General features: G+C 44.0%; 4 protein-coding genes across 4 annotated transcripts; all 4 read left to right on the top strand.

The window, feature by feature from the left end:
• Positions 1–21,614: 21,614 nt before the first annotated feature.
• On the top strand, positions 21,615–34,041 carry exoc3 (exocyst complex component 3). Its single transcript, XM_084481203.1, has 16 exons — positions 21,615–21,737; positions 22,738–22,927; positions 23,685–23,904; positions 24,501–24,673; positions 24,961–25,173; positions 25,558–25,736; positions 26,108–26,224; positions 28,928–29,045; positions 29,528–29,653; positions 30,098–30,198; positions 30,506–30,616; positions 30,859–31,000; positions 31,758–31,880; positions 32,487–32,648; positions 33,171–33,292; positions 33,813–34,041. Exons 2-16 carry the CDS (start codon positions 22,784–22,786, stop codon positions 34,006–34,008), a joined length of 2,247 nt encoding a protein of 748 aa, XP_084337329.1. The 5' UTR covers positions 21,615–21,737; positions 22,738–22,783; the 3' UTR covers positions 34,009–34,041.
• Positions 34,042–38,314: 4,273 nt separating this feature from the next.
• Positions 38,315–41,557, top strand: LOC311360344 (stress-associated endoplasmic reticulum protein 1). Its single transcript, XM_084480411.1, has 3 exons — positions 38,315–38,552; positions 38,946–39,021; positions 40,625–41,557. The coding sequence occupies exons 1-3, from the start codon at positions 38,469–38,471 to the stop codon at positions 40,663–40,665; spliced, it is 201 nt and encodes a 66-aa protein (XP_084336537.1). The 5' UTR covers positions 38,315–38,468; the 3' UTR covers positions 40,666–41,557.
• Positions 41,558–41,867: 310 nt separating this feature from the next.
• Positions 41,868–50,292, top strand: dnajb6a (DnaJ heat shock protein family (Hsp40) member B6a). The gene is made up of 10 exons (XM_084480543.1): positions 41,868–41,993; positions 42,829–42,935; positions 43,283–43,392; positions 43,810–43,872; positions 43,977–44,087; positions 44,839–44,985; positions 45,291–45,486; positions 45,985–46,055; positions 48,486–48,674; positions 49,175–50,292. Exons 2-10 carry the CDS (start codon positions 42,871–42,873, stop codon positions 49,240–49,242), a joined length of 1,020 nt encoding a protein of 339 aa, XP_084336669.1. The 5' UTR covers positions 41,868–41,993; positions 42,829–42,870; the 3' UTR covers positions 49,243–50,292.
• Positions 50,293–54,726: 4,434 nt separating this feature from the next.
• Positions 54,727–68,884, top strand: LOC311361278 (potassium voltage-gated channel subfamily B member 2-like; the record flags this gene model as incomplete). Its single annotated transcript, XM_084481456.1, has 2 exons — positions 54,727–55,365; positions 66,929–68,884. 2 exons carry the CDS (start codon positions 54,727–54,729, stop codon positions 68,882–68,884), a joined length of 2,595 nt encoding a protein of 864 aa, XP_084337582.1.
• Between the last annotated feature and the right edge of the window lie 3,205 nt (positions 68,885–72,089).

Here is a 72,089-nt window from a genome sequence, read left to right as displayed (position 1 = left end):
ACTGAATTTAAATTCCTTTCATGTACAAATACAATAAACCAAGTTAGAGGAACACAGACCGTTTTCCTTAATCATATCATATATTATACACATATACAATTGTTTAGCAAACAAAGTATGCAGAGGCATCCCCAACCAAACACCGGATTTGTGGTGAAGGATGCTTAGGACCTGGTATGAACACGATGAACACTGTGTTGCTGTCCAGGACCCTCCATGTAGTGAGCAGCACAGAGTATCCCGAAGGACAGCAAATATCCTGCTGTCATTTTCACTCACATCACACAGACGACCAACTGCAACATGACAGAGACATGAGTAGGGTCTGGCTGCACGGTTTCTATCCCGTTAGGTTACACATGACTTTGCTGCTACAAACACTTGACCTGCACCGGTGGCTCATGGGTAACCACCGCTATCCTGCGGTCGCTCAGCGGAAACAATCAGTTCACTCTTTAGTCAGGCATTTTGGCAACACTTTAGAATAAGGGTACATTGATGAATCATTAAGCATCATAATCTAATGCAGTGATAAGCAGAAACGTACTATTAAATAACAGTAACTAAGTAAGTTAATTAACAGTTCTCTAATGGTTATAATATTCATGTAAACGCAGATATTCATGTATACATTATTTAATAGGGTTTGGGTTCTTGGTGATTATTGCTCATTATGGCATAATCTATTGTTAATCAATGTTTAATTCATGAACCTTATTATAACCTTATTGTAAAGTGATTAGACAAAAAAAAATAAGAAACTAGAGACTCCAAAGCAATCCTAGAAGTTTCTCGTAGGACTTACATTGATTTATGCCTGATTTATTGATTTGGCACCTTATGTTAGATCCTAACGTGTGTTTACAATAGAAATACCTCACCTCTGTTCCACACTGCCAGGCGTTACAGACCCCAGTCTGCTCTCCCATTCAACCCAATGGGTTCATTCTGTTGGCCTAGCAGGTTGAATGATACAGTATACCCAGTCAAAGTAAGAAGGAACTGAGGGTGATTAGATTTGAGGATGAGTATAATGAGCATAATACACCCCTAGCAAAATGTGCACGTTTGACCATTTCACGATGGTTTTCCTTTTGAAGCCTTCTCTGCAGCAACTCATAGATTGTTGCAATCTGATTCATTCAATCTGACCGCATTTCTAAACCTTTACAACTGAAAAAAATGGATGTAAATAAAAACAAAAGTACATTTTGTTTCCAGAAGGTTAATGTTGGAGCCCTAATTGCTTTATATTGTATATACATGTTAGCCTGGTGCTACCAGACCATCGTACTGATCGCCGGGACCGGCCGGAAACTACGTTGCGCGCATGCGCAGGCTGTGTACACAAACAAAACAAGATGAAGCGTGAAGATGTCTGTCAACGATAGCTGCAGGTTTTGTTCATCTAATTTTAGAGTTCAAGGAACAATTACAAATTCTACATTAATATTCGATAGTAAGGACAGAGATAATGTTTGCAGTCAACTGTCGAGGCTGGGTCTTGTCATTGACAATACGTCGCTACTTCAACGTTATCGTTCTCAGCCACTTCCTCTGTTCGCTGATTGGTCACACAGAAATTTGTTCGGGCAAAATCCCACTAACAAGCCCCAGCCCCAGACTGACTACTGAAGGGAAAATGAAATTTGGGCGGAAGTAGGTGGGCGGGCGGAGCCAGGCTATATGTGTGTGTGTGTGTGTGTGTGTGTGTGTGTGTGTGTGTGTGTGTGTGTGTGTGTGTGTGTGTGTGTGTGTGTGTGTGTGTGTGTGTGTGTGTGTGTGTGTGTGTGTGTGTGTATACTGTATATGACAGTATTGACAGTAATTAAGTTGCATTGGGAGGGACATTTACCCATGCAACCCTATGGGGTAGGATAGAATAGCGTGACTACTCATATCAGAACCCATGATACCTTAGGCTCTCTCTCTCTCTCTCTCTCTCTCTCTCTCTCTCTCTCTCTCTCTCTCTACCGCTCTCTCTTTCTCTCTCTTTCTCTCTCTCACATTAGCTCCATTGCGTGTTAAGCGGTTTACAGTAAAGTAGATTCACATGTGACATTAACATGTCAAAGCATTCTTTTAATCTCTTTTGTCACTTTCCACTGTCTGGCCTTGGCAAAGACAGATGAAGCCATATGTTGCTGTTGACAGGATGTGTGATTTAGACACAAGTTAAGATGAGCTGTGTGTCTGATGCATATCTGGTGGTAGGGAGTGCCTCTATATGGTCCTTTTTCCCAGGTCGCCAATAGGGTACAGTATTTTCCTGTTCCTGTAATTCGGCCTTTAGAACGGTTCTTTATTTATGTGTTATTTATGCGTGTCGCAGCACCAGCTTAGCTTTAAAAAAAGGTCATATGTGCTTCCATTAGGGGGACTGAATCAAATCAACCATTTGTATCCAGGCCTAAAACAAAACCCCAAAACAGTGCCTATTCCTTAAAAAAAAAAAAAAAGTATGCTTCAATCTCTCCCTGACATCGCTCTGACGAACGCCATGTAACACTAGCAGTAGTCGGACGTGAAGCAAGACAATTCACTTAGCGCCCCACCCCCCCCCCCCCTCACACGCTTGTGTGAACGGCCTCGTGAGGCGTGAGGATGCGAGACGCCGTAGCGGTCGTAGCGGTCGTAGCGGTTGAAGTCAGGTCCTCTGAGCCATGGGGAAAACACCATGGGTAGACAGACGGCGGAGACTAAAACATGTGGGGTCTTGTTTGTCACAGTATCGCGTGACGTAGCCATGACCCCGATACAGCCCGGCCCACACGGGGATAAGGCTGCCAACAGCCCCACCACCGACACCCCAACACTTGGGTCTGGTTTTTTGTCTGGGCTTGAGCTGGTGATGATCTGGTGGATGTAAAGTGGAAATGCAAGTCCTGGCTTTGTGGATGTGTCCATAAACAGCGTTACGTTTACCTGATGGATTGATGATTGTGTTGCATCTCCTTTGCTGTATAAGCTTGAGTTTGGGGAATTTCCTTTGGTCAATTTATTTTTTGCCTTTTTTCTTTAAAGCCATCATTGCAGGTTTGCCGTTGAAAAAATCAAATTTGATATTAAGTCAATATTTTGAACTACATTTCCAAAATCATTCTATAGAATAGATGAAATTGCTAATAATCTCATGGAAACAATTTCAACCAATTATAACCATACATCATACGTGGGACTCCTTTCTGCTCCTTTTCTATTCCCTGGAATATTCATCATAATGGATTATCATATTTACTGAATTTAAATTATTTTCATGTACACATAAAATAAACCAGGTTAGAGGAACACAGGCCGTGTTTTCCTGAAGGATGTGTTCAGCGTTAGCGGTTAGCTCCTCATCAGGTCATCTAATAACATTGATTGTTGAGGGGCATTATCTCATGGTGGTACAACACACACAGACACACAAAGGCCCTCTGACACGCAGGTCAATTATTAAAATGGAAAAGCTGGGGTCATTGGTTTCAACACGCTTGGTGACGCGGCGACGCAGACACACACACATACACACACATGGCCCCTCACGCATCCCAGCATGGTACCATGACATGTTCACATGAGGAACACACACTCCGCCTCATCACTCAGGGGTCACCGGTAATGAGTGCATCTATCAGCTCGCACAATGAGCTCCATCAGCTTCGGTGTCAATAGGGACCCGGACCTAATTGGAGGATGAAAACGCCACCGTTTGAGGGCCCGGCTGTTGTCTGCGGCCGCCATGCTCTCCTTTGTGGCGTTGATGGGATGGCGCCATATGTCTGATGTCTGATGTTGAGCTGAATACGTCCGTACCCCGACGCAGCCCCCCTACATGGTCGGACCTTCTTCAATCTCTTATGGGATTGGCCTTTAGTATATGTCACATGGTTTGGCCCTTACCGTATCTAACATGGTTGGCCCTTACTATAATTGACGTTGTTGGCCCTTACTATATCTTACTTTGTCGGCCCTTAGTACATCTTAAGTGGTTGGCCCACGTTGTCAGCCCTTACTACATCTTAAGTGGTTGGCCCTTACTATAACTTACGTTGTTGGCCCTTACCATATCTTAAGTGGTTGGCCCTTACTATAGCTTATGTGGGTGTGCCCTTACTATATCTTAAGTGGTTGGCCCTTACTATATCTTATGTTGTTGGCCCTTACTTTATCTTACGTGGTTGGCCCCTATTATATCTTACGTTGTTGGCCCTTATCTTACGGGATTGGCCCTTAGTATATCTAACATGGTTTGGCCCTTACTATATCTTGCGTGGTTGGCCCTTACTATATCTCACATGTTTGGCCCTTAGTGTATCTCACATGTTTGTCCCTATGTTCTCACATGTTTTATATCTGCATATATGCGTTCACAAAACTGCTACTGCCATGTAAGCCCCCTGTTCAGACTCCAATCCAGAGGCACAGTCTAGATATGTTGTGTCTTTCCCTTGGCAAAGCTTTGGCCACACCCACCCAGACCTATCGTCAATTAAACATACACATTAATACCTCTACCGCTTCTCCTGGAAGCTCTGGTGGCACGACCGCCATCTGTGTCTGCGTCTGTGTGTGTTATGGTGACGCGGTGCCCACCCCACAGGCAGGGCGTTTCTCATTGGACGAGGGTCGGCGGGGGTGTGCATGCTTGTGTATGATGATGTCCCCTGTGACAGAACATCTGATGAGCGCAGTGTGTGTGAAGGGATGAAGGAAAGATAGAGAGAGAGAGAGGACCTTTCACACCGTCCTGGCAAATTCATTTGCTCATCTTTTATTCAAACATCAGCAGCAGATGTCCCTTTTCGTTGTGTATTGCTAGGGATTCAGGATTCAAGGCGTAATTGACCTCGAAACTGCCTCATTGATGAGGCAGTTGATGAGGCAGTGCCTCATTGATGAGGCAGTAGCACTGCCCCCCCCAACCCCCCCCCCCCCCCCCCCCCCCCCCCCCGCCTCTCTTACTAGAGTCTGGTATGTGTTGATGTGTATGTGTGTGTGCTCACACATATATGTGCCTGTGTGTGTGGGTGTGCGCCTGTGTGTGCGTGTGTGTGTGTATGTGTGTGTGTGTGTGTGTGTGTGTGTGTGTGTGTGCGCCTGTGTGTGTGTGTGTGTGTGTGTGTGTGTGTGTGTGTGTGTGTGTGTGTATTTTCCTGTGTGTGACTGTGTGTGTGTGTGTGTGTGTGTGCTTCAACGGGGCAGCACCACGGGCCTTGCCACTTTAAGAGCGGCGTGTTGGGTTGCGTGTAGTGACAGGGTGACGGAGGAGGGCAGGGAGCGCTTTGCGTGACTGGAACAGACTGAGGTTCTGACCTCAACGATGCAATGAAAATGATCCGTCCGTGTTGGAGCCAGAACCACGCATCAGGAGGGGAAGACCCGGCAGGCAAAAATGAGCCTGAGAGAAATGTGGAGGAGCAGAGGAAACTCTGCACACAGAGAGAGGACGAGAGGAGGATGGCAGGCCACATCATTTTGTGAAGTAAACAATCTGATGTCATCACTATATATTTTGCTATATAGTCACTATATAGTCTGTTAATCCGTTAAATCGATCCTCAAAGGAAATTATTACATTTAATTCACGTTTCAAGTTCTCTCGCAGCTCCGTTCAGTTGAAACATATAACAAAAGTTAGGGCTTTAGGCTTGTGCTTTTAATATATTCTTAACATACAAGCAGAGGGATCAAAATAGTCATAGAGGAATGAAAAAATGGACTGGAAAAAAGTTCAACATTTGTAATATTGACTGCTTTTCTTTGGTCCAACACTCTGTACCAGTTACCATGAGTCTGTCCCACCCCTTATGGATATTCTTCATTAATCTCATATAATAATATTAATCAAAATGATTATGATAATAATGGTATGATATAATACAAAAACATACAAAAAAATACAAATCAATTATTTCAACCATTTCAATCACCTACACAAAATATAATAATTATTTATAATATATTAATTATAATATACAGTACATATAAGCATTGATACTGATGGTGAATGCTTAAACCACATTTTGCATCAATACTAAAAAAACTTTTTCCAACTCACCAACTATTCTCCAAATAGAACCAGCCACATTTAACTATTGCGGTTAAATACACCCCTTATTATTCAATTGGCTGTATGTGGTGATGCCTAATCTCTGTGTGCACATACGTATTCGTACATGTTTGTGTATTCGATCCAGTATAAACATGTGTGTTGTTGTGGATGTGTAGCCTTTAATCAGACAAGGAGCTGAATATAGTGCACTTCTGTTGTGCTTCCAACAGAGGACTCTACGCGTGTGTGTGTGTGTGTGTGTGTGTGTGTGTGTGTGTGTGTGTGTGTGTGTGTGTGTGTGTGTGTGTGTGTGTGTGTGTGTGTGTGTGTGTGTGTGTGTGTGTGTGTGAACACGTGGGTGGATGTGTGCGTTTGTCCCAACAGCTCTGGACATGGTCAATGAGGCCTGAACACTTCAGGTTAAAAGCCTACTGTGAGGAAACCCCTCACTGTGCCCAAACACTTTGAGCTGTCAACTTAGCTTACAATCGCCGCACGCACACACACACACACACACACACACACACACACACACACACACACACACACACACTGCAGTCCGTTCACAGAGCAGGAGGGAGGGCCTGTTAAGGATGCTGGTTGAACTCACTGCAGGTCTCTCTCTCCGTCTATCCCTCTCGCTATTCACACACTCTCCCATGTCTCTCATGCAGACCGGTGGACTCATGTGGGGCCCTCTTCGTCTCCCCCTGTGTTCCCGTGATGTGGAGCAATAACCCTCCCTCCTATTGGTGGGTTGGTTGGCTCCTGCAGGGATAGATGGATGGATGAATGGCTGTGTGGATGAATGAGACACTTGTGAATCCGGTCCCTCAGCCCTGGCGATCTTGAGACCTTCCTGACCTCTGTGTGCCCCGACTAAGTTAGACTTTCTGTATTCTCTCATGAACCGTTTTTTGTTGTGCAGCTCTTGTACAAACCCTTTTCCTGTGGTTGCTTCCTCTCTCTCCCATGTATTTTGACTCGGGCTTGAACCGTGTCATTGTGGCGTGCAACACACAGGCTGGTAAAAAGATTTTTTCCCTCGTCTTTGTTGTTGTGGTTGAAGGCTCGGCTTTGTTCTGCTGCGTACTTCTCTTTAATGGTTTGGCCGGGGCGGTGAGGAAGACCCAGAAGGCCTGCTTTTACGAGGCCTCGCGTGATGTTTTGCTTTAAGGAGGATTATAGATTTGACCCGTCCGGGGACCTGTAGTTTACAATCGGTAGAGTGTCGTCTAGGGCTCAGCCAGCGCACCCTGGCTGCACCCACATACAGCCGTCGTACAGTGAACACTGTCGCCGGGGTGGGCCTGAGAGGTGGTTATGTTTACATCTTTATGGGGAATTGGCCATTTAGGCTTTGAGGGAAGCATTTTGCCCAACACAGGAAAAACATATAAAATGGGAAATCTTGGAACTTCACAAGGTTAAGTATGTAACTGGGGTTATTTTACATATTGCGGCAAAGTGTTTGCGTGTCATTTTTTGTAAAGTTCACTGCAAAAAAACGTGTGTGTGTGTGTGTGTGTGTGTGTGTGTGTGTGTGTGTGTGTGTGTGTGTGTGTGTGTGTGTGTGTGTGTGTGTGTGTGTGTGTGTGTGTGTGTGTGTGTGTGTGCATTCACGCATTGTCAGTCCCCTACATCAAAGGCCTTTTCCCACATTTCTCAGTGTGTTTGTTTGTGTTCCGGCAGCCGTCATGAAAGTCTGTTAATACCAATGATATGCTAGGGTCTTCAAAGTGTCCCAACAAAGGACACTCCTTGGTGTGCTCACTGTGTGTGTGTGCGAGTGTGCGTGTGCGTGCGTGCGTGTGTGTGTGTGTGTGTGTGTTAGGGGCGGGGGGATTTAGGTGTCATCTGTGTGCGTGATCGGCATGCTGCTGTGCACAACATTGGGTGATTGATCGGTCGGTTAATTTGTTGGCCAAAGTATCAGTCGTAAACCGATAAACCCTCGCTTACGCATCTGGGGTTGTTTGTAACGTCTCCATCTATGGAGGGCTCCAAACACACACACATACATACACACACACACACACACACACGCATACACACATACACACATACATACACACACACACACACACACGCACACACACACGCACACACACACACACACACACACACACACACACACAAAGACAGACAGGGACACACGCACTCATTCTTCCCCCCCCAGGGGTTGCGTGACTGGAGTCAAGCCTTCGTGTGTTCGCTGGAGGGGGGTGAAGGGGGTGGGGTGGAGGCTGTGTGTAGACGGCTGCACTGGCTGTATGGGAGGACGGTGGTGGTGGTGATGGATGGATGAAGGATTGCGAGATAGGTGGGGCGGAAGAGGACCCAGCCTTGGATCCAAGTCATGAGATCATCGCAGCGCATTATGGCTCCCAAGCTGTGGCCCCCGGGGAGGGCCCCCGGCGTCGGACGCAGGAGCAGCGGTGCCCCCCTGTTGAGCAGCGTCCGAGCTCCGGACCGCGGGGATCGCTTAGCTCTGTTTGCTCAAGAGGGACTTTTCATTTGCGTTGTCGTATAGAAGCAAAGTAAAAATAAAACATAATCAAAAAAAGATCAACATTGATTGATAATCGCGATGAGTAGCTCTTTTCAGCCTTTTTTTACACTACACTGGTTAATTTGAAATACCTTGTTCGCCAAAGTATTATTCGCCAAGTATTATTCGCCAAGTATTATGCTAATTACGAAATGATGGATGATGAAATTATGAAAGAAATACACATTCGGTGGTATGGAAATAGCCACTGTTTTATAGGTTTCATAGACGTTATTGGGAATGTCCCTTCAGACTATTGCTTTTGGGTTTCCATCCATTTTGAGGTGTTTTTCTCTTAGTTCCTCAAAGTTCAAGCCGTTTAAAAACTGCGGTCAAAACACGTCGGACGGAGACGGTAACAGGACCAAAGAGAAGAGCCTGTGTTGGAGTTGGAGTGTGAAGAGAGAAGAAAAAAAGACAAGGGGCCCATTCTTACCTAAAACACACACACCCTTATTTTTTCCCTCTTGTATTTGATGAACTCGCAGTAGGTGCGAGTCACAATAAATACTTGGTTGTGGTTGTGCTTGCTCAGAAGTAGTTAGATCTTTTTTCCCAAAACTGTTTTATTGGTTTTATCCTTGAATCCTCTCAGTTTCCACAGTAAAAGTCCCACATTCAAGTCATTGTCTTGGGAGTCTTTGCCCATCTGGGAGTGGACACCCTGCCCCTTTGTGTTCTGCTACTCCACAACACAAAATGACACTGCCACGAATTAGTTGGCCCCGCCCGTTTAGCCTTCCTGCTCTCCGATAGGCTCTCGGGTTGTACCAATAGGGAGCCATCCGTCGGGGTGTGCGTGACTGCTGAGATTTTTTTGTCACGATATTCAAAAGCTTAATCACTCCTCTTTCTCTCACTGCTGTGACTCACAAGCTCCCTGCTGCTTTTAGCCCATAGTGTGTTTTAATGTTTTGTGATACAACACTGTGTATATTCCCTTGCGCCCCCAACTGCTTGTCATATTAATGGTGAGCTGTCGTGAGGTGTGGTTGCACGCTTTTGGCGCTGGAAAAACCAGTAGGATGCGGATGAACTGAATGGAAAGTGGCTGGTGGTAGAAATCAATCACACATCAGTTAGTCGTTAGTGTGTTTCTCCCTCTCTGTGATGTCATTCCTTCCTCTTGACTTGCTCCAGCATTAGTCTATTAGTTCGTTCTGCACATGTTTGTCTGTTCTGAGTCAAGTAACATAAATAAACAGGATTTGGTGTTATTTCTGTAATGCCTCGTGTCTTCTTCAAATGTTCTTTCTAAACATAAAAAAACTAACAGTGTATACAGGCCTTTCTTTAATAATCATGTTTTTACTATTGTGAGTTTTTGTGTAGCTTTCATATTCCCTGAATTTTATACATCCCTGTCCACTCTGAACTTATGTTTTTGCCTTTTGTGTACTGTTTATTTGAATGTTTGTATGTATGTATGTAGATCCTTTTTTATTCATTTTGTTTTGCCTGCTGATTCTCTATTCTAAAGCGTTTTTGAATTCCCTAAACGAAAAGTGCTCAATAAGTCCAATATTATACTTTATTATCACTTGGCTATGTTGTTTTGCTGCACTCTATGAAGCACATTGTACTCACGTTCCTGCCTCCCTGCCCTGTGACCCTACCCAACCTCAATATCCATCCCCACCCCATCCAGTCATCCAGGAGAAGCCAAGCCAGGGGCTCAGGTCAGAGTGTCCCCCAGTACACACACCACCAGCCCAGCCGCACCAGCAGCCCCACAGCCTCAGCCTCTCCGGCCCTATGCTGGTCCCCGGCCCTCTGCTGGCCCCCGGCCCTCTGGAGAGTGACTTGCTGCTGGAGGTGAGGAGGAGGGACTGGAGGGAAGACTGTTGAGATGAGACAGTGAGACAGTTGTGAGTGTGTGAGACAGTTATGAGACCGGGAGACAGATATGAGATGTGAGACAGTTATAAGGGTGTGATACAGTTATGAGAGTGGGAGACATTTATGAGGGTGTGAGACCGTTATGAGAGCTGGAGACAGTTAAGAGATGTTAGACAGTTAATGCAGTGTGAGACAGTTATGAGATGTGAGACAATTATGAGATGTGAGATGTGAGTTTTAAGAGTATGAGACAGTTTGATGTGGGCAGGAAACGCCATCAAAACTATTAAACCTCACAAATTGTTTATCTTAACCACAACTGCCGCTGTGATTGATCAGAAATATTTTCTGAGCTATGTGGTGTAGGCGGGAAAACGTTTTCTTTTTTCCACTGATCGACTCAGCTTGTTATTCTTTTTGTTCCAATAAATGTGAATTCTTTGTCTCGTTCTGGTTGGATTTCTCGGGTCTTTTTTTGTTGACATGGTTCATTCGGGGTCCCCAGTGTCTGACCGGCTTCGCCCTGGTGATCACGAGTGACGGACTCATCTTCTACGCCTCGGCCAGCATCGTGGACTACCTAGGGTTCCACCAGGTAACCTCTGACCTCCTGCACACAGACCACTGGACAGAGTACAAGTCATTTAAACGCTGCGCTGTTAGCTGAGAAAAGCCAAAAGGGGTTCCCTAACTGGGCACACAGTCCCCACACAAGGGCAGGGAACCGGACACCAATGCCAGTGACTTCCTTTTGTTTCTCACTTGTTTTGTTCCAGACCACGATAATAAGCAGGTTATGGCAGAAGCACAACATGCTAGGCCCCGGTTTCTATAGTCTCAGACCTGGGGCAGAGATTGGAAATGGCTCAAAGCAAGGTATATAATGCACGTCAATAACTGGAAACTAACTTGAAATACAAAACACGTTGAATGCGTGTTGCACAAAAATGTGTTGTGTTCCAACCCTCCTGTCGTCATGGAAACAAAGGCATGGCTGGTGTTGTTCTCGTGGCCGGGGGAAGGATGATTGGGAAGAGAGAGAGAGAGAGAGAGAGAGATGAAAGTGGGTGGGAAAGACCCATTAGAACATTAGAAGAACAATTGCTCCCCTCCCCACCTCGCCCTGTCTCTCCTACCCCAAACATGCAAGCGGATTTAGGGTGGGGGGGCACGCAAGGCACTGCCACGAATTAGAGGAATAAAGGGGGGAGGGATGAGAAGAAAGGACCAGAGGAAGTGGGGGAGAGTGATGGAATGGAAAGGAGGGTTGGAGCAGTGGGAATGTTGAGGAGGTCCAAAAGTGAGACCAACTTGAGTCGATGGGTGAATACACTGAGAAAGGACCAAACATACTCTGAACTGAAACACCTGAACCAACACACGCACACACACCCAGGCTTTCATTTTAGCATCTCTCATCCATGGCCCAGGTTGCCTACAGCTCTCCTTTCCTGGTTTGGTTCGCTCCTTCCCGTCCTAAGCGTTCCTGTTGTTCCCCTCTCTCCTCCTCCTCCTCCTTGTATCCCCTTCCTGTTCCCCAGCCCTGGCCGTGGCCCTGTCCGCCGTGTCACGCTGTGCTGGCTTCGTCACGACATCCCCGGTGTCTGGTGGATACCTTAGCTAGCGTGGGACAGAGTGGTGGGTGTTGGTGGGTGGCTGGGTCGGGGTGGGGGCGATCAAGCAATGGGTGATAGGGGTTAAGAGGAGAGGTCAACGAGCCGGAGCTTTCAGACAATGCCAACCGGCCCCCAATGTCAGGGTTAATGGGGGGCCGCGGACCCCTGCTGGGTCTGTTGGCCGACTGTCACTAATGTCTGTTCATCCTATTGCTCTCTTTCTCTCGCGCTCTCACTCTGTGTGGCTCTCTCTCTCGTTTACCCCCCCTCCCCCCCCCCTCTCTCTCTCTCTCTCTCGCTCTCTCTCTCTCTCTCTCTCTCTCTCTCTTTATCTTTACTCACTCTCACTAACTCCCGATTCCCCCAAATGTGGTCTATTCAAACAAGCAAACACATTTTCTTATGGAGACACATTTTCATTGTATTGTTACACATACACAAACGACACAGATACATACAGACTGCATAGTTGTGAGTTCGTTCAGCTCCAGTCAACATCACCAATAAGAGAAGAGGAACATTCACAACTCTTAATACAATTATCCACTAGTGATGTAGGACTATGCCTGTGTTTCGGTCTCAAACCGCTTATTGTGGTGTAATGCATCGCAGTCTCGCAGAAGTGGAGACATGGAGACAGAATACGTGAAGTGTGATGTCAAATGATCAGCTTGCACACCACAACAGTGACATTGTTTCCCAGTAGACAGTGAAGACAGACTTTAAAAGGCAGCTCTCCTCCCCAACATGTGGTCCCCAGACGGACGTGATGCACCAGAAAGTGTTTGACTACATCCACGTGGAGGAACGGCAGGAGTTTCGCCGGCAGCTCCACTGGGCCATGAATCCGCCCGCCCCCCAGAGCTCCTCCCTTCAGCAGGCCGGAGACCCAGGAGCAACAGGTCTTTATACACACTCAGTCATTTAACGTTCATTCACTCACAGTCGTTTACCATGCATTCCCTCTCTCTTCAAATAAGTGCTTTGTGTTTGCCTTGTGTTTGATTGGTGCTATAGTAGACAACGTGCCTTGCCTTAATATTATTTAAGTTACGCTCAGTTATAATTGACTGATTTTCCTGGACTGGTGCATATTACTGCAGAAAGTGGAGCCAAAACAGTGTTGGAACAGTTTGCTAGCTAATGTCCCCCCATAGACGAACAGAGAAAAACGTTTGTGGCTGTTTCCTTTCAAAGTGTTAATAATTTTCATCTTGTTATTTAAAGATGGGTGCAATGCAACAGACATGTCTGCTCTGACTGACACAGGTATGGATGCTTTTCATTTTTGTCATCTTTCATTGTTTTCCATAAATATTCATAATTTTCATACAAATATAGATATAAATACAATATTAAAGTGTGTGTGTGTGTGTGTGTGTGTATGTGTGTGTGTGTGTGTGTGTGTGTGTGTGTGCGTGGGTACGTACGTGTGTGTGTGTGTGTGTGTGTGTGTGTGTGTGTGCTTGTGTGTGTGTGTGTGTGTGTCTGAAGGTGAGGAGTTCTTGGTGGGCAGTTTATTCAGCACCAAGGAGCCCGACGGCGTTCCATCAGAACTGACGTCTTTTCTGACTCGCTGCTTCATCACCCGCGTCCGCTGTCTCCTGGACAGCACCTCAGGCTTCTTGGTGTGTGTTTGTCTGTGGCTGTGTGTGTGTGCGTGTTTACTCGTGTGTTCAAAATCACCAATTCACACCCTCAAACTATGAAGTGACTATCAGAGTTTAAATTGTGCAAAACATATTGGACACAAACTTGAGTTCTACTCAAGTAACCAAAACCTAAAATTCAATCTCAAGAGACTAGTTTAATAATATAATAATAATAATAATAATAATAATAATAATAATAATCATAATAATCATAATAATAATCATAATAATAATCATAATAAAAATAAAGAAATCTGACAAAAAAACATCATGGTCCCAAACCAGTCCAGTCAAGCTAACATTAGTCACATTACAGAGCACGAGGTTCAATGTTAATTGACCCACTGACGGAGAACCTGCTCCGCGTCGTTCTCACAGAGCATGCAGTTCCAGGGCAGCCTGCGCTTCCTTCAGGGCCAGAAGAGGAGGACGGAGTCCGGGGCGCTGCTTCCCCCCCAACTGGCTCTGTTCTGCGTGGCCGTGCCCCTGGCCATGCCCTCGGGCACGGAGCTCAGGCTGAAGGGCGTGGCCGTCCGCAGCAAGTCCAAGGGGACCATGTACGACACCCCGGACCGCAGGTAAACACCAGGGCTCTGCAAGGTTGATCAGTGGATACGGTGTGCATTACCAAAAGCAGGGATCACACTTGAGGATATCTATTTATTATATTGCAGTAAGGAGTGGCAGCGATATACTGCAAACTCTACTTAAAATAAACCAATCAATGAAATATAATACTGCTGTATTACAAAACGATATGGAAATGATACTTAAGAGAGACAGGCTAAACATTTAGTTAAGATCTGGATTTATCTCCTAATTATAGTGCATGAGCTTGTGGAATTTGATATTCTCTGTTATCATATATATCGTGTGTATTGCAAGGATTTGTCATTTGATTTGAGTATATTTAGATAATGAATGTATGTGTGTCGCAGCATCACACTCGATCCTAAGTATCTTCTTGGTTTCTTCCCTTCTGAGCTGAGTAACCAATATGTAAATAAGATGTCAGCCCATATCATATAAATAAAACAAAGGCTATCCATATTCTCCTTAAGGTCAACGCAAAACGATGATGAATGGATGGATTATATCCACAGTGTTTTCTTTCATCCGTCCTGCTTTCGGGTTTTCCGTTCTCATTCCGTCCTGATTGCTTGTGCTCTGAACTCTTGAACTCTGCTGCCCGTAGTGAAAAGAAGCCCCTCTCTTCCCGGGGATCAAGTGACAGCAGCGACTTCCTGCTCCTCAACTGGAACGGTGGCCCCCCGTCCAGGGGCGAGCCGTGTCACCGCTACAGTGCGTGGTCGCCACTCCCCAAAGACCCGGCCCTGCGGTGCCGCGGCGATGGCTTCTACCCGCAGGAAGAACCCCTCGACTTCTGCCTGTCCTCGCCGGCGGGCGGCGCCGGGCCCAAAGCCCAGGCCGTCGCTCGGCCCGAGAACCCCCTGCCCTACTGGGACCCGGCCCGGGGCCAGCCGGGCCCGGCCCGGAAGCACCAGGGGGGTTTCCTCCTGGGCCAGCAGGGTAAGTACCCCGCCCCCAACCAGGGAAGAGGTCAAGGCGGAGGGGTCAGAGCAGGCTCAGACGGGGCGTGCAGACAGGAGGGGGTCCGGCCGCCGTACGAGGGGCTCCCCGAGCCCACGGAGCGGTACGGCGAGGAGGTGGAGGGACGAGGGTTGTCCCTCGGTGCGGGGCTGGACGGCTTCGGCGGCCTGCTGCTGCCCGAGCCCGCCATCAAGATGGAGGAGGACTCCGACTCGGAGGGCCCCGGCGGGAGGCGCCTGTACGGCGACGAGTGGGAGAAGCACCACTACGTCTCCTCGGCCTCCATGTATCCGGAGCGCCACCACCACCACCACCCCCCCACCACCGCCACCACCCACCAGGTCAAGACGGAGGTGGACTTCTACGACCACTTCAGCCCCTGCCAGAGGGCCAAGGGCTGCAGCGGGGACTTGGGTCTCAGCCCCCCCGCCGGCGGCCCCCTCAACGGGCATCACAAGTACCTGTACGCCACCGCCGTCAGCCGGCTCTCCTCCAGATCTCTGTACGCCAACAAGGGCCTGGCCCTGTTTGGCACACAGCGCGCCGCCGCCGCCGCCAACCCCTTCTCCGTCGGGGGGCCGTTGCCGGGGGGAGTCGGGGACTACGGTTACGGCGGGGCGGAGCCAAAGGACTACGGCGGCAGGGGGAGCGAGGCGGACAAGTTGGAGTACCTGGAGTTCAGGGGGGGCGCGGTGCAGGCCATCAAGAGAGAGCCGCTGGACTCTCCGCCGTGGTCCGACGGCCAGAGGCAGGACGGGGGCCAGCTGGCCTTCTGTGGGCTGAACAGTTTGGGGAAAATACCCAACCAGTACATTTACATGCAGTAGGCTACATCACACAGACTGTGTCCCCCCCACCCTCAATTATTTTTGTATAGAAGTCCTCTTTACATAGAATGTGTGTCGATATGAAGGAAGTATTTTTGTATGTTTACGGGAGTACTCGATTCTTTTGTATTTACTTGTCAGGGTCTTGCAATTGCCTCAAGAGTATAACATCACTTACACTGTAACCTCAAAAACATGCTGCTTACAATTGTTATTTTTGTATTTGAAATGTTTGTTAGTGAACACTCAGTGTTTTGGCTTTTAGAATTGTGTAGAATGTGAACCTAGTTTAGATGATTGGAGGGAAAGAAAATGTAAATTGATGAAACGTTACCTTATCCAACTGACAGCCACATCCAGATAATATCCCATTGTGTTCCCCCGTTTGCCATGCAGAAATCAATCTGGATTAATGAATCACATGCAAATATGAATAATCCAAATGGAGGGTTGATAGGTGACGATACATGGACAGATGAAATAACCTGAAGGGAAACTGCGTTAGAGCAAATTGCCCTTCTGTACTCAGCTATGTTTTACCTTACAGGACACGCACATGAGTAGGTGTGGCAGCTCTGGCAATCCAGTCATTTTTAACATTATTTTCTATCACCTTGTTCTACCATTCATCCAAGAACGAGTCAATAAATCATAGAGCATATGGGTCAAAGAGTCCATACTGAATATACTGGAGAAATTAATCCTGGATCTTTCCGGTCCTTGTTTTTTTACAATGTACAATATGTATGTGTCTCTATTCCAGTATAAGGTTGGAACAGCATTGTGTGTGTACAGTTTGATGACAATTCCTCTTCCCCTCTCAGCTTGATTTCCATCTTCCCCAGCAGCTGATGGGAGGGATGCAGATTTTTCCGCAGCAACAGTGGCTTGAGGGTCAGATCTCTGTTATATTTTACTTTTGTAAACATTTCAAGTGAGTTTTCAATTTGCCCGATGCAGACATATTCCTGAAGAATACTGAGAGCTCTAAAGAAGAAAGAAATATTTAGTGAAAATTATAATAACGAAAGGCTATGAATTCAGACAGAATAGTAATATATTTTTGTGTACATACAGAAATGTTGTTTATTTGTTTACTTTTAGACGATTGCACGTTATAGAATTCAGATGACACAAAATTCCCTAATTCTTTAGCAAATGGCAAGTTTTCATACATTTATTCTTTTTTATTATTATTTCTTTGTATTGTTCGTTGTTATTTAGGTATAAAAATAGATATGGATAAACAGATTTTGAGAGTCACATTTAAAAAATGGACCATTCACTGAAACAAAGCTCAGGAGGAACACCATCTCTGGTGAAACATTGATTATTACCATTGCTGTGATTGGCTGAAGCCTGTGCCAGGGAACGTAACTATTGCCATTCAAACCTTTTTGTGGCATCGAGGGGTGGCGGTGTTAATGGTGAGGCAGGGAGTTGTATTGTATGAAGGGTTACAATGATGAAATGATAGCCTCTTGTTGGTGTTTGTATGGCAGTGTAAGGAAGCAAAAAAGTGGCCTCCACACCCATGATTTGGAGCATGTTTTAATTGGATATCTCTCTGCTCATGCTTATCAGTAGAATGTGATCTTGTACTAAATTATGTCATTTCGTAATAATATATATATTATTTGCTTTGGTGGCTCCGTTATTGAAATAAAAGGAATTAAGGAATTAAGTAACATTTTGTTAATAAAATATTTTATAAAACAATGAGTCGCATCTTTGACACCATTTGAAAAAGGACTTTGCACACTTTCGGTCCGTGTACGAAGTATAATTCATTTACAGTTGTTCACGTTGTATAATGAAACAGGCCAGTTTAGGGGGTATTGCCTAATTTCATTGTCCGAGACGTGCAATGCAATTCAGCGCGCCAAAGCGTCAGCTTGTTTCATTAACCAAGTTGTACAATGATATTTGAACAAGGAAGTCGAGAGCCGGAAACAGAGACAGCTCGCCTTCAAAGTAAAGCCTTAGAAGTAAAAGTCGTGCGTTTTGAAGCGTGAATTTAATTTAAGGAGAGCTAAACGAAATAAATAAACAAATAGCCTAAAGAGTTGTTCAAAAGTTTCAACCATGCAACCAACTATATCATTCATTTGTTCACTTAATTTGTTATTATCTTTGTGCAACCAGGACTCTCGTATCGCAAGTTGTTTAATGAGAACACAATTCGGTGTTTGGGAGAGGGAGAGAGCAGGAGCCACAGACACGTCCCGGTCTGTAGCAGTGAACTGGCTGGCTCTTCGTCCTCTGGCGTGACAAGCTTCCAACAATGGCGACGGGCTAGTAATATAACTGAATAGTCAACACTTTGCACCTAGCGAGGACGGTCGCCTCGCACTACGCGAACTATACTTGTTAATAATACGACCCCGGATGAATCTTCAGCGCTGATGGCGTGGAGTCTTTCGCTCCTCCACACGCCACTCCAGCCGTAACTGTTCCGTAGCTCAGATTAAAACATGTCGCACATGCAATAACTAAGAGCTAAACTGTTATTCAACTGATCTATCATACCGAAATCTCCGTCAGCATGGGACCTCGCCGAGCGCCGCCATCTTCTTCGTTCTTCCTCACCAACTCTCTCAAGCCCCGCTCTCTCAAGCCCCGCTCTCTCCTCTCATTCGCCAGTGCACCTGCATGCGAGTACCGATTGGCCGAGCCTATGGCGAAGTTCATGGGTGGGATTGGGTGAGGCTATTTTGAGGGAAAGGTTATCGTAGGGGCTACATATCAAGAAATATATGCACACTCTAGGTGTACACCTACACATGATCCTTTTCAAAAACTCTTCCAGTCTCTCTTCTTCCCTCCTTTCATGTCTTCTGTCTCTCTGCCTCTCTGTGTGGACCTTGTTGGATTTCAAATTGTTAGTTTGGTGTTACTTAGCCTATATTTTATTTATATTACAAGTGCCTTTCGAGCTAAGCACGGAAAGAACAAGTAGGCTTCTATAGGCTAGATAATCCATAGGCTATGTTACAGTTTCAAATATGTTAATAAGGACATGTTATTTTAATTCTGATTTAACATTAATTCCATGTTGTTACTTTTCAATATCAGTCATTAGGCTAAATAAAGTCACGTTTGGCAATTAGCGGAGTCCAAGTAACCTATTCTCGCAATATAGACCCTAAAGGTCTAAAGGCCCTCCTCAAAACAAAATTACAAGGTGTCTTAATGTAGTGTAGGCTATCAACCAATGACCAAATTACTAAACTAATTAAAGGCCATGACACACTGTTACCTTCTGTTAAATTCCTTATTTCTGGGTCAGACTGGGAATAAATTCTGAGGTCTTGGTTGAATACATATCTATGGCAGCAGGTATCAGTATACAGCTGTGTTCCCATATCAATGCATGATTAAATGCATGATTAAAACATATCTAAACACATTTTGAATGTCCTACGTCAACAACAGCCAATGGCTTTTATATAAGGCTTCCTTCAATTTGTTTATAGGCCTACTAAGTAAACGAAATTTGGGTTATGGTTATCAAAAATGTTCTCTGCGCGCGCTCTTCGCACACCCGCTGACATTTTGCAGATTCTCTCTCCAGCCAAAGTCCCATTAAGGCAACCCTGCCTTAATGACACATCCAATACTAACTCGAGCGACTTTGAGTAACATCTCGTTTGCTAAATGACAGAATGATAAAAGACGAGCATGCTCATCATCGAACAGTGGACTATGCGTGTCGACGTAGTAACAGTTGACAGTTGACGTAGTAACAGTTGACACACAGAGGCCCTGACAGCACGGCTGCCAACCAGAGAGCCAAGCCCTGCAGGCGAACATCCATCTCTGATGTGTGATATTCCCCACCAGCTGTCAGCTCCGTCCTTTGTCCCCCCCAGCCCAGTGGATGCCCTACGCGCTTTGCGCACACACACACACACACACACACACACACACACTGCCAAGCAAACATTTTCTCGACCTGCGTCGAAGCGAACAAGTCCAGTCGACGTTGAGTCACGACGTGACTTCATTTCGACATGAAAACATAATCATTAGAGGAATGGTGATTTCAAAGAAGACTTATTTTAGAGTGGTGTAACCGAATAAACACTCCCAGCAAACATTTATGCATTCAACAAGTCTAAAATACGCCGGGTCACAATGTGACTTTATTTCGACCATTTGCCGACATGAAAACATATATGCCGCTACGGAAATGGTGATTTAGAGGAAAGCTTGTTTGACAGTGGTGTAACTGAATAAACACTGTTTATATCGCTATTTAACTTAACAACGATGTAACTTTGTAACATTAGTGTGAACGGTAATGTTTACACATTAATAGTATTATTGAAAAGTGTTATTATTCCAAACGCAATATGCTATCATGTATATGGCCAAATATGAAAAAGCAATAATAATGATTATTACTACTTAATACGTGACAAATTAGTCTATTTAAATAAAGGCTAGTCACCTCCCAAATAAAGTTGCGAAAGCACACAGTGCTGATTTTGTTGTATTGCTCTTTACTTACCACTGCATTAATTTTGTTATTATACAGGCCAGAGGATAATCCACCAAAAATATATTTTAATTTTATTTATGTAGCCTAGTTAAGAGAGAGAACGGTAAATAAACTTGAAGGATTTTTACATCGGATAGCTAGTGGCGTTATTGTCATGACAACAGAGCCAGCAATAAAGTCAAGGTAAATCAACTTCTACCAGTCAGACTCATCACAGGTCGCAACACTATATAACCTTTAACGTTCACCCAAAGTAACAGATTAAGTAGCCTTAATCAAGTAAATAAGTTGATGAATATATAAATGAATCATTAAATGCATACATGAATCACAGTGCTCTATAATAATTCCAGTGTTGGCGCCCATTGGCAATTTATTGACAATCAGTTGTGGGAAAGTGCCAGAAATATGACTGTCTAACAGTTATGAATTATGTTCATTATTTAGGCTATTTGTTTATTTATTTAGTTTGTCGCTAAATTAAATTCACGCTTCAAAACGCACGACTTTTACTTCTAAGGCGAGCTTTACTTTGAAGGCGAGCTGTCTCTGTTTCTGGCTCTCGACTTCCTTGTTCAAATATCATTGTACAACTTGGTTAATGAAACAAGCTGACGCTTTGGCGCGCTGAATTGCATTGCACGTCTCGGACAATGAAATTAGGCAATACCCCCTAAACTGGCCTGTTTCATTATACAACATGAACAACTGTAAATGAATTATACTTCGTACACGGACCACTTTCACAGTATTTTTACATTTGTAAAATGTATTAGTAATGTATCAATATGTTATAGTCTATTCATTAGTTGTTGTTTTTTAAAATATTTTTGGGATTATTTCCCAAAACTATTATTATTTTTTTTTTATTGCTTATCAAAATGCAGATGATTCATTTTGAAATATGCAATATGTTATATGCAAAAGGATATTGAATGATGGTCCTAGAATTCACAACATAAGTTGCGCAAATACTCGCCCTGCGTAGAAAATGCGCAGCACTGATGTGCCTGAGAAGCTACCGAGCGGTCAGCTGATGCTGGGCGAGGTGCTAGCTTCACTCACCAGGAACTGTCCCTGCTGAACATAAACATCGATTATTTTTTAGCAGTGTTTGAAGAGACATGTCTTCGCATTCTCTACTGTTTTGACTTGAATCGGTAAGAACGTTTAAAATGGTTAAAGTAGTTAGCCCTATAAATCGCATCAATGACCGTTCAATGTCAATTGGTCAGGGCTTAGCTTGCGCTATATCTTAGATGGGTTGTTTTGAGCATCGCTGGCTAACTTCGACCCTTTGGACGATAAGACATACATGTTATATTACAATCAGCATTCCTACGCAGGGATACCAAAAACGAGAAAGTTAAATTGGCCTTTTAGTGAGTTCATCTTATGTTCATGAACGTCAGCCATCCAGCTGCATACAGCTTCTACCTTCTTCTACCTTCGTTATAGCCGCAAACTCAAATCATTTTACAATGCAAGTTTAAAGATTTCATCAAAATATAGAAATGTTAAAAAATGTCACAGGCCGACAGTGAGCAAATCTGCACAATGGTCATTCATTTCTGTAAGGAAGAACATTTAGTGAGTGGCTTTGTTTTCATGTCATTACTGTGTAATGTGACACTAGGGAGCCTGAACGCTGCTGAGATATATATAAAAATATAATCAAATCAAGTTTACCTGTACCGTAAATGACCACTGTATTGCTGTACAGTGCAAAGATGCGGTCACAGATTGAAATAAATAAAACCAGACACAATACCACACACACACACACACACACACACACACACACACACACACACACACACACACACACACACCTACCTATCTAACCATAGTGCAGTGTGGATGATTGATTAGTAGACACTAGGCATGGGCAAAATGATTCTTTTCCGGGAATCAGTTCTTTCAGTTCCCTTCACTGTCACGAATCGTTCGTTTGATTCGTTCGTTCAGTTCGTTCAGTTTGTTGGGGGGGGGGGGGCGGGCAGACTATAATTAAATATATACATATATAACATTACAGCACATTTAAACTTGCAGCATTCCAAAAGTTACCTGCTCTACTCCCGGGTATTGGATCTCTAACCACCATAACGACAGCATTGCTATCGTCATGAGACACCTAACTTTATTTCTCACCGGCAGGGTTGATCATCTGAACCGTGCTCCACGGAGACGTTTCTCGGGCGCCATGGAGGAGACCAACCGTGAGGCGGAGGCTACGGCCGTGCAGCGTGTGGCTGGAATGCTCCAGCGGTCGGACCAGCTGGATAAAGTGGAGCAGTACCGCAGGAGAGAAGCCCGCAAGAAGGCGTCTGTGGAGGCCAGGCTGAAGGTGAAGTGCGCTCTCTCTGTCTTCCTCTCTCTGTAACTGCAGATGTTTTCATATCATCATATTCAACGCTTATTCTGTTAAGCTTCATCTTTTGGAGTTTTATGGAAGGGGGTCACTGTCCATATGAAGGTAAAATACGCACAAAAGAGAAAACAAAAGAACAACGGTAATGCAATATTGTAGTGCCACTTAAACCATGACCTACACTAGAAAGCAGGTTGAATTAAGCAGTTAGTGAAGCATGCGAGAAGATTGTGTGACGATCCCTCATAAAGACCTTCCTCATTCTGTGAAAAGGCTGGCGGGGAACTGACTCCTGTTCGCCGGCAGGCCTGATGGCAGCGTTTTCGTTTTGTTTATTTTGATCTGCACATACACTATCACACATCCATACATGCACTCATGACTGATACTGATCTTTACACGTTTGTCTTGATTGAATTGTTAAATAAATACTGCTTGCTAGTAGCCAGCTCGTGCTTGTTCTCCCTACTTTGTCACAGCCTTGGAGCCGGGTTGTGACAATTCATATTTTGCCTACCACAACCTTTCCCACTCAAAAGGAGAAAAAAAAAGATTGACATTTCATTCCAGGAGTTCATTCATCCCATGTGTGGGTATTTTATGTCTGAATCCGCAATCACAGGATTATTTTCTCCTTCTTTTCTGGATCTTTGATCGTCTTGAGGTCCTGTTCTACCTACCTTTTACTTAACTCTTCGTATCCCTTGTTTCCTGTTTCCTCCCTCACCTCCAGGCCGCCATCCAGTCCCAGCTGGACGGGGTGCGCACGGGGCTCACCCAGCTGCACAACGCCCTGGTGGACGTCAAGGACATCCAGGGCTCGCTTGCCGACGTCAGCAAGGACTGGAGGCAGAGCATCAACACCATCGAGAGCCTGAAGGACGTGAAGGACGCCGTGGTGCAGCACAGCCAGCTGGCCTCCGCCGTGGAGAACCTCAAGAACATCTTCTCCGGTAAGACACAAAACCTGGATCGCTGACTTCAGACAGATCTGGGGGAATCCATTTGAAAGGCTGCTGGTTGGCTTTAAGAATCAATGAACAAGAACACTTTATTATCCCACAGGGAAATTCAGGCGTTTCAGCTGTAAAATGAATCTCTGCGAGCCCTTTTTTTATTTGCTCTGGCATATGTGTTCGGGCCACCTCCAGTTCAGACAGATCCAAGAAACATATACTGATGCTGTGGGAGGGTAGTTGAATAAAGTATATATTTTGCAAATCACTAAGAATGAGGCGTTACCTACTAGCATTGATGGAATACCAATACAATAAGTATATACTTACTTGCTATCTATATACATGTCCCCATTAACAGTTAGTTCAGTGTGTGCAAATACAGAGCCAATGTGCATGATGAAGCAATCCCAAGTCCCGTTAAAGTTGCACCTAACATTTTAAGATGTTCCCCATCTTCAACTATACACTTATACAACATTGATGTTCTGAAAAGGATATGGGACGTGCAGCTCATTGCACTATTCTGAAAGCAGTTGTACAGGGCATCTCTCATCTGTTATCTCCCCCCATGGGCCCGTGGTGCTGAACAGTGCCTGAGATAGTGCAGGAGACCAAGCATCTGATCGAGCAGGCGGAGCTGCTGAAGGCCCACCGCAAGCTGATGGACCTGGAGTTCTCCCGCGATGACCTCATGTACGAGCAGTACCGCATGGACAGCAAGAACACCAGCGACATGAGCCTCATCCGCATCTACTTTGAAGACGTGAGCCTGGCCACGCGCGTCACACACTGTGGGAACTCTGCTCTGCCTCTGTTCACTTTCTTATTCATGAACGGTCAACGTCGTGTGTGTGTGTGTGTGTGTGTGTGTGTGTGTGTGTGTGTGTGTGTGTGTGTGTGTGTGTGTTACAAATACAAAAAATATATAGACAATGGAAGACTGTGGAGAGCAAGGGAGTGAGCTACCCGTTTTAACGAGGAGAACAAATCCACAATTTGCCTGTGTCAAATCCACCACTGAGTGTGTCGTTTCTGGCCCCACCCCTCCAGGTGCAGTCCCTGTCTGATGAGCTGGCCAAGCAGCTGTGGATGGTGCTGCAGCGCTCCATGGGCACGGTGCGGCGGGACCCCACCATGCTGGTGTCGGTGGTCCGCATCATCGAGCGGGAGGAGAAGATAGACCGCCGCATGCTGGACCGCAAGAAGCAGACGGGCTTCATCCCGCCCGGCCGGCCCAAGCAGTGGAAAGAGAAGATGTTCAAGGTGCGCTACCGTCTGCCCCTACCTTCCCCCACCTAGCATCTCCCCCTAGCATCTCCACCTAGCATCTCCACCTACCATCCCCATGGTGGGGCACAGTAGTGGTAGTGGTAAGGCAAAAATAGCATTGTTTCCATTTACCTTTTTTGTCTTCTTCCACTATTTGTCCGACCCATTCGAACCTGAGTGTGTGACATTTTGTCTTTGTATGTCAGAGCGCCGTTATGTTAAGATTTTTTTTTTTATTAATCACAAGCACATAGCTATTGCTGGAAAAATAACAACTAAAGGTGGTTCCTAGTCGTTACCTCTCTGCACAACAGCAACAGGGTTTTGTACGTCTCAGAAGAACGGCTATTCATTGATCTAACGATGAACGTTGTCCAGGTGTTGGAGAGCACGGTGAGCACACGCATCGAGGGCACCCAGTCTGAGACGCGTGAGTCGGACAAGATGTGGCTGGTCCGTCTGCTGGAGCTGACCAGGAAGTACGTCCTGGACGACCTCATCGTGGTGCAGAACCTCATGACCCAGTGCTTCCCGCCGCACTACAACACCTTCCACAGGTACAACCAATGAGGGGGCGCCTATGGGGAGAGGCTGGCCAATGAGCACAGCTTCTTCTTCTTCTGTGCTTCTTTTGAAGCAGACCGCTGTCCACAAAAATACAATTATACGTTAACAAAAGTTCCTAAATGAAGAGACAACATGGCTGCTGCCGTGTTTATTTTAATCAACTATTCAAATAAATGAACTAATACAATCAATTATTCTGTAATATATAATTGTGTATGTATAAAACATTTAAAAAAACATTTGAAGGTAATTTGTAATGTGTGTGTGTGTGTGTGTGTGTGTGTGTGTGTGTGTGTGTGTGTGTGTGTGTGTGTGTGTGTGTGTGTGTGTGTGTGTGTGTGTGTGTGTGTGTGTGTTCCAGGTTTTTCTGCCTGTACCATCAGGGGGTGTCTGCTCGCGTCCAGGAGCTGGCCTCTGAGGACCTGGAGGCCAATGAGATCGTCTCCCTGCTCACCTGGGTGCTCAACACATATAAGAGGTACAGGCCGCATGCTTGATCACCACACATAATGGTGATAATGTTTTTTCTTATTTTTGAACATCCTATTCATTCTATCTATTCTCATCACATATGTAGAAGGGAGAAATCAGTATAAATCACGGGCTTTACGTCTTGCCTATGCAATACCACTCAAATGAATGGATGAACGTGAATGAATGAACGTGTGTGTGTGTGTGTGCATCCAAAACTATTCATTCAAAACGAAATAAACATCAAAAACAGCGTAGATTATTCGCTTGAAATACTTTCTTTTCTTTTCAAAACTTGGGAATTAATACGGAGAGGTTAAAAACAATGTTGGCGTCTCCCGTGGTTGCATTGCGCACCACGTTATATTACTTAATATTACGTTGGAAGTCATGTTTTAAACCCTGCCATACACGCAAGTGTAAACGCAAGCAGCATAGCTGCATGACTGCCTGCTTTCAGCGCGTATTTTATTATTTTTTAATTATTTTTTTAACCATTTATTTTTAATTAATCGTTTAGATTAGTCGTTATAAAATTAGTCCTTAGTGGCAGCACTAGTGAACACCTGATTATGCATGAAAAAAAAAATACCGTCATATACCGTGAAAAATACCATGATATCAATTTTTGGTCATCGCCCAGCACCACCTGGAACCTTTTGTAAAGAGTGACTTACAATAAGTTAATTCAACCATGAATACACATCAAAAAGTGCAAGAATCATGCAAGACTTTGATGTGCTGTTATGACAAAAATACGACTTATTGTAAGTCGCTTTGGATAAAAGCGTCTGCTAAATGCCCTAATTGTAAATGTCCAATACCAGCCTGTCGACCTGCAAGCATTTCTTGGACCATTTCCAAAATTCTGAAACATCTTATTAATAATGAAGGAGCCTCGTTATTTACTCGATTATCTGCCTTACGTTGCTTTGTAGCCGAAAGCTTCATCTCTTAGTGCCCTGAGATGTTTGAGGTATGTTTTAAGTCATTGTTCGACTTTTAAGTGGATCCCTGAAGATCACTAAAATGCTAAACAATGCCTTTTTTCTCAGCGGTTTCCTGTCAAAAGCACACAACATGAATACACTTTTGAGAGTTGTATAATAGTTATTGTCGTTCAGTGCGAGCATGACTACCCTGTTTCACACCAACAAGTGAATTAGAATTTTATTAAAAATAATGGATATCTTTTGTTATTATTCATACATTTTTTGCATAAATTGTTTGCAAAAATTGTTCATTTCGATTTCATGTATTTGTTATTTTTTACTCTATCAGTTGGGAACACTGGCATTGACAAATTAAGTGTGCTACTCCAGTGTCACTTAGTATTAGTACTTATTTTTACTGCACACTATTTAAAAAGTTGCCATATTTTTAGACATAGACATATTTTTTCCAGATAAACATGGGAAATGTAACACCTTTGGTAAGTTTTTAAATGTCTTCATTGGACAATGCATATAAATGAGGGGATTTATTTCACAACTGATTATAGAATTGAACTTGGTCTGGAATCAAACAATCAACAATCATGGGGTCATATTCAGTTGGAAGGAGAAACTAATCGTGAATCTTTACAGCACTGACTCGTTAGAGGTTAAACGGTCTCTCTCTCTTATATGGGCATGCCTCATAAAGCAATTACCTCAATATTTAAAACGCCTCCTTGCTTCCTCTTACAGACACAAAGACACTTTCTCACACACACACACACACACACACACACACACACACACACACACACACACACACACACACACACACACACACACACATTCTCTCTCACACACTGCATGAAGGGGGTCCGGGGTAGCATGCCAACTAAGCTGTGTGTGGCTAATCCAATGACTGGGCATCATGGTGGGAGCTCCCATCGCGTGCTGTGTTGTGATGTTGTGTTCACGCATCGCGTGAACACGATGGTAGCATTGAGAGGATTAGAGTGTATGCATTTCCTCATGGGGCTTTTAAAACATTGAGTAGTACAAGAGAGACACACACACACCCATGCATTGAGTACTCAACTCATATCTGATTCTGCGGCTAACAGGGGAGCAGCTTATGCTTTCAGACATGGAGCTGATGAGTGAATGAGAGTATGGGACTCTTTAAGTTGAAGGGATTGCTCTTAGCATGACAGTGGTTTGACTTTGCTGGTTCATAATTGAAATAACTGTATTCCCTTTTCATTTGTAGTCTTATTCGTCGTGAGGGGTATGGTGTGACTAGATTCAAATCTATTATTCAAACTTATTTAAATGAAGTCTCACCTCTCCCTTCAGGCCTCACCTCCAAAGCCACTCCCCTAAAACACACGACTAGCGCGCTAGCTTTAGCAATAGGTGTGCCTAGCCTGGTGGAAGACTCCAGTCATGCACTGGAGTCTTCTGGGGTATGGTATTGTTATCCCTGACAGCCAGTAATCATTTTAATGTTTTACTTTTGGCTCACACCTGCATTTTTTGAAAACTTTCATCCAATAAGCCTTCTTTGTATCATTTACTGTTTTGCTGTGTCACTTTTAAAGCCCCTTGTTTATTTTGTATTATTCACCTTATTTCATTGATATGCCACTTGGCATATCTTTGCCTTAGGATATCCAGGATCCATTCAGGTTTGTCTCAATTCTAACCATAAAAGTGTGTGTGTGTGTGTGTGTGTGTGTGTGTGTGTGTGTGTGTGTGTGTGTGTGTGTGCGCTTCAGTGTGGACATGATGGGCCATCCAGACCTTCGCTCAGAGTGTGATGTGAACCACCTGGAGCCTCTGCTTCCTCAGGATGTGGTGGACGAGCTGCTCAGCAAATACGTCCAGACGTTCACCGTGAGTAGCAGCAGAGCAGCCAATGAGGAAGCACGGGATGGCCCTGCCCCCTTTGGAATCAGAGTTTTCATAGGCTGTGGCTAGGATCAATCATAAATGTGTGTGTGTGTGTGTGTGTGTATATGCCTGAGGAGTTTTGTTTCTCTTATTGGCATTATGCCAAATTAAGTAATATAATTATTATTTTGTATTATACTGTGCTAAACCACATAGACTGTAGTGCTATGAAGAAAACCTTATGCCGTACACCATTTCATTATATTTCCTTCACAATCACTAAATCCAATGTCTCACATATCCGGACTGAAGCACAAGATACTTTCCTTTAGTAGGAATCAAACACAAAGAAATCATGCCCTTCACTTTTAAGGAGTAACTATACCCTAGTTTGCTGCCATCTACAGGTCAAATAATGCTCTGACAAAATCTGGGGTTTTAGACTGGGGTTAATGTATGAACTCACCCCCTTCTTCTCTCTACAGTCTAATATAACTGGCTGGCTGCGCAAGGCTTTGGAAACAGACAAGAAGGACTGGCAGAAGGACACAGAGCCTGAGGCAGACCAGGACGGCTACTACCAGACCACCCTGCCTGCTATTGTCTTCCAGGTGAGTCACACAGAGATGGCCCATCATCATCCCCTCTCCCTCCTGCCAGGTTTAACTCTGTCCCTCCCTACTGCCTCTCTCCAGATGTTTGAGCAGAACCTCCAGGTTTAACGCTCTCTCTCGCTCCAGATGTTTGAGCAGAACCTCCAGGTTTAACGCTCTCTCTCGCTCCAGATGTTTGAGCAGAACCTCCAGATTTAACTTGCTCTCCCTCTCCAGATGTTTGAGCATAACATCCAGGTTTAACTCTCTCTCCCTCTCCAGATGTTTTAGCATAACCTCCAGGTTTAACTCTGTCTCCCTCTCTAGATGTTTGAGCAGAACCTCCACGTTTAACTTGCTCTCCCTCTCCAGATGTTTTAGCATAACATCCAGGTTTAACTTGCTCTCCCTCTCCAGATGTTTTAGCATAACCTCCAGGTTTAACTCTCTCTCCCTCTCTAGATGTTTGAGCAGAACCTCCAGGTGGCAGCCCAGATCAACGAAGGCTTCAAAGAGCAGGTCCTCAAGCTGTGCCTCAAACAGATGAACACCTTCCTCATCAGGTGGGTTCTCTCTGCCCTTCACCTGCTCCATGCTATGCTTCCCTGAGCAAAGTCAACGTTTTATTAGTACGCTTGTGAAAATGCATACGTTTGATTCACTTGTGTTTGGAATTCTAAAGTCATCAGTTAGTGAACGGTTGGAATTATTTTGTGAATTCTATCAAAGTTATTTCCTGTCTGCATTTTAAGACAAACAAAAAAATGCAGGCAATACAAAACATTAGAGAGAAGGATACATGATCCTCTTCCACGGATGTGAAGACCACATAACCTGACTTTTAAAGGAGGGAACGCATTTGTGTTGCAGGTATAAAGAGGAGGCCATCGCCTACAAGGAGGACCACCTGCGAGACAGGCAGCTGCCTCAGTGCTACATCCAGTACATGATCGCCATCATCAACAACTGCCAGACGTTCAAGTAGGTCACACAGCATGGTACCAGCACGGCCAAAGAACACTTCTGTTGAATATCCGACACAATCACATTAACTGATAACCAAGTCTAACATTTGTGATATTAAAGGTGGAGTAACTGTTTTTTTGGCATGGGTTGGAGGGCACGGGTGTGTAAATGAAAGCTGTTGCTAAAATGATTAGCTGTTGATGCGTATGTTGTAATGACTCCAGATTGACCATTGCCGTCTCTATCCTTCCCCCTAGAGAGTCCATCAACAGTCTGAAGAGGAAGTACTCTCAGTCGTCGGAGCCCACTGCTAGCGACGCTAACATAGAGAAGACCCTGAACGAGGTGGCCAAAGAAGGATGCCAGTTCCTATTGGACGAGGTGTTCCTAGATCTGGAGGTAAGCAGTGTTGTGATTGGATGAAAAGAAAGATGGGCTTGTCCAACCGATACTATAATTAAAAATATGTTCAGTGCATTTGAGGAAAGATAAATGTTATTGATTTAGTAGGATCACCATTCATCAACAAATTAATTCGGACAGAAAATTCTGAAATCCTTTATTCTAATGAGACCTTAAAAGCCAACACAGAATTCCTACAATGGAATTTTTTAACTATGGTGTAGACTTGGTAAACTATATACCCCTAGATCTCCCAAGTGTTGGGGGTAAACCTTTATTCATGCGTGTGTCGGGATGCTGATGATTACAAGCCATTTTGAAGATCTGCCTCTTCTTACATCACAAGTGGGCGTGTCCACCTAGATGTGTGACGGATAGATGAGAAATGTTTGCTACAGTCCAGGTAGGCTGGTGGACTGATCTATCCAGCACACATCTAGGTGGACACGCCCACTTGTGATGTCAGAAGAGGCCGATTTTCAAAACAGCTTGTAACGGCTAATCACAATCACACCTGGTGGTATAATATGTCACCTTTCCTAGATTTCCTAGAGAATTGTAATCCTAGTGGAAGCAAATGAATGGCCATTATTCCCCCTCCACTAAAAATAATGGCAGACACCGACAGAACTGTAGAACCCAGACCCCAGTGGTAAACCTAGATGTGGAATAAAAAATAAAATAGCACAAAACAATGTTCAGATCGTATCCTAAGGGATGATGGTGAAGGCGTGTCTGTGTGTCTCCTCCACAGCTCCACCTGAACGAGCTGCTGACCAGGAAGTGGCTGCTGGGCTCCCACGCGGTGGACACCATCTGCGTGACCGTGGAGGACTACTTCAATGACTTCAACAAGATCAAGAAACCGTTCAACCTGGTGAGCCCGTCGTTTGATGCCTGTTCAATTATTTATATTCAACATACACAACAAGTAACCAAAATGACCGGCCGACGACTTCGCTCTATGGCCCTCAGGCCTAAACAAAGACGGATCGATGCAGTGTTAATAATATCATAATATATATATAGGTGTATCATGGCTCAGTTGGTTAAATACATTTTCTTGCAGGTTTGAATATGAATTATTTGAAGAGCTGTGGTGGTTTTTTCCATTATGCTTTAGCAACGGCGACTTCTAAAGGCCTTAGTGTGAAACTCAAGCTCATATCCCAGTGTCTCAAATTAAATTGGTAATTTCTTACTTCTAAAATGAGTCCCAAGCAAAAAGCTTGTCCATGAATGAACTTACATTTGAAGCACTGCCATAGATTGAAAAGGATATTACTTTCTATAATCTGTATCAATATGAAGTATCATATATAATCTAGAATACAATTTTTCAACACATTTTCAAGTAGTTTTTTTTTTCGACGACACAGTAGTTATTGTTGTTATTGCCCAGCAGTCTACATAATTGAGATCAAAGTGGCCGCGCCTCTTGGCCTGGCGTACCGTTGGTGAAGCCCTACCTGTGTGGTTGCAGGAGATGACGAGCGAGGCGCACCGCCGGGTGGTGGTGGAGTACATCAAGGCTGTGATGCAGAAGAGGATCACCTTCAGGAACGCTGAGGAGAGGAGGGAAGGAGCCGACCGCATGATCAAGGAGGCGGAGCAGTTCAAGTTCCTCTTCAGGAAACTCACCGCTGTAAGCTGTGTGTGTGTGTGTGTGTGTGTGCGCCTGCCTGACTGCGGTGCATGTGTGTTTGTGTACGTGTGCGTTGATGAGTCATGGGTTACCTAATAATGTTCTTTCTGTATTGCAACAACATGCAGATGTGTTGCAGGGAAACAGTCTGATACCTAACGATGTTGATGGTCAGGGCGTATTCTCTGAACGAGAAATGACGGTAAATCCGTTAAGCCAGTAACTGCTGTGCCAATCCAAAGCCAGCCATAATAACACAGGCCAGGATCAAAACAAGAGTGTCCGACGTGCTCGGCCCGACGTGTTTTGGCCCGTCACACCGTCCTTATTCCGTTGCAGATATAGATAGATAGAAAGATCTAAAGATAGATAGATAGATATAGATGTAGATAGATATATAGATAGATGTGTATATATGTGTGGAAGTACCGTCTCCGCCAGCGCACACACAGCACACTGAATGTGACCCGGTTGGATGATCTGAAATCCTGTCCCACCCCCTGCCTGCTGCATCCCCCCCAGGGAGAAGACACGGACCGACTGTGTGACTCCATCGCTGCTATCGCCGAGGTCTTCAAGCTGACCGACCCCACGCTGCTCTACCTGGAGGTCTCCACCCTGGTGTCCAAATACCCTGACATCAGGTACACACACACGCACGCACACATGCACACAAATGGCCACACACACACACACACACACACACACACACACACACACACACACACACACACACACACACACACACACACACACACACACACACACACACACACACACACAAACACAAACGGCCACAAGCACACACACACACACACACACACACAGGCGTACACACATTCAACAATCCACTCCTCGACACTGAATGCTCCGGTGACACTTTAAAATAACAGTACATTAATTAACCGTCATTAACATTAGTGGGTGCTGTTCAACACATGAACTTACAGTTAATTAACAGTCAGTAATGGTGTTCATGTTAGCTATGGTATTCATGTAGACATTATTAAATAAACCCCAACCCCTGTTCTAATGCTGTATGATAATGTTTATTCTGCATTAACTAATGTTAACAGTAAATTTATTTACTAATTGTAACGTGTCATCAACGTGTCATGTTTCTCCTCCTCCTCCTCTCCTTCCCCCCCCCCCCCCCCGGGCCAGGGAGGAGCACATCCTGGCCCTGCTGGCGGTGCGGGGCGATGCCACGCGGGACATGCGGCAGACCATCATCGAGACCCTGAGCCAGAGCAAGCCCTCCTACATGGGCATCATGCAGCCCATCTTCAAAGACATTACCGTGCCCTCTATGACCATGACCTCCATGACCTCCATGGCCACGGCCAAGCTGCTCAAATGAGCCCCCCCCCCGATGCCACTGTTACCAGGACCCCCCCCCCCCCCCCCCCCCCCCCCCCCGTACAACACTTTGAGTCCTGTGTGTGAACACGCCTATTTTACTAGGTCCAGATCACAGGATGGTAATGTGGTCTTATCTGATCGGGCGGTCCAAATGAAACATGGGGGGGGGGGAAGAGTTACAGTGGAATAGACTTTGCCAAATGCTAATGTAGATTCACATTTCCCTGTCTATACACGTCAGATTTTTTTGTGTGTTTGTTTCTGCGTTTGTATGAAAATAATGATTACAACATTGATATACAAGCCCCTGGGCAAGCTATATCAGAGGCCACAGAAGACCAGGAAACAACCAAAGGACTATTGTATCTAGCCCTACAGAAGTCTATCAGCTGATGTAATAGATCATGCAGAGGCTGATGCCTGAAGTAATGTCTTACTCCTGAGACATCTGGAACCAGATGACTCCTGAGACATCTGGTTCCAGGCTCCAACACTTCCTTCCCAGGCAGGAATGCTTTCCCAGTGGTGTTAAACACACGTGGTGAAACAACTTCATCTTTAAACAGAAGCTATTTTACCTGACAGCATCCGTTACATGCTATGTATATCGCTCCTCATGGTCGGTGGGTGATGTACCTATCCTGGAGGTGATGCTAACTGGAGCACCCAGCCGGTAGTCTTGTTATGCTCTAGTGTTCACTCTGGACCGTTTGTACGGTTGTCCTCTTTCACCTTATATGGTTCACGTTTATAGGACAATGCGACCAAGGTGGGTGTGCGGGTTGGGTGGGAGAGAGCAAGATTAAAAGAAACATGACATGCTTGCCATTTTTTCACAATTGCTTTTTCTGTGACTTTACTTTAATGCGCTGATGAATGTAGTCAAATGTGGGTACACTACTTTAATTCTATTCATTGAGTACTTTGATGACCCTGATGATTTAACATAAAGGTTTAAAAAAGTCAAATGAGTTGTTTGCATTTTCTCCATTAAAGATTTGGCGTTTTTGATGTTTAATTGTATGGCAGCAAAAAGGGCAAATGATAATGATTGAAGAAAAAACATTGATATACCATTAAAGAAATGTAAGATTGGTAGATGGCTTTGTATATTAGTGTCGACTCGCATATGGGAATGACTATTAATATTTGTAGTACCTTTTTTAGTAACTTTAAAAAGGTTCATTCAAAGGTTGATAACATGAAAAACCGTTTTATAAGTTATTGCAATTCCAACTTTTGTTTCTAATATTTATACAGGGGTGACAGTAGAAAAACATCCTGAGCCTGAACTTTTTTTCCCTGGGAGGTAAGCGGTAAGCCAAGATATATGTCCTGATCAACATAATTGTCAAGCGGGATCCAGGGGTATGCTCCCCGGGGGGGGGGGGGCGCGATTGCGGTCTGGCGGAGTTGTTGAGGGGGGGGGGGGGGGGGCGCGATTACGGGCTGGCGGAGTTGTTGACGGGGGGGGGGGGGCGCGATTACGGGCTGGCGGAGTTGTTGAGGAGGGGGGGGGGGGGGGGTATGATCGATAATAGAAAATGCGCGGATCTTTTTTCTTTTCGTGTGCTCGTGCCGCCCCCCCCCCCCCGTAATGCCGCGGCTGCCCGCATCGCCCGTACCTAAAACCGCCACTGCCCCCGATTAACCCATGAGACCCGCTGAAAGCCTCCAAAGCAAAATTTGAAGGAGGTCTCAAATTTGTGTTTAACCTCACTATGTCCAGTATTCAGAATTTTAAAAATTTATTCACAAATATGTTCTATTTTTTGCCAAGCGGAGCCAGCCAATCCTGTGCGCGTATGCAAATTGGCCATGTGCGCCGCGCCCGGTGCTGCGCACATGGCTAATTCTGGTGACTTTCTACACCGACGCATGTGTCGTTGCTAGTTTGCACCCGGCGCAAAGCTGATTTTCCCCCGCAGCAACCAGGCACCACTACACTTGCGCCTGGAGAGGCGTGTCGGCGAAAAGCAGGGGCGTGTTCCGGCGCAAATGATACTTGGTGCTATTTTAGTGATCTAAAAAATGCGCCAATGCAATTGCGCCACTGACCGAAAAATACCTGGTCTATAGCGGATAGCGCAGTTGTTGTTGCTATTTTGACGTGCCATGGCAGGTCGGAACTACAACATAGCCTACGCTTACACACACGTAGGCTATACAGGCATGCAAACTAGTCACCTTTCGGCGAAATTCGCCGTTTTTTTTAACAAAATTGGCCACTTGTGTGATTCGTGGAGATCCATTGAGAAAACATTGGGGGTGTAAACTGTTTGGCGCAATTGGCAGACGAGTCATCCAGAAATTCACGCAAAGATAAGCATACTTAAACAGTTTTTTTCTTTCAAGCTAATGTTATGTGTGTTTTCGCTAAAATTGGAATACAATACAAGCTGAAAGAAACCGAGTAACAGAGCTCTGTGCTGTCGACACCACAGCGGGGCACAGAAACACAGGATTCACTGTGGTTTCTGTGACATGAGAAACACTAACACACGCAACATGCAAACTGGTTTGGGGTGAAAAAGGTGAGAATGATGCGTGAGCCGAGGAAAACACAGACCCACTAGGAAAAAATAAATAAAAATAAATAAATAAATATATATATATATATATATATATATATATATATATATATATATATATATATATATAAAAAAAATTTAAAAAAAATAAAAAAAAGCACGCGTGCGCAGGTCCAAAAAAAAGCATGCGTGCGCATGTCCAAAAAAAAGCATGCGTTCAGGTCCAAAAAAAAGCATGCACGCAGGTCCAAAAAAAAGCATGCGGGCGCAGATCCAAAAAAAAGCATGCGCGCAGGTAAAAAAAAAACATTCGCGCAGGTCAAATTTTTATTTATTAATTTATTTTTTTTATATATTTTTTTATTTATTATTATATATACAGTATATATATTAAATATATATATATATTTAACAATATATATATATATATATAATATATATCATTTTTTTTTTCTTTTCCTAGTGGGTCTGTGTTTTCCTCGGCTCACGCATCATTCTCACCTTTTTCACCCCAAACCAGCTTGCATGTTGCGTGTGTTAGCTGTTTCTCATGTCACAGAAACCACAGCGAATCCTGTGTTTCTGTGCCCCGCTGTGGTGTCGACAGCAAAGAGCTCCGGGAAGGAGCGGTGCGTAAGGGCGGGTTTATCCTCCGCTAATTTCTGACACAAAGTGACGAGTCGATGAGCGATTGTAAACGACAGATCAAACTCAGAAATGAAGGAGCACAAGCGAATTTTTAAATCAGCCACGCGATCGGTCATTGAGGGTCGGATATCTGCTGTGGCTGTTGCCCCCGGCAAACGTGAGGTGTGCTGAATTGCTCGGACAGCTGCTTGATGCCTAGGGTCGAATGCGTGCCGTGGCAGCACTTTTTTCCGCAAGTTCCATACAATATTCTCCTTGCGCACAAAGTGCAGAAGCATGCTCCTGCATGGTTGCCGGAGTTTTTGACACCAGCTCATCCACACCTGTCCGTTGTGACTTTAAAGCCGAGATTGCATTGTAAGAGAAAAATAAGCTTTGTTCCACGCTGTAAAGCAACGCAATAAACATAAAAGCTGTGTACAATTAGTGGTAACGTTATCGTCACTGACACAGGCAGTGATTGGTCACACAGACACGCACCTTAATGCAGCGCAAAAATATAGATAATTGCTTGTGCTTGTGTTGGTAGCCTACAACACATGGAATGTTGCCACTTTAAAAATTACACAAAATGTATTTAGGAAGACGTTAAGGCATGTAAACATAAAAAAATAAATAATTTAGCCTACTGGTGCGTAAACGCCACTCAGAGGTGCGTAAACGCTATTTCCAAAATTCCAGAGGTGGGTAAAAGGCGTTTACATGCGTTTAGCCACCACTACAGCCCTGGATATGACAAAACCCAAGACTAGCCCCTACCCTATTTCTGATTGGCTTAAGTAGGCCTACTGGTGTGGTTAGAGTGAAAGCGGATTTAGCGCTCGTCCGGAGCGACAAGAGATCTAACGGGTTTTGTTTTGTTTTCTTGGCGTGACATTTGTTGCGTGTGCGTGAGAGCGTGAGATTGATGCTGAAAGCGTGAGTGTCACGCCAGATGCGTGAGAGTTGGCAACCCTGGTTCAAATGAGGCAGAGCTAAACTACACACTACAAATGGTTCATGATGTGATGGCAATGACGGGCTACAGTACCGCTGCAACGCCACTGGGGGCGCCCGTCTACAACTCTGTATCGCTACATTCTTTGTCGGGCGGAAGAAGAAACAACATTTTAAACACGTTCTTCCTGTGTGGGTGGGGACTACGGTGTTTGTCTACGTAGCATTCAGCCTTAAACATTTGACGGCCACGATCACTTACACACCAAGAAGAACGTCTGTTAAGAAACAGTTTGTTACGTATTTTTCTTACGGGCGGTGGAAAGGTAACATAACCTGCAAGATGGTGGCGAAACAGAGAATCCGAATGGCCAACGAAAAACACAGCAAAAACATCACGCAGAGGGGCAACGTCGCCAAATCATCGGTACAGAACTTGTCTATTTCCTTCTAGTTACAGGTTCTAAGGTGGCTCTTGGTGTGAAGTGTGATTAGATCATGTTATCTAGCTACTCGAGATGATGGGATGTTGTTGCATATATCTACTGATACAGTGACCTATTCAAACTAACCTTACGATTTCGCTCCCATGTTGAACTCGAGCTTTTGTTTCATTTAATACATTCGACATATGGGTACTTGAAAGTCCAGTGACTTGAATAGACCCTCTCATGATATCAAATAACATTGCAAAAAACGTTAGCCCGTTCTTAATGCCCATATGTGGGAAGACATACGGCGAAGCCCACGTCCTCCTTCCGTTCGTGAGCTGGCCTGTAGACTGACGACTTCTTCCCATGGGTGTCTGGTCTGTTCGCAGAGGGGGACCCAAGATGAGAAGGTGGCGGTGGGACCCTGGCTTCTGGCTCTCTTCATCTTTGTTGTGTGTGGCTCTGGTGAGTTGTTTGTGGATCAATGCGATGTTTGCTATCCATGGTCGTGGACTACAATGTACATTGGAACTGGCAACCATCAAATGTGGCTCGGTAATACCTAGTGAATTATGGCCCATACGGTGGAGAAAAACGTACAATATTCATTTTGTACGTGTTGTCACCTATTCACAATGCTCTACATTCTGGATGTTGCTTAGTTACATGTTTTAATTTTAACAAATTTCTACTATCTAAATGATTGTCAAAAGTTGAGATATTCACATAACGTTGTCCACAAATCTCTAGAAGGGCTCCCATTCAGTGTCTAGAGTTTATGGCAGTTTTTTCAACTGATTTGAGTTCATCTTTTGAACTACTTATAACAATTTTTATCTGCAGCACACATACTAATGACCCAATTTCTAACTATGAACATAATTGAATCTTGTACTTGAAGGCCTAGTTAAACAACAAATTGTAAATGATAAGATTTGTGGCTTTCCCCTCAGGTGGTTTAATTCACACAGGTGTACAGTATCTGCAGTGGCGCCTTGTCTTGTTTACACCATTTTTAGCTTTTACCCTCTCAAGGACAGCCAGTATACCTAGCACACAAAGCAAACATTAATGGGTTTGTTAACCAAGCAGCAGCATGTTGATAACAAGTCTTTATGCTTGCAACACGAAAACATCAATATATCGAAATTAATAAATCCTATCCAAAATGTTATTTTAAGTGATCATTTTTCAGGCTATTTAAAATGGCATGAAATGTTGATTCTGGAAAAAAAAAAAAGGTTTACTTGTGTGCTCTGTCTTATTTTACTCATAATTATCCCCAACTTGGCATCTACATCTGTGTACACAAGATGTCAATTTTCACGAATTAGCCATGCTTGCTGGAGACTCAAAATCCTTTTCTATTGACTCAACATATTGTCCGGCTGTCAGTGTCAGTGTATTTGACAACCTAGTTCAGAGTGTGGGTCATATTCTGATACGACAAATTTCCTGATTATGTTCTCTTATCTACCTGTCTCTGTACAGTGTTAATTGTGTTCTTTTAACATTTTTTTTTATTCAGCATACAGAGCATACCATTTGGAGGAGATGCTTGTACAATTATACTTTCTTTACTTATATTCTCATGTCTGTTCTAAACATTGTTATGAAATGCCTCACTCCACAATTAACTGGTGATAATGCATTTCAAAATGCATTTAAAAAGCAGTACGCATCAAATACCTCACCTCTAGTACCACCAATGAATTAACACTACAATAACAGTAGTATTAACCAAACATACCGTGTGGCTCATACCTGAGAGCACAGAAACCAAGTGTAATATAAGGAAGAAAGAAAAAGATAGATGGATAGTAATAAGAAAAGAGGTGACCAAAGTTATTGCATAGCCTGTATTAATGGTGAAACATGTCTTTTCCCAACTGTAATCTTTCTGCAATTTTCTCCATGTTTGCATTATTTACCCGGTCTAGGCAGAATGCAATCCTCCCATCTAAATTTAACGAAGACTTTTTAAAAATTAATTTAATTGTTTTTTATTCTACAGAATACAGTAATCTCAACTGGATTTAATACAATCTTGTTTTTTCTTTCTGTACAGCTATCTTCCAGATTATCCAAAGTATCCGGATGGGGATGTAAAATGATGCATGGAAGAAGGAGGCTTTTCATTCTGCTTGATCAATGTCTTCTTCCCTGTTCTCTTGACCAATGGCGCCCCCTATCGATCCTGTCGTCCAATACCTAAGCCACTGACACATTTCTCATAACATTTCTGCACCTTATTAGGACATTTTGTTCTGGGTTTGCTGCATTTATTTTGTGTCTTCTGGCATTCCTGTTGCATTCATTTTTACACTCTTTGCTAGTTGACTACATTGAGGCTTTACCATATCTATACCTAAATGAATCCATGATAACAGTTGAATGGTGAATATTGCTGGGGAAAAAATGCATTCCATTTTCTTTTTTATCTGATGATCATTTTACTCTCAGGTATAAGACAGGTTAGCCTATGGGTCTGTGAAGTCTTTCCTAATTATTTTTTAATTCTAAGGGTGTAATTTACATTTGCCCAATGGTGTATTCTTTTCTCAGTGTCTTTACAAAATCGTATTTAATAGTTTTATGATTTTTTTTTTTGTATTTTGTTTCTTTGGTAATTGGACCAGAATGTGGTTTAGTAATGACAAAACTGTTGTGAAATTCACAGTTTTACACAATTTCAAGATATACAAACAGTGCTGTATGAAAGGAACAGGAGGAGCATATTTCATTACCATCCTGGTCACCTAATTGCATGCATCAAATTCAAAATGTTAAGCCAATTTTCTAATTATGTTACATCATATGAAGTCATTACTCTCAGAAAATCACTAATGCCTTTGTGTTTGAAAAGCGTCCTTATCTTTTGTGCAATTCTGATTCAGGGTTATATGGTATTTGACGGGGGAACAATAAATTCTGTAATGGAAATTAGATTCTGTTGCCAAGTAAAATAAAGATTTATACATTTTTTCAACACATCAAACTATGTGTTCTGCATAGATCGTTTTTTTTTATGCTCTCACAGAGTCACAACACACTCATGTGCCACCATGTCAGGTATGCTCACTACCAAAGATTTCGGCTGAAGACTCCCAACACCCCAGAGTCGGCAGTGTATTCGCGAAACTACCTTCCAATATTACAACTGAAATTGACACAAAACAAGTCTCTTTAACAGTTATTTTTGATTTATAAATGTAAAATTGGTGAAACACTTCTTATTTTGATGACTTAAAAACCCCATGTGGCGGTGCAGGGGATGAAGATGTGTAAGCGGATGTGACGTCAAATCCATAACAACCTCTAGGCTGCTGATCAGGAAGAAAACTTGCTAGCATCTACACACCAACAATACAATTTCGTGGTGGTTAATCCTCATCATTACAATACATCGAGCGACATTGGACATTAGGGCCAGCAAGGTAAATGTTTGTATATGTAGATACCTCTGTATATCTTCTGTGTTTTGTTGTTCAATGAGGTTAGCCACCGTTAGCACGAAAGGCTGTGTTAGCGGAGCTAGCCGACGCGAGCTATCTCCTCAAAACACAACATCGAGATCCCAATATACATGCTGCTGGGGGTCCAGAGGTACTTCTGGGTTATTGGATGAAAAAACACCGATTCGAAATACTCCCTAGAAATGTACATTGGAACTGGCAGCATCGACATATAATCAAGCATTCAGGCGAATGTGTTTTGTTAGCCAGTATCAGCTATGACAATCAACTAGTCAAATACCGCAATAAAGTTGTCCTAGTGTTGAATGAATCCGTCTACAACCATAGTCTACATATATACATGAGAGCATATAAGATTTTAGTCATTTAGGATAGTTAAAACACATTTTCTAACATTTATATTGTGTGATTTAATAAAGGCCTACCTAAACAGAAACAGGCTGTATGACCCCACAGCCCTCCTTTATGGACTTCACTTGTTTCTCCATTTTATACTACTATTATTTGCACACATTATTTCGGTAAAACCTGCAGAATGTGGCATTTCCGACTGAAGACAGAATATGAAGCACACTGCATAGCAACATGGGATTTTCCATTTGATTACAGAAAGGAAAACGTTTTCAAATAAAACAATAATTTCATGAATATCTTATTATACTCAACACATGCTGCTGCACAGAAATTCGTTTTAGACCTTACATGTGAAGACATTTTCAAAAGGTGATTTAATGGTCTATACTTTCAAAATACCAATTAAGAAGTATTGATCACTTTTTTGTTTTTGTCGTTCCAGGTTGATCAGCCCTTGTGACATCTCTCAAATTCTCCATTCACCATGGTGGAATATTACCAGATATTAGGTGTTCGGAGAGAGAGTTCTGCCGAAGACATCAAAAAAGCGTGAGTATCAGTTAATGGCACTGTGTCGACTACCTTCCAATGAAGGAAAAATTATATCAGGTCATGTCACCAGATTTAAATATATATATATATATATATATATATATATATTTTTTTTTTAAATATATATATATATATATATGTGTGTGTGTATGTATGTATATATATCCTGTATATATATGTATATGTGATGTTTGTTATAAAGAGCGAAATCATATCAGTCATATCACCAAAGGGTTGCTAAGAGAATATAGATTAATGAAGTTGCATTTTCCATTCATGTTAAGTACATAACCAACCAACTGAGGATCGCAAGCGCATGATGTTTGTTATGCTACTCTGTTTAGTTACAGAAAACTGGCCCTGAAGTGGCATCCAGACAAAAACCCAGAGAATAAGGACGAGGCGGAGAGGAAATTCAAGGAGCTTTCCGAAGCGTATGAAGTCCTGTCAGATGGTATGTAACGACACAAATATTCCATTTGAAATTAAATGTTAAAATGCTTTCTTTTCATTTCCAACCTTGGAACATTTAGAGCATAACATTTGGTGTAAGATTCTGCCAGGTTTTAGTTTTAGTTTTTTTTTTTAAATGAGCATTCAACATCGAACATGAGTTACTGCACTCCCAACAAATGCAAACCTAAGTGTCATTAGTCAACCCTCCGAACTTCACAAACTAGATGTGCGACATCAGCCAAACATTGCTTCAGTTCTATCCCAGGATACATTGAATACAGTCACACTACTAAAAACACCTAGAGCAAGGGTTACGTCAGCGGAAGATATTATCGTTATTGAATAGATTGACTGGTGATGATCAGTTTCACATACTAACCATCACACTTTGATCTTCTGTTTCTGTATCCCGCAGCAAACAAGAGGAACCTATACGACCGGTATGGCAAAGAAGGATTGACAAATGGAAGTGGGGGAGGTAAGAGTGCTGTTGTTGGAGGAAGCCTTCAGGAGTTGCTGGTGTTTTGATGGTCCTGTATTCTGAGGTGGGTTGACGTCGGATTTTGTCTTGTTGTTCTGCAGGCAGCAGTTACCACAACGGAGGCCACTTCCATGAAAACTTCACCTTCCGGAACCCAGAGGATGTGTTCAGGGAGTTCTTCGGTGGTACAGATCCGTTTGCTGAATTCTTTGGTGAGTGTTTAGACTTAAATTTTCCTCAACAATTAGTTTTCCGGTATTCATTTGTTCTAGTGTAACTTTGATCAGTTATTTTTGAGATGCCTCCAGTCTTTGAAATGGTTTGTGTATGTATCTGTCTAGACTTGACGTTGATTTCATTACTTAATCCTAAGTTTATTCGATTTACTACACGTTCGCCTTTAAACACACGTTCAGCATGAAAGGCAGGGAACTAGACACTCCAGACAGACGTGGGGCGTGAGTGTTTTTAAATGCTCCAGCTTAAACGTGTCTGCTTGCCGTAACACTTTTAGTAACCGGATCAGAAGTCCAGAACAGTACTTTGACCAAACACAACTCAGTGTTCAAGAACATAGTTCCCTTAGAAACATAACCGATGCAGGTGACTGTAATGCCTAGCCCAACACCACGTTGTGGTTGGTCGGAATACCCTGTATCTCGTTCTGGATCTTTGGATCTGGTTACTCTGAATTCGGCAGTGGAGACGTGTAGGCCGGAGCAAAAAAAGAAAAAGAAAAAAGCCTTTCTTTAGAAACTAGATGACCGGTAGATTCTGATACCTGATTAAAGCAGGGGACAACTCCAATCCTCCTGAGGAATCAGCCCGTGGAGTAGAGCATGCACTGCACCATGTGCATATATATGACCAAATATAACCCCAAAATGATCCAGCGTTTGAACGCACCCCATCTCGCCTTGCCCTCCCTTTATCTCTGTCCCTGACTGTCATTCGTTCTCCCAGGTGGCGATCCGTTCGCTAACGACCCGTTCTTCGGCGGCGGCAGGCGGCACCACAGCCGCGTGAGTCGCAGCCGGACGGGCGGCCCGTTCTTTGGCGGGTTCGGTGGGTTCCCGCCGTTCGGCGCCGGCTTCTCTCCGTTTGACCCAGGTGAGAACTGAAGCCTGCTTGGCCACTGTTCGTATCGGTGCTGATCGGATCGATCGCACCATCGACGGTAGACCAGTTCAAATTAGGAATTTGATAATCACATGATGGAACAGTGCAAAGAAATGGGCAATTATTGTTATTATTTTTTAATAAGAAGAAATACTACTCTTATTATACTATAATAATAAAGACTATGCAGCACCAGTAGCCGAGGTTTGCATCATTCTGACCCTGACCCTTTGTCTCCCCCTGTCCTCTTCTCCTGACCGCTTGTCTCCTCATCTCCTCGTCTCCTGGGCCGCCAGGCTTCGGTTCCTTCGGCGCGCTGAACTCCATGGGCCATATGAGCACCATGGGCAGCCTAGGGGGAGGCGGCTTCACCTCCTTCTCCTCCTCCTCCTTCGGCGGGGGCGGCGGAGGAGGCGGCGGAGGCATGGGCAGCTTCCGCTCCGTCTCCACCTCCACCAAGTTCATCAACGGCAGGAAGATCACCACTAAAAGGTGTGTGTGTGTGTGTGTGTGTGTGTGTGTGTGTGTGTGTGTGTGTGTGTGTGTGTGTGTGTGTGTGTGTGTGTGTGTGTGTGTGTGTGTGTGTGTGTGTGTGTGTGTGTGTGTGTGTGTGTGTGTCCACCATTGCCGAGTACGTTTCATTCATTCTGCCTGTAGCTGAACCACCCCAGTTACCTGATACCGGGTGAAAGCGAAAGGGCTGTGTTCGCGTCTACTCCCAAACACTCAAAATACCACCAAAATGTCAAGTGATGCACGTTTGTTTACGACTGGGGCTCGTTCTGTAGTTTGAAACGACCAAAACAAGCAAATACAGAGCAGTTGACCAGCAACCTCTCGCTGGAGCATGCAGCTGCAGCTAGACAGAAGATTCTGTCACATAATGACTTATTCTATTGGTTTGTGTTGCAGCAGGCTGAGGGAACGTGAGACTATTATGTATTGGGAATGTGCATTTCTGAGTAACCTTTGTGTGTTTTTTGGACCCAGAATCATGGAGAACGGGCAGGAGCGAGTTGAGGTGGAGGAGGACGGTCAGCTTCGCTCGCTCACCATTAATGGTAAGGAACAGCACCTGCGACTGGATAACAAGTAAACAGACAAAAACAGGGGGGTGGTGGGGGTGGGTGGGTGGGGGTGTAGATTTTGGGGGGTGGAGAAGCATCGACCACAGGAGATCTGTTAACTTCCTGTTCGGGTTCCACTCCCGTCTTGTCAGCAGCACAAGAGACACAAACTTGAAAAACAAAAACAAAAAAAAGCAACAAATGCTATTTACAGTGCTGTACTATTATTCGGATGTATGTACTTGATTGATTTGTTTTTATGCATTGTTTTTCTTACCATCTCCTCACTTATTTATTATCCACTGATAGGTCAGTCCTTTTTCTTTGTTTTTAGGCAGTTTCTTTTCCTATGCATTTCTTTTTTACATGATGGTACTTTGAATTTGATGCTGTCATTATATTTGGCTCAGGGTGGTGTTGACATTTTTGACAAAAAAAATTATTTGGGACCACAGTGTTGATAATATTATGTATAGAATTTAGAAATCTCCTTCCTTAAGTCGTGTGTGTGTGTGTGTGTGTGTGTGAGAGAGCTTGCGTGTGTGAGAGCTTGCGTGTGAGCTTGCGTGTGTGTGTGTGTGTGTGTGTGTGTGTGCACTTCACTTAGTTGTGGTCTCACCATATTCTTTTTTCCTCAGTTTTCATCTATATATCTTAACTTGCTCTGTCGCTCTTTCCACCAACGGGCTTCTGGCCTTTGACCTGTGCTTAGACAACACAGTGTGCATTCAGGAAATGAAGCATGAGAATAAAAAAAAAAGATTACAAAGCTGAACTTTCCTAGAAGCTATAACAAAAAAAAAAGATTGACCAAATACCTGTTTGATTTGCCCGGGTCCCTCTCTGCTTGTCACCCTCTACTAATATCTTTTTTTTTTTAAGTGAAGCAAAAGCTGGTAGAATGTGTATGCGGTTTGATATGTTCTAATTGCAATGTGTATTTCTTTTTTGTACCTATTTAATCAGCATGTATGTCCAGTAAATGTTGAGTCTTAAATGTTAACGTTGCATTACGATGCACATGTGGTACAAGGAAAAGTAATGCTATAAACAATTTATGGCAATTGGAGGAGTTTTTGTGTAATTTGTTAACCAATAAATATTAATTTTTCGCCCTGTTTTGGGGATGTCAAAGTCTGGGGTTTGCTTGTGCGCTTTCTTTGACATTTATCATTGCATCAATAGAGACGCGGTTGTTTTGGGTAACATGTGCGCTTGCTGCAACAGAAATAGCCACACGTTATACACTCTTAACGTGTGGTAGACCTCCATGAATGTGATTAATGCAGTCAGAATAAGGGGAGGGATGGTTTGAGGAGTTGTATTGAAAGCAGCACATGCGTCCCAAATCAATCGCTTTAACTATAGACTAAGATCACTCGACTTCCAGCAGTACCAGACTCGGTTAACAGCAATGAAGACCAATATTTTGCACAGAGATCTTAGACATGAACAATCAAGTGTTTTCATGAATAATCAATTTGAGACTTTCTTCAAAAATCAGCTTTTCTACAGCTTCTCTTCTGCAACAAGTAGCATGCTAGGTATTAACTAACCCAAATTAATCAGAGGATTTCCTGCACGTTCTGCACAACTCTCTGCTGGGCATAGGTATTTCCCCTTTTTCTCTTCTCTTTGAAATGTGTCTGCATTTTTCTTTGTTCTTTTCTGCAGTAATGTGCTATTTATTGTGAAAGGCAAACATTTTGAATACACAACGCAAGCAACTTTTTTGCCCGTATTTATAATCCACAAAACCAGCCTCCTCATGTCCCCTTAACTAAAAAAATGAAAACTATATTGAAGCATGTTCATTTTATGTTGCATGTAAATTATAATGAACCTTTGAGCCTATTTCACCGTATATCTGCATGGCTGTCCAACTTTTGTAGGCCAAACATCCTTTTTTTTTTAAATGTGATTAGAGTCTCTTTCTAGTAGTAGTATTAGTTAGTATAATTTCTACTTTGATAATAATTTAGTTATTATATACTTATTTGAATATTATAAAATTATTATAAAAAATATAATTTTAATGACTAAACAAAATGTAAAATTAGTATATAAAAGAATGCAAACATTTTCACTTGTAGTCCCAATCAGAATATATAATATTTTACCCATACCGGAAGGGTACATCTTTGTTTTGAAAATAATTTGAAACACAAAGAAGAATATTTCTTCCTTGAAATACAAAAAAATACAAAAATATCTCATTTTCTTTAATATTTAAAAATAATCATAAAGGTAAACTTTATGCTTTGAGTTTGAGACTCAAGGATTATTAAGGATCCATTATAGTAGCATGAACGATAACCCAATTCAACACACACACACTGCACGCAAGGCCAGCGGCAGCAAGGATGAGCCTGGATGCGGTGCACTGTTAAATGTGAAGCTGTGCTGTGTTCTCACCTACTGCAGGTAAAGACAGCAACACACCTGTCCCTGCTGTGGAGGGCGGTGCTGGCAGGCATACGTACCCTCACCCGCACATGTCCTCCTCCTCCTCCTCCTACTCTTCCTCCCTTCCCCAATCCCAACAACACACTCAGAGCCCCCCCGCCTCCAAACGAGCAGACTCACACAGAGAGGCACAGGGTTCAGGAGCAGGTAAGCAGAGCAACCCCCCCCCCCCCCCCCCCCCCCCCCGTTTCCAGGTTAAGGATTAGAATCCAAAAGATTTGGCTTAGGCAATGGGCTGCCACAGGCCCCGATGGCACTTAAGATGGGTTGGCTAATACACGTGAGTTTACTGCCATCTAGTGGTCAACACATGTCAGCAACACTAGGGTGTACACATATTCATTGTTTCTTCCTAGCCATAAGTGTTGTGTCCTTGTTATAAGGGAGACCTGATTAATGTGTTTCATTGCATCATTTCTTCAGGAAAGGGTTTTTGAAAGTCACTGCATTTATTTAAATAGATAAATAATGGGTTATGTATCAAAAAAGAATGATGCATAAAAGTGATGCCACTAAAAGTCTGTGCACATGTTGTGGCAGATAGAACATGCCATGTCTTAAAAAAAAAAGATATATTCCTAGGCTCACTAGCAAGAAAATAATGGCATGAACTATGATACAGAAGCTGTTGCTATGTTTATTCCCAGATCACACAGACTTGAAGAGGAAAAGAAACTGTACAGTGGAAGATACAGTCAGGAAGAGGAGATCATGATGACAAGCATGTGCGTGCAGACACACACACACACACACACACACACACACACACACACACACACACACACACACACACACACAGTATCCACACAAAGGCTTTTCAATATTTTAAAATAACAGCAAAGGTGTAACGCTCACACCATTTTTTTTATTCACTACAGATTTGACTTTGGTTGTCTTGATTTAGATGTTTGATTCTTCATTCACTAAGATATTCCCATGCTTTGATCAGGACACAGGCTAAGGCAGGGAGAAGGATGCACTTCCCTGTCCCGTAGGCTTAAATGAATGGTTAGCTTGTTTGTGTGTGGTGCGTGTAGGTGTGGGCGTCAAAGCAGCCAATGCAGTTTTGCACTGTATTGAACGCTACCTTTTCTGGGTTTTGAGTGTGAGTTGTTACACCCACAGACAAACCCCCATCCGTAGGATGTTTGCCTACAGCCAACAACCACCAACGGGTCTGGCACGCTGGCCCGATGTAGTTGTTTGTTGGTGTCGGTTGGAGCAGTATTTAAGAAAGTTTGGATATCATTGGTCAGCACTGCAGTAAGATAGTAGCACAGGCCTCTTCTAAGTGGCTGGTAAACTCAACTATTTAAACCTGTCAGCACTGCCAAATCCTTTTGTTTGTTGTGGGTAAACAAAAAATGTATTTACTTTGTGCTTGTTTTTATTAATGGATTCTTTCCCCTGCTGATTAGACGTGAACAGCAAATTTACACATTTAACTTGGTATAGCTTTATGGTTGCACGAACAGCGAAAACAAGCCACAGAAGACCAGTCTTGATAGTATACTTTGGTCCTCACAATTCATCTTTAGAGCGAAACCAATTCTCAAAAACATTGACAAATCTGTTTGATTTGCATAGGTAGACCCTCAAAAAGCGCCTTTTTAAACAGTGATATTGAAAAAAATGTTTGGCCTACGCTAGGGCATTTGCCCTGACTGTGTCCTTAACATTCGCTATTTTTTTTTAAATCTTTTTATCTTTGATATAATTTCTTTGTGATGCTAGCTTTGATTTAATAAAAGGTTACAAAACATGATATTGTTGTTTGTGTGAAACTGTTTTGTGTTAAACCTTTGTATTGACGTGCCAATATAATCTTTTTTGTTTCTAGAGTTACCAGCCTCCACACACGCTGGTCACTACCTCACCTCAGCCCATAGAGCCTTCATTGTATCTCACCACACACCATCTCCAAAGTCAGCTCTACATCAAATATCTGGGCAAATATCACTGACCAGCTGACATTTGAACAAGAGAGGGTTTTTTAGTCAGGGAACTGAGGCACTCGGAAGTCAGTCAGGGTGTACTTAAGAAGATGTGTGTTAAACCTTGTCTAAAGTATCATTGGTTACAGCGTCACCACATGTTGTGGTGACAGGTTACCAGGTCAAAAGCAGGAACACGCTGAACCAAATTGTTAAGATCAGCATTTAGTTGGTGGGCAGAGAATAGAACCTACTGCTCTACTATACAACTCTGCAGTACAAAGGAAAGCTGGGGCCATAGTGACTGACACCGGCCTCCCTCTCAGTGCAAAGAGTGCAAAGTTCTTTATAACACCCCTGACCAAATGCACTTTGGACCAAATGCTTCTGCTCTATTCACCTGATGAACGGCTGCGATCAAATCTTCTATCTGAACATAGGCCTACAGTAGATCTACAATCTACTTTTACATTTGATGTGATGTGTGCCTATATATGTGATGTATTGTTTTTGTGTCTCTGAGGTGCAGCCTTAAATACATATGCACCCTATATCAAATAATATAATAAAGCAAATCTTACCTTGCACACGTGAAAACTATAATAGATCCATAGCATTTTGCCTTAAGACACCACAGCCCCATGGCCACCTGACCATCAGCTAAAACTGCACCCCCATGAGGGCAGTGGACTCAACCTCATCCCGTGACACTGGGTGGTTTAATGGTCACTAAAGTGTTAGTTAGTGTAGTGGTCAGTGCTTGCTCCCAGCTTCACTATGTATTCAACCATTGACAATTCACCATGTTATTGTTGAAATTAATTGACCCAGCTACCCCTCTTCAAACTACAGGGGGGAATCTGGCCTGTCTGTACTGTCAACATTGTCCTTGACTGGTGTTCAGAGATAATAAAAGGCTCAGAGTTTAAACAATTTTATATTAACCCTTTTATGGGTTTTTATGTGTCAATTCACAAGAAAGCAAGTGTAAACTATATAATTACTACATATTCATATTCCAACAATTCTTAAGTGTTTTGAGTGAATGACGAAGGTTAAGCACAGGCCTCTACCACAGAGTAACAGTTGGGGTGCAGCTCATTAAGTTATTATGGGTCTGAAGGCAGGCCATGATGAACATCCTGAAACACACCGCTGTTCACCCCTAATACAACACCTCTGTGGTAAAAGCCTATTTACCTTGGTTCTATTTGATATATCTCAACAGCGCCATCTACTGGCAATATTGGGAGATTTTTTTTCCAACACAAGCACACGTTTTCATCAGCGAAAATCTGTCGCCAAAAGTACACGTTTGCGATGCGTTTTTTTTGTGCAAACCCTGGATTACGTTGAGTTTCAACATAAAATAGCGTGCACCACCTCCGGTGTCCGCGGGTGGCGCTAGGGAGGCGCCTGGAGAACGCAGTGAATTACCTTATGAGAATGCATGGGAACTGGGTTAGAATGACCTCAAGTCTATATTGTCTATTTATAGGCCTTAAACGAAGCTGCCACGTAGAAATGGGAGGGGGATGCGTCCTTAATCAATATGACACTCATATGAAAACTAATGAAGAATTGACCCTGGACATCTAAGCTTATGAAGGTTACTTCCCAATTCCCATTCACTATAGTCTGCACTCTCAACTTTAGACTTTCAATACGCTTGCTTCTATCATTCAGTTGTAGAATAGTCAAAAAAAAACGTAGATATTGAATTTAATGCAATGAAGGTGGGTTTTGGACCTAATGAGAGTTGATTTCCGTTTCAGACATGTGTTTTAATGAGGCTGTTGTGGATGCATTCATGTGGATAATGTCCCATATACGTGTATTCCCTGCTTAGAGGAAATACACGTGTAGCATATTATAACACACACACACACACACACACACACACACACACACACACACACACACACACACACACACACACACACACATATATATATATATATATATATATACAGTAGCCTATATATATTTCTTTCTGTGTAAATAGTTCGTATTGAGCTCTATCGCTTTGCTGCACTCGTTTGTTGCGGTTCTGTTTGGTTGCAGTCAACTTGTAGGCCTACAGCTATCATGGGTGAATTCCACTGACATCATCCACTCCTTTTAACGAAGCACAGTCCTGCAAACAAGCAGAAAGTTGTCCTGAGATAGAGACGGATCTATTCGCCTTCTTTTCACGCATCGATCTGCGAGCTGGCCGGAGTGCTGCTGGCTCTGGACCGGAGCTGTCCTTGGTGATGCAGGCCTATGCGCTCCAATCCAATTAGCCCCTGCTCTCCCTCCCTCGCTCCCTCCCTCCCTCCGCGCACTTATCCTTTTATTTTTACACGCTCGGACGGTAGCCTGTTCCCCCCAGGGCATCAGATCCACAGCGCTGCGTATCGGTGGGTCCTTCTTTTTTTCATTTCTTCATGGCGATCGGCGCTTTGGCCCGAGTTTGCAGGATGTTGATGATCCGGCAAAGGTCACCACCCCTGCCCTAGGTGTTCTCACTTTTTTCCACGAGGATCGCGACCCCCGAAACATGTGGAGCAGAGACATTGGTCTGTGTGCTTACAGGAGGCTTGCAGCCGGAATCGAATGGGACGCGAAGCCAAAGCTTGGATAACTCTTCGTCCTGGTCGTGCACCCCTAGGAGACGAAGCGTTGGGGTTGAAGAGAGAAAGACAGCAACTTTTACGCAGGTACAAAGTCATTCATTGTAGATCATTCATCCATGGGTCCAACTCCAATAAGATGGGCGCGCAGTAGTTATGGATATATAACTGATATTCTGTGGCTGTGGAAGGCTTTCTTAGATGATACTTGAGGGTCGATATTATATAAAATCTCTATCTATATAATACAACAGAGAAGAATACCTGCACTTTAAAGTAGTCTCTTTAACATATCATGACATTTCAAGGTAAACTTGTGAACCTAATGTTGTACTTAATCTTCGACAACTGATTACGATTACTTAATTGGAGTTGGTTCAGGTTCCAGGCGATATGTGGATTCGGTTCTGATTAACTCGTTTAATGGGCTACAGGCCTGTAATTACTGTAATAAGCTATTCCGTATCCTATTCGGTATCCTACCATGTCCTACCAAATCCAGACTCAGTATCAGACACACGAAAAATAGTATAATTCCTACTAATTCTTAGATAATTTAGCAATTATTACTATTATTATTAATTGTGTTATTATTATTCAAGTGATCGTTTTTATTATTCAAGTGATCATATCATTATTGCGTGCTTAATATGAGTTTGGAGGTTGGGTGGGGGGGTCATGGCCATGGTCTGACGGAGGCGTGACGTGAGATAGGTAGCCACTTAGTTCCCTACGTAAGTGTGTGTGTGTGTGTGTGTGTGTGTGTGTGTGTGTGTGTGTGTGTGTGTCCTATGGTGTCCCAGCAGCAGGTGTAGAAAGACGCTCTAGTCTATAATTAACCCAGGGACGTACCAAGGAGCGTAACGGAAGCCTAATACCTATCGGGGATTTAGGGACTCTTCTTATACAAGCAGATAAACTCAACGCCCACACAGCGCCCACTAATTCTCCAGCAGGCAGGGAAGAGTGGAAATAGCGACAGAAATCCCCTTGGGGCCGAGAAGTGAAATGTGAAATTCGTCCATTCATTTTCTTTTTTTGTTGTTGAAGTTAATGTGCATCGATATTGTGAATGACCAGAAAAACAATAATCCAAAGACTGTAAAATGACCTCTAATGGTATCCAACATAGAGTATAATACGTTATAGCCCAAGGTTTAGTCTTGTTTCCCATGGTAAATCTTTTTGACTGGGACATTTTTCATGCCTTTCATGCCCTCCAAAATCCAATGAGATTGAAACAGGGAAATAGTTAGAAAAAAATTATTTAGTTTGTTGGTCTTCACGAAATATGATATTGTTAAAGATCATATACCATATCATTTCCTAAGGCCGTATCAATAATGTCTCACCATTTAAAGTCTGAAAAACAAAAAAACAATTAAAAAACACTGCCAAGCTCCCTTTATTAAACTCCGAGACATAACCACTCTGTTCCATGTCTAACGTTTCAATCCTCACAGAGAGTGAACTCACGCCCCGCCCACCCTGTCTTCCAGCCGGGCCATGGACCCCACCTGCCCCGCCACGCTCTGAGTGAGCGGCTACACACCGTCCTCGCCCCCACCCTCACCCTCACCCCCACCCTCACCTCTCCCTCCCTCCCTTGACAGACTGAACCCCTGACTTCCTTTCCACCTCCTCGCCACCATGAGTGACCGCGGCGTCTACGGCGGCGGCGGCGGCAGCGGCGGCGGTGGCGGCGGCGGCGGCATCAACGCCTCGGCGGCCAAGGCCAAGCAGTGGAGCGGGCAGCCGGCGCCCTTCCTGCCGCCCGAGCCCATCGACATTATCCGCATCAAGGCGCGCTCGCGGCGCGTGCGCCTCAACGTGGGCGGCCTGGTGCACGAGGTGCTGTGGCGGACCCTGGACCGGCTGCCCCGCACACGGCTGGGCCGGCTGCGGGACTGCAACACCCACGAGTCCCTGCTGGAGATCTGCGACGACTACAGCCTCAACGACAGCGAGTACTTCTTCGACCGCCACCCCGGCGCCTTCTCCTCCATCCTCAACTTCTACCGCACGGGCAAGCTGCACATGATGGAGGAGATGTGCGCGCTGTCCTTCGGCCAGGAGCTGGACTACTGGGGCATCGACGAGATCTACCTGGAGTCCTGCTGCCAGGCGCGCTACCACCAGAAGAAGGAGCAGATGAACGAGGAGCTGCGGCGCGAGGCGGAGACGCTGCGGGAGAAGGACGGCGACGTGGAAGAGCACGGCTGCTGCCCTGACAAGAGGCAGAAGCTCTGGGACCTGCTGGAGAAGCCCGGCTCCTCGCTGGCGGCCAAGGTACGCCCGCATCCCAACACGGTTCTCCACTCCACAACGCTCCTCTTTTCTTCCCTTTTCTCTCAGTTTCTACTCTCCTCTTCTCTTCTCCTCCTCTTCTCTTCTCCTCTCCTCTCCCCCTCTCCTCTTCTCTCCTCTTCTCTTCTCTTTCCCTCTTCTCCTCTCCTCCTCTCCTCCTCTCCTCTCCTCCTCTCCTCTCATCCATTATTCTCCTTATCTCTCTTTCTCTCTCCTCCTATTGTCTCCTCTCATCTCTTGTATCTCTCTCCAGTTTGACATTAAATATTGTGTACAGTTGTTATCCCCCCCCACCCCCTCTTTGACTAAGAATCAATCAACCCTTTCATTGAAAGGACCAAATCACACAGCTCCCCTAGCTCACCCTAACCCTAACCTAACAACTAACCTACCTTTCCCTAACTGATTTCCCTACCTAACCCTACATTACCCTACCTTACCCTAACACCCATCCCTATCTAACCCTACCTTACTCTATCTTACCCTAACACCCATCCCTATCCAACCCTACCTTACCCTACCTAACCCAACTTAACCTACCTTACCCTAACAGCTTTCCCTACCTAACCCTACATTACCCTACCTTAACCTACCTTACCCTAACAGCTATCCCTACCTAACCTCACCTTAACCTACCTTACCCTAACACCCATCTCTATCCAACCCTACCTTACCCTCACACCCGACACCTAACTATCCTTGGTTGAATTCTCAGAGAACCCAGTCCACCATTAGAGTGCCATTGGTTCACCTAATCCACTTTGACCTATGAAGTAATGAGAGAGACAGAGAGACAAAGAGGGGGGTGGGGTAGGAGTGTGAGAGAGATAAGTAGCCTGCACTTGGTTGACCTAGGCAACTTAAGAACAGGATACATTCATTTAAAAACATTGATTGACCATACCAACAACTTTATTTCAGCTTTATGTGGTATTGACAAGGAAGGTAATTTTCGGAGGTTGGATATACATAAGCCAAATCAGTTGTCAGTATTAACTTATTAACTTAACGTGCACGGATGTCTTTCCACAGGGTTTTAGTCGCACACCCATTACTCCGATGTTTCAACATCCTCATTAACATCATTAACATTTTGAAACGTCCTCATGAGAAGACACAGGAAAAATCGAATTTCAACTCGATTTGATGGCATTTGTTTTGTTTACTGTAAGCGTATCTGTAAATGTTAGGCTGTAAATAACATCTAGCTTCCGGGAACACCACAGAGTCTGGTGCTAAATGTGCTGACATGGTGAGGCGCTGCTCTTTGATGTCCTAAAAGTCAATCTCTGTTTGAACTGTGGAATCAAAGCTTACATTGGGGTTATTTTTTGAGCCTCTGTTGAGGCTGATCAGCCTCATCTGATCAATGAATGGAGAATTACTATTTAAAAAAAACAGGAGCAATGCTCTAAGGATGGAACCGGGCTTGAGCTTATTGTTGTAATTTAAACTCAACATTACATGAAAGACAAGACACTTCGGGACCAAACTGATTCATCTCGGTGAGATGCAAAATCGCACACAAATTCACATTGATCTCAAAAGCTGCAATCTAGGCTATGTTTATGAATGCAGTCTTAACAATAAAATAACCGGCAAGTTAAATCATAGGCATAAACACCAATAGTGATTCTACTGATTGAGCATGGGGTCATTTATAAGCAGCAGCCCTTTAAATAATGCAAGTAAGGGAAATGTCGTAGTTGCTGATGATACCAAACAAGTCCAACATGACACATGTCACCTCAGATTTCAATAGGCCCTGAATGGGCGTATACTGTACATGAAATAAGGTGTTGCTATTGATCACTGCCTTATTGGGAATAGCAGACAGAGCCAATGGAGTCGCTTTGGATTTCTACACAGGTTTTTGGGGGTGAATGGGTCAGGTCAGTCTCCATGAGACACTGAGATGGTCTTTGAAGAAAAAGCCTGTCCACACTGGAGGTCCTCAGTTGAGGTTTTGAAGCATTCACACTGATAGCGCGCTACAAGCCCACAGCCAGCTTTATACATGTCATGATGCGTGTCTTGGATCTGCTCGTTGTTTGTTGTTGTTACTGCCTCTAATCTACTGAAAAACACACCACTATTCAGCGTGTTGTGTATCGGGAGTCCAAATTAAATATAGATCAGTTGGAATACTATTGATAAGAGTGCGGTTTTAACTAAGTTGACCTGGTTTTGTGGTACGCCCTTGCAATCTACCACTATATACTGTATATATATATATATATATATATATATATATATATATATATATATATATATATATATATATATATGAATATCAAGGTAGCCTGCAGTGATAGGCTGGTTTCCATGCCAACTGTTGGTATGGGAAAATACATGTAGGTCCCACGAGGGGTTTCACTCTTAATAAACTCTCAATCAGACGTGATGACACTGATGCAATAGATAAGGGTAGTCTAAGTGGTAAGTGGTAAGTAAGAGGGGTAAGTGGTAGTCTGAATAACAGGATAACTTGAAAGGTTAACACACTCATACACACACAAACAAACACAGTGATACATGTGCACACTCACACACACACACACACACACACACACACACACACACACACACACACACACACACACACACACACACACATAGACACATGCACAAACACACACACACACACACACACACACACACACACACACACACACACACACACACACACACACACACACACACACACAGTTACGCACACATGCATGCACATTGCACACACCCACATACACATACTGAAGGACAGACAGATAGAAAGAGAGAGAGACACACACACACACCAGATGGACTGTCGCTCCTGGCTATTTTAAGACACATCATATTAAAAGTACAAACAAGAGAGATTTGTTTCATTCATTTTACATAATCTGTGTAATCTTCTTATTCCCTTCCTAAACCACATTTGTGAATGTTTTGTGTCCTTTGAAGAATTGTAGCAGCAAGTCAGTCTAGGTGTATAAAAACAAAATATATACTCACACATTATCATCACCAATTCATTTCATTTAGGGCTATTTAAATAGCATCTTTAATACTATCAATACTATCTTTTACAGGAGAGGGATGACAGTAAAAATGTAAAAGAAAAGATTGCTTGAGGGGATCATGAACCATATACACAAAACAACGGAGGATGATCAGTGGGATCATCCTGCAGTGCCTCAGCCCATCACTCGTCTGAGGCTGATAGGGCTGGTGAGGTCACCATGGTATGAGGTGGTGGGTCACCATGGTAGTCAGGGCAATTTGATGTGACAATTCATAGTCACCAGTATCCAGGGATTGAGAGACATAGAGAGAGAGAGAGAGAGAGAGAGAGAGAGAGAGAGAGAGAGAGAGAGAGAGAGAGAGAGAGAGAGAGAGAGAGAGAGAGAGAAAGAGGGAGAAAGAGGGTGTATATGTGGGCCGAGAGGGAGGTGGTGGTGTGACTTAATCTCCTTTGGGGCTTTTACCAGGGCCATTGCTGCAAATAGGATAACTGTTGTCAGGGGTTGTGCTGCCTCAGACCTAGTGCTGTCTGACCTGGAGAGCATGTATTGGGGAAATGGGAGGGAGAGAGAGAGGGAGAGAGAGAGGGAGAGAGAGAGAGAGAGAGAGAGAGAGAGAGAGAGAGAGAGAGAGAGAGAGAGAGAGAGAGAGAGAGAGAGAGAGAGAGAGCATGGGACGGAGGGAGAGGGAAGGAGAGAGAGAGGGAGAGGGAGAGGGTGAGGGAGAGGGAGAGGGAGGGAGAGGGAGAGGGAGAGAGACAGACAGAGGGAGAGAGATTGAGTCAGGGCAGGTAAAGAACTCCTGGTTGAAGGAGGGCAAGGTCTTGCCGCAATGCTATTAAGGGACTTATCATCAGGTCTGAATCATTGGCAGTCATGATGTCACAACTGTCTCTCATATATATATATATATACATATTTCATCAATACACAGGATCAGATGTTATAATAACATAACATATATAATATATATGTATGTATGTATATATATATGAGAGACAGTTGTGATGTCCTTGTTTTGTTAAAGCCAGACTCCATGCATATCCATAGCTCACCTTAAACTCACACTATTTAATTGCAAGGATTCATACACACATCCAGTCACATTACACTAGCGCTCTTCTTTTCTCCTCCTGTATAAACTTCTACATTAATTATGTGAAATAATTCCCTTTTAAACGATATATGGACACCTTTAGCACATTCCAGTCTATGAAGGTGTTTGCCATGCTGGAGTATAACTAGATAATGAATCGGAATCAGGTCACAGAATGATGTGATGACTTTCATCTGCTGCTGTACCTCTACGCCGTTGGTGGTTGTTGGATCAAACCCTCAGCAGTATGGTTTATATGTGATCTTCCGGTCATGATGGCATGCACCTGAACAGACCAAGTACTGTATGAGCAGAGCGAAATAATCAACAGGAAGTGAAGTCTGTCGTCACAGTGTGTCACTGCCTGGCACCCCGTGTGTTGAGCGGTGTCACCTTGGAGGACAGAGATTAGGAGAGGAGGCTGAGAGGACTTCAGGGCTGTTTCCCAGTTGCATATTCATAAGATGCTGTCACTTCCATTGAGGTTAAATGTGAGGAGATGCTATGAAGCCAGTAGCCAGTTTATTTTATTTATATACACCTGGGAAAAAAATAACGTTCTAATAACATGTCCGATATCAACCAGTCCTAGTTATGTTATCAGCATTAATGCTTCAACAAAGCTTTTGTGGAAGGGAACTGAAAGTGACTTATTATGTTGTGGGGTGCGTGCATGCATACGTCACAGTGCTGCACTTAGCTCCAAAGGACATCTAGGGCCAAGCCCCTAGTTAATGGGCACCCACTGGGTGTCAGAGAAACACAGCTGTGGTGACATAGAGCAATCATGGTGTAATCGATCATCATGACATTCGTAGGAATCATTTGGGTAATAGGGAATGTTCATATGCAATACAGTGGTTGAAAATCCGCATTGGTATATATATGCTATATTGTAGATGAATATATTCATATCAAACTAAAATGTACGGCAATCACCATGCATTGACAACTCTCACAGAAAGCTATTTGAACAGAGTTCACTGCTTAATTCAGTTATCAGGACAAAAATAACAACCAGTATCTTTACATTGGGTTTAGAAAAACAACTGCTCTTGTTGGAGGTATGATGGGGTATAGTGGAGGTATTGAGGTATGGTGGAGGTATAGAGGAGGTATTGAGATATGGTGGAGGTATTGAGGTATGGTGGAGGTATAGTAGAGGTATTGAGGTATGGTGGAGGTATAGTGGATGTATTGAGGTATGGTGGAGGTATAGTGGAGGTATTGAGGTATGGTGGGGGTATAGTGGAGGTATGGTGGAGGTATTGAGGTATGGTGGAGGTATTGAGGTATGGTGGAGGTATAGTGGAGGTATTGAGGTATGGTGGAGGTATTGAGGTATGGTGGGGGTATAGTGGAGGTATTGAGGTATGGTGGGGGTATAGTGGAGGTATTGAGGTATGGTGGAGGTATAGTAGGGGTATTGAGGTATGGCGGTGGTATAGTGGAGGTATGCTGGAGGTATAGTGAAGGTAGGGTGAGGGTATGGTGACCCTATAATAGAGGTATGGTTCTGTATGGTGACCTTATGGTGGGAGTAGGGTGAGGGTATGGTGACCATATGGTTCTGTATGGTGACTGTATGGTTCTGTATGGTGGGGTTATGGTGACTGTATGGTTCTGTATGGTGGGGGTATGGTTCTGTATGGTGACCATATTGTTCTGTATGGTGACCGTATGATTCTGTATGGTGGGGGTATAGTGACCGTATGGTTCTGTATGGTGGGGGTATGGTTCTGTATGGTGACTGTATGGTGACTGTATGGTTCTGTATGGTGACTGTATGGTGACTGTATGGTTCTGTATGGTGACTGTATGGTTCTGTAGGGTGGGGGTATGATGACCGTATTGTGGGGTTGAAGTAGCGTCTCATTATATGTGTGATTAGAGAGCAGGCATCCATGTCACTCAGACCACTTAGAGGAGCCACTGGTGAATAATCACTATCATCATAGATGCGTGTTTCCTGTTTACGCTCTCTGTGTCGGTGTGTGTGTTGTGTGTGAGTGTTTACATGACCGTATTATTTATAACAGACACACTTACACACACACACACACACACACACACACACACACACACACACACGTAGGCTCTGCCCCCAGCTAAGGACTAATGATACAGACAGTGTTCTTTTTTTAACCCCAGTGTTTGAATATATTATCCTCCACCATGTTTCTCTCTCTCTCTCTCTCTCTCCGGAGTGGTGTACCCCACATTCAGTAGACAACGCTTGTCTTCATCTCTCCTGCCTGTTTGGACAGAGAAGACATCTCTCTCAAAACATGACAAGTCATCTTACATACAAACGACACATAGTTCACCCTGAGTGGACTGGGACGGATGGATGATGGATGGATGGATGGATGATTAATGAATGGGTGATGGATGATTAATGGATGGGTGATGAATGATTTATGGATGCGTGATGGATTGATCATGGACGATGGCTGGATGGATGATGGGAACAGTATTCAGAGTTTTCCGATATATGCGGTTAAACAGACACAGATTAAATTATATTGCTGTAGGATCATTTGACTTCCAACAAACAGGATGCAAATGGATTGGAACACTGCTTCCGTTTGGTAAAGAGAGAAACCGACCAGCAACCAGAGACACAAGATGCCCTGACTTAGCAATCTGATGAATGGAGCATTTCCCCCTATCCATGTCCGATTTGAAGTCCTCGGAAACCCAGGCAATCTGAAAGATCCTGTGTCTCCTACTTCCAGAAATACCTCCAGCTATCGATCAAGACGGGCTCATATTTCCTGCTGAGTCTGATTAAGCTGGCTGCTCCTCTCCTTGCTCCCTCCTCCTTCCTTCCTGTTAGCCCTTGCTCTGCCTCCTTCCACCCTGTTAGCCCCTTCTCTGCCTCCTTCCACCCTGTTAGCCCTTGCTCTGCCTCCTTCCACCCTGTTAGCCCCTTCTCTGCCTCCTTCCACCCTGTTAGCCCCTTCTCTTTCTCTTTCTTTAATTCTTCTATCTTTCTTTCATTCTTTCATTCCTTCCTTCTTTCCTTCATTCATTCCTTATTTCCTTCTTTCTTTCATTCCTTCCTTGTTTCCTTCTTTCTTTCATTCATTCTTTCCTCCTTCTTTCTTTCTCCTTTCTCATTATTTTCTTTCTTTCGTGTTTCTGTCTTTCCTTTCCTCATTTCCTTTATTCCCTCTTGGTATATCCCAAAATGTCGCTGCAAAGACGGTGCCATCTCTGCTGGTCCTGATGAAAACACACAGACAGTGCTAGCTTAGCATTCTTCAAAATCCAAACCAATAGAGGAGTAACAGGAGTTGGCATAAAGGCGTTCCGCCAGTCCACTGTTGCTTAATGGAGGCTTTGGCACGGTCCAACTACTCTCTAATAAAACACACAATTTCTCTGTCAGCAAGACCACTTGGTGGACTGGAGGAGTTAATCTGTGTGTGTTCTTCATGTCAAGTCGATGACTGCAAATGATACCCATTTAGCTCAACTGCTTAGTCCTGTCCATTGATGTGTCTTACAGTCATTGACTTTTAGACAAACAAGGAAACTGTATCGACTGCATTCACTGAAACAATCACTGTAACAGGTTTCGTTAACGTGGTTGACTTAATGGTCGACGAATTTGCTTTGAGCCAAGTCAAAGACAGAACTGGCCAATTAGGTGTGGGCCAAGGGAAGTGGTGGTGATCATTTGATGGATATATTTAACGCTGTGTCAAATTTTGTATGACGTTGCTGTTAGGAAATTCTCAGCTACTGCTGCATGAGTCACAAATAATTTTGCGCCAACTGTCCTTCCCAAATTATTTATACAGATCTTTATATTTTATTTTTGCAAACTAATCTTTGTCTTTTCTTTAGCTGGATCTTTGCGGAAGTACTCCTACACTAACGATTCATGGTCACAGTTTGACTTGTATTTTTAGCCAATTTAAAAATTTTTATAAATTCTATGGTTCCTTTTGTCAATGCATTGAAATGTTAGCCATACATTGCGCTGGAGATGTTGCATCATGTGTGATGCACATGATGCATGATGTGATGGGTGATGCAACAACTCAGGAGAAGGGAAAGAAAGAGAGGCAGCCATCTAGAACTTAATTCTGTAGACATATTATAAAGGACGACACACACATTAATTAAACGTATTATTTAGAATTTTGAAACACTGCATTGCGAAAAGAAAAAATCTCATTATAAAATAAGACCAGATCCAAATTGGTGCAAGTGAGGAAGTTATCTGAATGATACAGCATGCGTGTCTTTGGGTTGTAGTTTTGATCAACTTTTTTAATGCCGAACTCAGCGCAGGCGTCTAAAGCAGCTTGGGTGTTCCAGGGAGCTCTAATCTGGCACGGGGACTTCAAGGGCACAGCATAGGGCCTCCATTAAGCCATTAAGACACCGCATGGTCTGTGTGTTACAGTGTTACTTTCTCTTACACACACACACACACACACACACACACACACACACGCATACACACACGCACAAACACCTGTGGTATATTGTGTTTTTTTTCCAAAATAGAATAAACTATTTATTCTCTTTCATTGTATCCAGAAGGAGGTGCTATTTGTTTGCCTCAAAGGGTGACAACGTAATACAGTTGCATGAAGCTTGCTCACGCTTTCAATGAGGAGATTGGAAGAAGCTTGTTGTACACGATTCATTCAGACACCCTGGTCACAGTTCAATACATGGAAATGTCATATTTATTACTGTCTTTTTACTGCGATTCTATTTTAATTATTATCAGTCTTTAGAGGATAAGGGGTTAAATTAGGGATTTTATAAAAATCGACCTTAAACTGTACTTAAATTGAACATGTTTGGTTTGATTAAATCCAAAACCAAATCTAAATTCTCAACAGTGTTGTCATTGTTTACACTCCAAATTATCCCAAGAGGAAAATGTCAACCATCCTAAGTCCTTACGACAAAATGACAAATTAAGAGTAAAAAAAAAGTAGAATACACGCATTTATTTGGTGTTAAAACTGAACATGACATCACTTTTTCTACAGAACCATTTAGTGATCCTATTCTTTAGCTTGTGTCACTCCATGTAATGCATTTCATTATTCTACCTACTGGCAGCCTACTGAGCATTACCTTAATGATGTTCTCCACTGCCAGCCCATATATGGGCAGCAGTAAAGCAGTGCAGTCAAGCAGCAATGCAACATGGGATTATAATCAGTAGAATCTCCCCCAAGAAATGTGATTAGTCTTGTGTTTGGTTGAAGTTGTAAATGAAACTTAAAAACATATATATTTTTAATTCCTTATTTCCATATCAGATATAGCCTTAAGCATGATTAGCTTGGTTTAAATGATGTCTTGTTCAACATTTTGTTGCTAAATCCCTATTCATACCTACTATGACTGTGGCTATGATTTCATGAAAATCACCCATAACTATGGTTGTAGCACATTTGAGGATACAAAGATAATTTTGAGTTCAAATCTAATTCTAGTAGGAAAATTTAAAGTCAACCATAACAATAAAAGCAGTAAAGAGTCTATTAAAAATAAAAATTTTGTGACTTCTTCCATGACCAATAATGTTACAATCCTCATGTTTGCATTTAGTTCATTTAGTTCGATTTTAGTCTATGGTTAATCTTTGGGCCCAGGTTTCTTTACCCCTTTCTTGAATGTCATTCAGAATGTTACTTTGATTGTATTTATTCTAGTAGGAGAAAACCAAAATAGTGCAATAAGTCTCGAGTGGCATGGAGGCAACATGTTAATGTGCCTTATAGTCCGATAAGCTGCAGGTAAACAGTGAAGCTTAAAGCTATAATTAGGTCATTTCAGTTCATAGTACAACTTATTGTGATCGTGCCATTGGTTTCTATTCAGCTATAAAATCCATTTCAGATTTTATAGGCCTAACACAGACATTGATCCAATATAGTTTGCGAATCCTCCATCAGCGGCTCATCATATACAAGGGTGTTTAAACCTCAGCGTTATGATCAAATACCCACATAAAGTTAATCCAATTGTATTGCGTGTGCTCATGTCAGTAAGATATTCCCTCACTCTAGACTCCGCCTCTCTTGGCCTCATCAGCCAAGAGAGTGTTTTCGTGTCAAGCATCGTCAGCAAGAGCATATGTCTGGTGGCTTATTGTGTCTTCTGGCAGCCATGACCTCTGCTACCGCAAAGGTGACTTTCCACCTGCGTGTCACCCTGTGCATGCCATGTGTTACTGAAGCAAACTCAAGGTGTTCATTGAGATGAATCACAACGGTTTAGACTGATAAGCATACTTTTGAAAGTCCATGGACTTTTGTTTTAAATTTGTGTCATTTAGTGTTTGAATGGTGTTGCGTTTAGTTTGAAACTCAAGGAAGGTATTTTACTTTTAATTGCGATAAATCAACTTTGTTAGCTGTGCAGGCATAACGCTTTAATAAAAAGCATAATAAGTATAATAAATATAGAAATACATAAAAAATAGATCTTGAATTGCAATTCTTTTGGATTGGATATGTTTAATTTCCTTCCTGTAACGCACTGTGCAGGAGGCTCTGTTGGGACAGGAGTGCGAGTGCAGGTCGCTCTGGTTGTTAAGCCGCTGCAGCCAATGAGTCGTTTCTCCCGGTGGCACTTGGTAGGACATGTTGGGATAATTGTAATAGGATTGTGTTGCTACTTATAGGACGGATAGAGGGAGGTTAGAAGTGGTTACTCATTCTTTCCTCCCCCAGCAGGAAGAATCAAGCAATAATCTGGTACTTTCAGCACACCCTCGTGGAAAAACGAAATATTGCCCACGGAAAAACCAGGCTCATTAGGGAAGGGAAGGTCAGCTCATCAATGAACCCTGTCCGCAGAGGTTTACTGATAGGTCAAACACAGGTGTCACTCAACAATGGGGCTGCTCCTTTCATGCAGCAAGACATGCGTAGTGGACTAAGCTGGCGAAGATAAGTCTGCTCCCTGGGCCCTGGTACATAGAAGGAGCAGACCCATAATTAGTACCATGAGTGACCCCTGTGGTTGTCCTACGACGACGTTGCCTGTGTGAAAAGGGACTCCTGCTAATAAGTTGCTAGTGAGAGCAATATTAGTTGGTCCAAGCTACCCTATACGCAAATGGTCTGGTCCATACAGAATGATGGAAGCAGTTGAGTTGTTGTGACAAAAGACAAAGCACAAATATACACAAAGTTTATTAGTTTGGGATTATACACTTATTTACACATTTCTCTGTAAACATCATACGAGAATATTAATTACACAAACAATTATAGCGGATTATCCCATGTGTCCATCTTTGAACCATGTAGCACTACTATCATGGTACATATTGTCTGATTTATACTCTGCAGCAATTCTGCTGAATCGTATTCGATCTCTACTTTAAATGAGAAAACCTTAAGAAGGTGTAAGCCACGATAAGAACAACCAGCGCTGGTTTGCTCTTGTCTTCCAGGTCCTGGCCATGATCTCCATCCTGTTCATCATCATGTCCACCATCTCCCTGTCCCTCAACACCCTGCCGGAGCTGCAGGTGGTGGACGAGTTCGGCCACTTCAACGACAACCCCAGCCTGGCGCACGTGGAGGCGGTGTGCATCGCCTGGTTCACCATGGAGTACGTGTTGCGCCTGCTCTCGGCGCCCAACAAGTGGGACTTCATCAAGGCGCCGCTGAACGTCATCGACCTGTTGGCCATCCTGCCTTACTACGTCACGCTGTTCCTCACCGAGTCCAACAAGAGCGTGCTGCAGTTCCAGAACGTGCGACGGGTGGTGCAGATCTTCCGCATCATGCGCATCCTCCGCATCCTGAAGCTGGCGCGCCACTCCACGGGCCTGCAGTCACTGGGCTTCACGCTGCGCCGCAGCTACAACGAGCTGGGCCTGCTCATCCTGTTCCTGGCCATGGGCATTATGATCTTCTCCAGCCTGGTGTTCTTTGCCGAGAAGGACGAAGACGCCACCAAGTTCACCAGCATCCCCGCCTCCTTCTGGTGGGCCACCATCACCATGACCACCGTGGGCTACGGTGACATCTACCCGCAGACCCTGCTGGGCAAGATCGTGGGCGGACTGTGCTGCATCGCCGGGGTGCTGGTCATCGCGCTGCCCATCCCCATCATCGTCAACAACTTCTCAGAGTTCTACCGCGAGCAGAAGCGGCAGGAGAAGGCCATCAAGAGGCGCGAGGCCCTGGAGCGGGCCAAGAGGAATGGCAGCATCGTGTCCATGAACATGAAGGACGCCTTCACCCGCAGCATGGAGCTCACGGACGTGCTGGTGGAGAAGGGGGAGCATCCGGAGGCCAAGATTCCCTTGGACAACCACCTTTCGCCCAGCCGCTGGAGCTACCACAAACACTACTCCAACGCCGATGCCGCCAGCCCCGCCCGCTCCCAGCTCAACAAGTACAAAGAGGTGGCGCAGCTGGGGTCCCCCGAGCGCCTCAAGCCGTCGCCGTTCAGGGCCAACCCCCAGACGCTCAGCGCCCAGGGCCTGGAGGACACCTACAACAAGATGACCGGCAGCCGAGGGGGGCAGGAGTACCGCGCGGACGAGCAGATGGAGATGAAGGTGGTGGCGTCGGCGTCGGGGCACCACCTCCAGGTGCGAGAGATGACCATCAGCGAGCTAGGCCCTGGCGGGCTCAGGGAGCCGCCCATAGCGGAGAGAGCCACCCAGCCGGCCAACGCGGGCGCCAGGCAACAGCGCATCCCTCCTCCGCTGGACCTCAGCCAGATCACATCTCTGGAGTCGAGCCGCCACCGCCGCCTCTCCGAGGGCTCCCAGGCCGCCGGTGTCATCAAGGAGGGGCTGTATGAGTTTGTCTCCAGCAGCCGCCCGGCAGGCGACGGCGGCGGTGGCGGCGGGACGAGAGAGGTGGCCACCATGACGCGCGGGGCGGCGGAGGGGGGCTCCCACGGCGGCTCCGTGCGGGGCAACAGCACGCCCAGGAAGAGAAACTCCCAGAAGGGCCAGTCGCTGGGTTCCCAAGACGACGCGTCCCCCATCGCCGTGGTGAGGCCCGTGACCACCCCCTCCTTCTCCTCCTCCTCCTCCTCCGCAGCAGGGGGGGCGTCCCAGGGGCAGCTGAGCGCCTCCCTGCAGGGCGAGGGCCGCAAGGCCTCTCTGAGCGGCTTCCAGGGGGGCGGGGAGAGCGGTGCCAGGGGCTTAGAAGGTGAAGGGCAGCTCACAGGCCTAAGCCGCTGGGGGAAGAATCACATGGATGGCTCCGTGTCCAGTGCTAGCCCGCTCTCCCCTAAGGGCAGCCCGCTCAACTGCACCCAGGAGGCGGCCGGCCTGGATGGAGAGGCGGGGGCAGCGGAGGCGTTTGTGGACGGAGACGAGAGGGTGGAGAACCACGTCAACCTGGATGGCACCGTGACGGAGCCCTGTGAAACCAGCATGTGACACGTGGGGGGGTTGAGTCACAGTGGCAGGTGCCGCGATAAAGCAAGGTCTCCGAATGGGGGGCGGGGGGGGGGGGGGGGGGGGTGGGATGGGAAGGGAGGGAGGGGGTTGTTGATGTCAATAAGACTGACAAGCACATGTCCATGTCGAGAAGAGCTGAAAACACTTGAAGAAGCAGTGTGTGTGTATCTGCAAAAGGAAGGAAATGCCACTGTTGTATATATTGATCATGTATCTGTTTCTCTGGGGATAGGAGACCGCTTTGCTTCTAAGACTTTGCATAGGGTGCAGCCCCCGTCTGACGAGGGAGCAGGAATCACGCTTACTGCTGAACAGAATGACTTGAACGCAACTGACTTCAGTATTTCAGTATTTATTTTTATTTTTATATAGTATATATAATATGCGGCCATGTGGGATGCAGTTGTGATTTATCATTGCGCATACTGCTCTGGATTTAAACACCAGAGGAAGTGTTATCATTTTATTTTTCTAAAAGTAAAATCCAAATGTGATAAATTCTTCTGGGACTTCTAACACGGTCATTATGAAAGTGTCACTCTTTTGCTCTCCCGTCCAAACTGCCCCGTTTTGAGTGGGTCCCTCCCTCATTCTATGGTCATGCCCGCTGGTAGTTTTGAGCATTTTGAGTATCTTATGTGAAATGTGGATGGAAGAACCAGGATGCTGGACTGATCCGGAATGGGCCACATAAAAAATCCTGCAGTTGAAACAGGATACCGTAATGTATTATGTGGCCAATTGCTCTCCCTCCGTCACTCCAGTGTACAGAAATAGTACTTAGGAATGACAGATTTATCCTCTCGCAGTCATGACATCAGTATCTACGTGAGCTGTTCAATAATTCATGAATTGTTTTGTATTGTGGCCATTCATGTAACTGATCTGGCCATTCATGTAACTGATCTGGTGAACTTTCTACTCTGTCACAGCTGTGCTAGCTAAGATGAACCTGGGGTTTTCAAGGTGTAGCCTATGCTCTGCCCTTTTCTGTAACCCAATTAGGTAAGGAACCAAACAAATTTACAAATGTTATTATTATAAGAAACATAAAATGACAACCTGACAAAAGACAAAAAATCGAACGTGTAGAACTCAGAAGTTTTACATCTGGAATCACCGATCTGGATCCACCCATAAACCCACAGTTCAGTCACCACCCACCGGCTTCACATACTATATGTGTTGGCTTTATAAGATTGCCTTTTTGTTTAGAGTAGTCTAAGTTTGTTTGCTACGTAGATTATGTTTGGCGTCTGCAGAGCGATGTGTGTGTTCGAGTATTTGCTGCGTGGGTCGCATGTTCAGCGTGCATCGTCGCTGTACGCCTGGGAAGCGAGAGCGTGGCTCCTGGTCCGGTCACGGTCTCAGAAGGGTGCTGCTGCAACTCAAAGCGGTGTGGGACTGCCCCCTGGTGGAGGTGTTGTTCTGGCACTTTAACCAAAAGACCGAAGCCTATTCATAGTCCTCTACCTAGAAATGTAATCAGCAAATTCCCTTTTTCTTTTCTTTTTTTAATAGTTTGATTGTTAGTATGTCATTGTTTGTTCATTATGTTTATATTCCCGGTGGCACGCACATGAATTATTGTGTTCATTATGTGAAGATCTCTGAAAGGCAAAGTGAGCCATTATCTATGAAATACCATAAGTAGTTCATATAAGGATACAAGGATACTTGTACTTTACAGTAATTACATCCTTTCCTCGCTCAAAGGTTTCTTATCATAGTCACATTTTCTATGAGGACTCTGCATCGGGAAACGGATGTAAACGCTGTAGCTGTAATATCTTCTATATCTATAAATTGTGTGCCTTTTCATAAATAGATAATTTATGAGAAGGCTGGAAAAACTGTACAATCTGGCAGGATCCTGTAGCTGTAAAGAATAATATCTTTGTTATCTTTTGAAATTATGTATTTGTTTTTGCTGTTCAAATGAAAAAACGTTGAGAATATGCAAGCGCTGAACGAACCCTCAGGATTTTTGTAAAACTGAAACTTGTGACATTTCTCCCGGACCTCTTACATTCAGCTTTACATTAGTCATCTTCTTTCCACATCATGTTCATGATCTGTTTGGCAACATATCCGGTCCCCTGTGTTTAACGACAGCTAGATAGTAAGATATTGTAGACTACAACCTTAAAATAGCCAAGATAGCAATAAGCAGATATTTTGTAAAAATCCTACTCTAGCTCTGAACAATTCTAAATGGTCTGCATCATCCAAAGGTATAATGTGTGTATGTGTGTGTGTTTGCGGGTGTGTGTGTGCCCATGTGTGTGCGTGCGTGCATGTAAAGGTGTGAGGTTTAATCTTGTGTGAACACAGCTTTGCTCATGGTAGATGGCATTTTTTATTCCTTCTCTGTGAAAATCTGTAGGGGATGAGCTTTATCATATCAGTGCAATTGTGCTCAGCTAACATGGCTTTGCTTTCTTTTTTGTTCAGTTCAGGATGTTTATAACAGCACACACACACACACACACACACACACACACACACCGGAATTTGGTCACTTTGTGTGGTTTACGGCAGGGGACTTTGGAGAAGTTGAAGCTATTGTGGAGCAATTAAATACAGCATTGGTGGTCCTCCCAAAGAGTAACCTTAAGAAGTAGCAATATCGCCATCTCTGGTTAAACACGTTATATGCAATTGCTCTTGGTATTGGCTAAAGAATTGTTGCCCGGGAATCTAACGTGGTGAACCACAAGGGCAGCACGCCATAGTCTGCCGTTCAAACTGGAACGCTTGCTTGGTTGTCCTCCTGTGGTTAGATTTTAGTGCTCGCTGACCTACAGAGTGACCAGCTTTCGAGACAAAAATGCACACAGTGAGCCGTCACGGACTACATGCAATACTGAATTCCTTTTCCTTTTTTGTTATTGTTGTAATATCTTAATTTTGTACAGTTAATAAGTAGAATATTCAGATTGTCAAACCAACCAAGATATATCTCTATACATATACATATATAAGTAGCTATTCTTAATGTATCACGCCTGCTTTTCTGTTTATTCTTTGACATTCCACCCCTCATCCCCTCTCTTTATGTTGGTTATTATAACACTATATGACCGTTAGTTGACTTCTTTGGTTGTTAAGTCACCATAACTTGATAGTGAATGACTTATAGGGACTTTGTGGTTTCCAAGAAGTCAGTCACCATTATGCAAAA

Source organism: Micromesistius poutassou (genome assembly GCF_964030765.1).
Source record: "Micromesistius poutassou genome assembly, chromosome: 16".
In the NCBI taxonomy this organism is placed as follows: Eukaryota; Metazoa; Chordata; class Actinopteri; order Gadiformes; family Gadidae; genus Micromesistius; species Micromesistius poutassou.
This window is presented reverse-complemented; position numbering and strand designations above follow the sequence as displayed.

What these genes read in the sequence shown, in the direction of transcription:
- exoc3 (XM_084481203.1), top strand. Translation starts at nt 22,784, where the DNA reads ATGGAGGAGACCAACCGTGAGGCGGAGGCTACGGCCGTGCAGCGTGTG. An exon ending in CCTCAAGAACATCTTCTCCG is followed by an intron (nt 23,905 to 24,500) that starts GTAAGACACAAA and finishes GGTGCTGAACAG; the next exon opens with TGCCTGAGATAGTGCAGGAG. An exon ending in AACAACTGCCAGACGTTCAA is followed by an intron (nt 30,617 to 30,858) that starts GTAGGTCACACA and finishes CCTTCCCCCTAG; the next exon opens with AGAGTCCATCAACAGTCTGA.
- LOC311360344 (XM_084480411.1), top strand. Translation starts at nt 38,469, where the DNA reads ATGGTGGCGAAACAGAGAATCCGAATGGCCAACGAAAAACACAGCAAA. An exon ending in GCAACGTCGCCAAATCATCG is followed by an intron (nt 38,553 to 38,945) that starts GTACAGAACTTG and finishes GTCTGTTCGCAG; the next exon opens with AGGGGGACCCAAGATGAGAA. An exon ending in CTTTGTTGTGTGTGGCTCTG is followed by an intron (nt 39,022 to 40,624) that starts GTGAGTTGTTTG and finishes CTTTCTGTACAG; the next exon opens with CTATCTTCCAGATTATCCAA.
- dnajb6a (XM_084480543.1), top strand. Translation starts at nt 42,871, where the DNA reads ATGGTGGAATATTACCAGATATTAGGTGTTCGGAGAGAGAGTTCTGCC. An exon ending in GACAAATGGAAGTGGGGGAG is followed by an intron (nt 43,873 to 43,976) that starts GTAAGAGTGCTG and finishes GTTGTTCTGCAG; the next exon opens with GCAGCAGTTACCACAACGGA. An exon ending in CTTCTCTCCGTTTGACCCAG is followed by an intron (nt 44,986 to 45,290) that starts GTGAGAACTGAA and finishes CTGGGCCGCCAG; the next exon opens with GCTTCGGTTCCTTCGGCGCG.